Source organism: Amphiura filiformis, chromosome 9, assembly GCF_039555335.1.
Source record: "Amphiura filiformis chromosome 9, Afil_fr2py, whole genome shotgun sequence".
Taxonomy (NCBI): Eukaryota; Metazoa; Echinodermata; class Ophiuroidea; order Amphilepidida; family Amphiuridae; genus Amphiura; species Amphiura filiformis.
This window is the reverse complement of record NC_092636.1, coordinates 14,078,542-14,150,350: the sequence shown is the minus strand read 5'-3', so window position 1 is coordinate 14,150,350 and position 71,809 is coordinate 14,078,542. Positions and strand designations below refer to the sequence as shown.

Here is a 71,809-nt window from a genome sequence, read left to right as displayed (position 1 = left end):
ACCAATCTTTAATCCTATTGTTGAAGAGGATAATAAGCTTGTATTTTGTATAGTATTAGTAAAAAGCTTAAAAGTCCTTGTTTGCTTTGGCTAAATCCTGTTCAAGTGGTGGGTTAACCAACAATTAACAATGAGAGGACATTCCCGAACCTCGTTCAGTTGGGGATGATTTGAAGTGACCACCAGTTATGACCATTTGATATTTAATACCAGCAATGTGGAAAAAAAGAAATAACGTAGTGCCAAAATAATGTACCCTTTTACTGAAGGAGCAAAGTTTAATAAGTTATAACTCCGCTTCTGGATATCGTTTGAAGTCAAATGATATCTCATTGTAAAGCTTATGGTATATATTTTCTAAACACGGAAGAAAACAAATTTGACCAGGGGCCGACTTTACGAGCGTTTCGACCTGGACGGTCACATATGACTGCACCCACCAACACTAGAGTGCTATCAGGTACCGTACTTGTTATGCGATGATTTTGTAAGCATTTGTACAAGATGTAAATAATTGCGGTTAAACATGGAAATTGACCAGTAAAATAAGTAATTGTTTACTTTTTTACATAAAAAAAATGCCTTATTGCCAAGAAACACAACATTTTCAGTCAGGGCCTAGATTTTGTCTTGGTCTGCAAGAATCAAAATCCATCATAGTCACTGCACTTACTACATGTACACTGTGCACAAGTTCACCCCAACTTCTAATGTAAAAAGATGTATAGCCCTATTTGTTTTACCCCTGTGGGACAATTTTTAGGGTCACACATCATTGCGTTCAGTCACAACGGTGAACGGTCAATTATGTAACAACAGAGGCCGTTTTAAAAGTTGCACCTGAGCCCATAGCAGTCAGGTTTTCTTTAACAAACACATGAATAGACCTGGCCTGCTGTATTGTTTGAGAGTTGACTCCTATGGACTCAGATGCAACTTTTAACACAGTTAAAAAACGGTCTCTTTTTTGTCTCGCCTCTCGCCTGATAAGGCAGGAGACTATATGATCACTTTTCCGTATGTGTGTATGTATGTGTGTGCGTGCGTGCGTGTGTGTGTGTGTATGTGACAAATTTGGTTAAAGTTTTGGTTAAAGTTTGCCTTCCGCCTATTTTCTCGGAGACTAGGAGTCACACGTTCCTCAAACTTGGTGGGTGGGTGCACCTTGACCCGAGACAGAACCAGTTTGTATGGGTTAGTGGTCAAGGTCACTGAGGTCATCCAGGGGTCATCTTAGGTCAAATTAGTAAAAACTGTCGTATGGGTATGAAACCTGGTGGATACAGTCAACATTTAAAGCCAAATTTTTGGAAGTTCATTTCGAGGTCACCAGAGGTCATCTGAGGTCAAATTAGTAAAAACTGTCATATGGGCATGAAACTTGGTGGGTACAGTCAACATTTAAAGCCAAATTTTTGGAAGGTCATTTTGAGGTCACCAGGGGTCATCTGAGGTCAAATTAGTGAATAGTGTCGTATGGGCATGAAACTTGGTGGGTACAGTCAACATTTAAAGCCAAATTTTTGGAGGGTCATTTCGAGGTCACCAGAGGTCATCTGAGGTCAAATTATTCAAAACTGTCGTATGGGCATGAAACTTGGTGGGTACAGTCAACATTTAGAGCCAAATTTTTGGAAGGTCATTTCGAGGTCACCAGAGGTCATCTGAGGTCAAATTAGTAAAAACTGTCGTATGGGCATGAAACTTGGTGGGTACAGTCAACATTTAGAGCCAAATTTTGGAAGGTCATTTCGAGGTCACCAGAGGTCATCTGAGGTCAAATTAGTAAAAACTGTCATATGGGCATGAAACTTGGTGGGTACAGTCAACATTTAAAGCCAAATTTTTGGAAGGTCATTTTGAGGTCACCAGGGGTCATCTGAGGTCAAATTAGTAAAAATTGTCGTATGGGCATGAAACTTAGTGGGTACAGTCAACATTTAAAGCCAAATTTTTGGAGGGTCATTTCCAGGTCACCAGAGGTCATCTGAGGTCAAATTATTCAAAACTGTCGTATGGGCATGAAACTTGGTGGGTACAGTCAACATTTAAAGCCAAATTTTTGGAAGGTCATTTCGAGGTCACCAGAGGTCACATTAGTAATAACTGTTGTATGGGCATGAAACTTTGTGTGTACAGTCAACAATTAAAGCCAAATTTTTGGAAGATCATTTCGTGGTCACCAGGGGTCATCTGAGGTCAAATTAGTAATAACTGTTGTATGGGCATGAAACTTGGTGGGTACAGTCAACATTTAAAGCCAAATTTTTGGAAGATCATTTCGAGGTCACCAGGGGTCATCCGAGGTCAAATTAGTAAAAACTGTTGTATGGGCATGAAACTTGGTGGGTACAGTCAACATTTCAAGCCACATTTTTGGAAGATCATTTCGGGGTCACCAGGGGTCATCTGAGGTCAAATTAGTAAAAACTGTCGTATGGGCATGAAACTTGGTGGGTACAGTCAACATTTAAAGCCAAATTTTTGGGAGATCATTTCGGGATCACCAGGGGTCATCTGAGGTCAAATTAGTAAAAACTGTCGTATTGGCATGAAACTTTGTGGGTACAGGCAACATTTAGAGCCAAATTTTTGGAAGGTCATTTCGGGTTCACCATGGGTTGTTGCAGGTTCATTTACTTCTATCAAAAGTAATCGCGAAAGCAGGCGGTTGCAAAATTCATTTACTTCTACTGAAAGTAATCGCGAAAGCAGGCGGTTGCAAAAGCAGGCGAGACTCGTGGTTCGAGAACCGCCTTGTTACATAATTAACCATTGTGACTGAACGCAATGACGTGTGACGCTATACTTTGTTCCATAGGTGTAAAACAAATAAGGCTACACATGTTTTTTTTTTATGCCTCCACGGAGGTATTATGTTTCCTGGTTGTCCGTCCGTCCGTCCATCTGTCCGTCCGTCCATCTGTCCGTCCGTCCGTCCGTCCGAGCTTGCGGGTGCAATATCTTGTAACTGGTAAGATGTACAGTGATGCAATTTGGTGGGGGGATGGTCGTTGGCGGTCTTCAAATTCCAGTAGGTTTGGTTAGTGGGTCAAGGTCACCCAAGGTCATCTAGGGGTCATCTGAGGTCAAATTAGCAAAAACCGTTGTATGGGCATGAACCTTGGTGTACAGTGATGCAATTTGGTGGAGGGATGGTCGTTGGCGGTCTTCAAATTCCAGTAGGTTTGGTTAGTGGGTCAAGGTCACCCAAGGTCATCTAGGGGTCATCTGAGGTCAAATTAGCAAAAACCGTCGTATGGGCATGAACCTTGGTGTACAGTGATGCAATTTGGTGGAGGGATGGTTGTTGGCGGTCTTCAAATTCCAGTAGGTTTGGTTAGTGGGTCAAGGTCACCCAAGGTCATCTAGGGGTCATCTTAGGTCAAATTAGCAAAAACCGTCGCATGGGCATTAACCTTGGTGGGTACTGTAAACATTTAGAATCAAATTTTTTGAAGGTCATTTTGGGGTCATCTGGGGTCACACAGAGGTCATCTGAGGTCAAATAACTTAAAACTGTTGTATGGGCATGAAACTTGGTGGGTACAGTCAACATTTAGAGTCAAATTCTTGGACGGTCATTTTGGGGTCATCCGGGGTCACACAGGGGTCATCTGAGGTCAAATAATTTAAAACTGTCGTATGGGCATGAAACTTGGTGGGTACAGTCAACATTTAGAGTTAAATTCTTGGAAGGTCATTTTGGGGTCATCTGAGGTCAAATAACTTAAAACTGTCGTATGGGCATGAAACTTGGTGGATACAGTCAACATTTAAAGTTAAATTTTTGGATGGACATTTTGGGGTCATCTGGGTTCACACAGGGGTCATCTGAGGTCAAATTACTAAAAACCGTCGTATGGGCATGACACTTGGTTGGGTACATTCAACATGATACGCCTCAAGGTGGAGGCATTGTGGCCGACGCTTTGCGTCGAGAACCGCGCAAGCCGAGAACCGCTCTAGTTAAGTTTACATTTCGTCAAATATTTTTCGATTTATTTTAAAAAGTATTTAGGGGGGAACTTATAAGTTGTGCTCCCTGTATGATACAACATTGAGAGAAGTTGATTCTCACAACCGAATCTTACGAGAATCGATTCTGTGGTTCTCGTCAAAATCTAGGCCCTGTCAAATTCATATTGTTTCCCCTCCCCATGCATTTTTACATAGTACATTTCTTTCTTGATTGCCCCCACCTTGGGCAATACATGCAACTGTAAAAAATGTAAATCGCTGTCTCTTCCCAATTTTGTCAACTTCATGTACATGTAGTAGTCCTTTTTTGAGTTGCACCTGTAGAATTCATCAATAAAACCATAGACAAGTAATGAAAGGGTTTGAAAAGTCTACACTACTTACTAATCAGCGGAATCCTTTAATTAAATGTAATTGCTGGACAATCATACACATTGCACATGCCCTGAATTAATACTTCTGGGTACTATTTGTCTCCAACAAGAACTATTTTGATCGGTTACAAAGAGAACTACACCATATAATTGAGCGCAGAGACGGTGTAAGAATGGTAGTGCTGAAAGGGAATAAGCTTAAAATTGGCACAAAACTCTATTTTGATTGGTTACTCATGATTATATCATTGTAATTATCAAACAACATTTTTTTTATTATCCAATCTGGGGCTCTGTAAGAAAGACAGTAGTGCCCATTGGCTTGTTCAGCAAATCGGGGTTTAGAGCAAGAAAGGCCTATCTGCAATAGCTGCCAGCTATATATATCATACGATATAGAATGCAGAAATGGTCACATTGTCTATAGGGCAGCTATTGCACTTAAGCCTTTCTTGCACCTAACCCTCAAAATGTGCCAATATTTCATGATGTGAATAAATTAAGACTGGTGTGTATATTTAAACACAGTATGCGTAACATGGTGTAGAATTTTGCTGATAGAGTGTATAACATGTAGTGTGCTTGTACAGAGAAATATTATTCAGAATAATTATAATAATTTATGAAACAGGAGAAGTAAAATGAAAGCGCAAAATAGTGTACAATGTATGTTGTATTGTTTCAAAGATTTTAAGTGCATAAGTATGTTTTTGCATGATGATTGATGAAACATTCACATGTACTCTTATACATGTATTCCCCACCATTCATGTTTTTGCATGATGATTGATGAAACATTCACATGTACTGTGATACATGTATTCCCCCACCGTTTCAGGCCCATGAGTTGCCTGCTGTAACCATTGAGATTGAAAATCACAACACTATTTTGTCCTGAACCATACATGTAGCCCATCACCATATAGTCTATACATATTAAGAATAAGATTTCCAAGAAATAAGGAATGGTGATAAAAATTGGGTTTCTCTGCAATGTGAGGTCAAAATTTGAGCTATATGTACATGTAGTATTATTGTTGAAAGTAGACTATTGAATTGTGTGCCATTGGATATTAGACCATTTTTGCTTAAATTCTGACTGTTGCTAAAAACAAAAGCGAGTCCTGTTTAGTCTAAAGTGAGTCCTGGTCCGGACTAAATTCAGGTGAACCAGGAGTCTTTTTTGGCAGAGTGAGTTCTTCCATCTACTGTTCTGTAAAAGTGTAAATTTTCATATATTTCATTTTTCATGCTTTGCCCATTTTGTAGTGTTTCACTTATATTTTTAAATTTGTGATTCCAAGCTTCCATACATTGAGCTGTACAAAAGGAAAATATTTGTGCATTGTTATTTCGCGATAGTTATTTGGAATGTGAATAGCGCGAATATATATGTACATGTAGCTTGAAAATTTGTGCTTTTACAGTACTTCTGTACTGTAGAGAAAACTGTTATAAATGTGTATTGCAAAGCATAATATTCATGTTAAAATGAATATAAATACCAAATTATTAATTTTTATTTCATACAGATATATGAACTGTTATGATTTTTATTTTATGAATATATTGCAATAAATAATGATATTTTGATTTTAGTTTCCCAATGTATGTAAAACCTGCAATATGTGCTCAAAAACAAATTCCAGCACAAAAATGCAATCAATAAAATAATAATACAAAGAATGTTTTTTCAAAAACAGTTTCAGCCTACCATGTTCTTCATTTACTTTGTTTGTATGCAAGGGACCAACCCATAAGTCCAAGTCCTTTCGTTAGGAAAAGGAATGGGTCAAAAGGTCCGATTAAAACTATTTAAGTTGATATTCCAGGTTGGTACTTTCACCATTTTACATTTACGTTTCAGGGAGGGAGGATGTAGGTCGCCTCCTAATGAAAGCCTTTGTCCTAGAACATGCATCCTCAAACTTTCGGTTTATCTTTATCCAATCAACCCCCCTATTATATCGTGGAGTAGAGGTTCAAAAATGGACCTTGTGTGAAATTTTCCCTCAAAAAAGTGGTGATTTCAATACTTTTATGGAAAAAAGTGGACCTTTTGTGAATTTTGCCGTCAAAAAAAAAAAAGGCAGAGCAATGTTTTTACAGAAAAAGTGGACCTATTTTATTCAGATTGGCCCACACCTCCCTGGCTTACGGCTTATAGTCATAGTTTTATTTCAGAAAACAATCACCAGAATTGCCTCTTGGTAAAATAATGGCCGGCCGATTTGTTTACTTTCATTATTGTGACCAAATATAAAATGTAAATGAGGAAAATGGTTTGAAAGCAAATTTTGGAAAAGCAAGACAAAAAAACATCTTTATCTGTGTCAAGAAAGTGAAATTTAACAAAGTTCTTTATTTGTATCTGTATTTACAAACAAAATGTGATACTTTATATGAAAACAAAACTTGTTTGTTTATGAATGAAAAAATTATGTTATCATGCAGCTATTTTTAAGTATGTGTCCATTTAAATTTTCACATGTATAAACTGGAGTATTTTGTCATTGGTTTATTTACATATTGGGTTATTGCAGTTTAAATCCATACACCCCTTATGGAAGACATGACTGTAGTCTCACACACAAGGGTGTAGATCTCAAATGGAGTAAAACCATAAGTGATTTGCTCCACATCAACGCTTTTTCTTGAATTTCTACTTTTTGCATGATTGTAAGGCCCGACGGTGTACTACTAGTATAATACCACATGAAAGACTAAACCTGAAGTGCATTAATTACAGTAAAATGTAAGTTTTTATTATAAATCTGGAGATCTCCAGTTGTCCAAGTTTCTCTGATAGAGCGATGGCTGACACGTCTCGTTTTTACTGGTTCATGCATATCATGTGCATATCGCTATTCGTCTTACGCCTTATTTGTACGTCCCAACTGCATGTTAAGCTTCTCAATAATAACACGATCCACAAGCCAATACACGCATTGTATAGCAATTTCCTTCATTTTACCTTATTTGTTTGGCTCAAAATGAAAAGGGGACATGATTAATGAAAACTAACATTTTGTGGAAAACAAATAGGAATCCATTCTTTATGCAAATTGCACATCATTGCTTTTAAAGGTCATAATCTTTGATAGGAGGTGTATATGGATTTCAACTGGAATGGCTCAGGAAGGTGACCCGATAATATATTTGAAAAATAAAATTTTGGGTATAACATAATGTCGTCTCTTTCAATCATTCATGCAAAAAGAACATAAAATGTTTCTTGAAAATTATGTCTAATTCCTTATGGAATTACTGACATTAGCATGATACTGGTAATCTGCAGTGTTTTTGTTAATGATAATCATCATAATCATGTAATATATTGATATCAAAATCAAATGAAAGATCCCATTTTTCTCATCATCATATTGAAATTAGGAGTTCAGAATCAGTGTATTTCCGAAGATATCTTCAAAAAAGTGTTGAATTAGTCTTAAACGTGGTATACATGTACCACAGCAAGACTAATTTGACAAGTTTTTTTGATGATTTCTTCATAAATATACCGATTTGGGATTCACTGTGTTTAATGAGAAAAATATGAGCTTTCACCTGATACCAGAGTCTGCATTTTGATTGGGTAAAGTGGGGGATGAGACTGTCAATCGGGTCACCCACCTTTAACAAACACACTAGGATCCACAACATGCTCATCTATCAGGGACACAGTTCTTTAACCCCGATACATTTACACATTCGTTGAATGACCTTTGAAAATTTGGGTACAAAAACTCATATTTTAGCTTAAATTTTGCACTATGATGGTTTAATTGAGGTTATTGAACTAGGCCGTAGTGACACCTGGATGAAGATTCTAAAAGTTTGTCAATTTATCTAACCTACCTTTGAGTTTTTTCTGGGCAAATTTATTTCTCAACATGCAGTAACACTGCAGCCTGGGAAATGTGACTGTCAATTTTATTTTTTATAAAAATCACTGTACATGTGCATGAACATGAAAATCTATTGTTACTTTATATTCATATCGCCAGTACTAAATCTTTCATTTTGCTATACCAGTTGAAATCCTTACACCCCTATGCAAGAAATGACCTTATTCTTCCACACAAGGATGTATTTCAAATTGAGTTACCTGAATGGGTGACTCCATTTGAAATCTACAGTCACCCCCTGTGTGTGAGATTACGGTCATGTCTTCCACAGGGTGTATGGCTTTCAACTGGAATAGCCCATTTCATAAAGTTATCAAGATGTTCATGATGTTAGTGACATTTGCCTGTTGTAATGCATGTTTTAATGTCCAGTTTACAAATAATAAATATTATTATGATATGTGAATTTGATTATCTGTGATTTGTCAACTGATTCTGTCCGTTTGGTCTTTGATATAGACTTGCTCTTGTTGTTATAATTAATTTGATTCATATTTAAAGGCTCATTCAGTGATTTTCTCATCCAGACGATCATAAAATCATCAAAATTCCGATTTTGGTTCCTTTGTCATTGTTATAGATGTGCTAACATAGCCTGCTAGTGGTCCAGCTGAAAGCTGTGTATTTAAGACAAAATAAGCATTTACAAATGAATCTCTAATTTATATACTGACAGTATGTAAATTAGCTACATTATTGAATGGGGCTTCAACTTCGTCGATACTGCTGCTGTTTTCTTCATTTTTTGGCCAAATTTGTCATTTCCAAAATACCAAATGACAATTTGAATGACTTATCCTTCACTTTTAAGCAATTTATAAACATTTTTTTTATACTTGCGCTGGGATCTCATTAGATGTTACTTTTATGTTATTAGGAATCGTGTGAAATTCAACTTGACTTAACTGTTTCAAAGTTCTAATAAGCACCTTTTTAAAAATAAATTAGGGGTTGATTTGATCGAACATGAAAAGTCCAGGGGGGGAGGGTACTGGTCAATGGCCACTATCATTGATCAGTAGGTATCCATGAACAAAGATTTATGTAAAAAGGGTCATTTTCAAGATCAAAGCACTGTGAATACCATTATTTTAATGTCTTATTTAACTTGGGTACATGTAGATTATTCGGTGTTGAAACACTGCTCTCCCATATGAACTAACAGCCAAACGTTACTCTGATCGGAACTGGCTACAAGATCTTTGTCATCCACTACATCTACCCCACAATTCTAATGCATTAATGGAGAGAGTGAATAATTTAATTAGGGTTAGGGTACACTTGCCATAATAGGGTGCATTTTTAGATCAATTGAAATTTTTGAAAGTCCATGTTCACAGATGATATCCCCTTATTGAGGAAATAAAACCACTTATGGCTGCCATTATGGCTAAGTGCCAGCTTGGGAAAGTTACCCCATAACAAGTGCAACTACAAATACTTGAACAAAAAAAAATACAAACGGACTCAAAAGACATTGTGTGCAGGTTCTTTATTCTTTAATAATGCAATTATCTTTCGTATAACTTTCATTCATTTGTCTCTATTATTTACATATAATTCAAGCATAATTTATATAAAATAATGATTTGTTTTCATATTTTGTACATTTTTGTACAATTTTATGATTACAAAATTAAAATAATTTAAGGGCTGGGGTATGAGCGTTTGGACAGTATTTATTTTGGGACATCAGAGCACATCAGACATGAATTGCATTCTGAATCGAAGAATGTCATTCTGATATCAAATAATTTTGATTTTTGAAATTAGCAATTTAATACCCATTTTATGGCAAATCATTAAAAATTGATATTTTTGATATTTAACAGTACTTGAAGTAAACTTTATAAATCTGATGAGTTATACTTAAAGTGTATGTAGGTGGGATGAAAAGCCGACGATCAATTGAAAATGTTGACCTTACGTATTGAAGATATGGATTTTTTTCAAAAAAAAAAAAAAAAAATTAGGTCTTTTTGGGAAGAAAATCCATATCTTCAATATGAAAGGTCAAAATTTTCAATTGACCGTCGACTTTTCCTCCCTGCTACATACACTTTAAGAATATATCATTAGATTTATATAATTACTTCGAGGACTGTTATATATCAAAAATTGAAAAATATCAAATTTTTATAATTTGTCATAAAATTTGTATTATATTGCGATTTTCCAAAAATGAAAATTATTTGATATCAGAAAGACATGCTTCGTATTCAGAATGCAATTCGATAGGTCCGAGGTGCTCTCATGTCCCACAAAAAATACTGTCGAAACTCAATAAACGCTCATTTTAGATCCCTTAAGTGAAGTATACACACAAATTTACTCTGCTTGAAACAACAGGTTTATTCAGTAATTATTTTACTTGCCCAGCAAGGAAAGTACTGTAATGGTAGTCCTACAATGCCAAGTGCCAACAAATACCAGATTTTGGAGGCCAAAAAGCACACCTTGATTTTATAAAAATCCAAAATTCTTTTTATGTTTTTTTTTGCGGATTTGGAGAGTCCCTGTACCTATATAGAGCCAATGCTAGGAGATTTAATCCAGAAAGGGCAAAGTTGTAATTTGTGTTCAGTTTATTATCTATTAAAGATTTCAAATAAATTGGTTTTGTATATACCGTACTGACGCGAGTATAGTCCCAACCCGTTTTTGGGTGAACATTTGTCAAAATTGGGGGTGGGACTATACTCTAATTTAAAAAAAAAAAGTTTTTATTTTTTTCGGTTTTGTAGTGTCCCTGGACCTAGACCTAAATGCTAGGATCATTCATGGTTGACCTAAAAAAATGCATTCAAATTCAATGCATTTTGATATCATTAATAGAGTATGACATGAAAACAAAGTATCAATTTTCATATTAAAAACACAAAACACCGTGCAAAATTCAATTTTTTTAAATTTTTTTAATCAACCATGAATGATCCTAGCATTTAGGTCTAGGTCCTGGGACACTCCAAAGCCGAAATTTAAAATAAATAACTTAAAAAAAGGTGGGACTATACTCGCGTCAGTACGGTACATCTATTTTTTAATAATAATAGTTTATGAAGTGAATAGAAATTACAACTTTGCCCTTTCTAGTTTCGATCATAATATTTTGGTAATTTGTTTGCAATTAGTAAAAGTCCTTGTACGTGGATGATATACAACTTGAAATACAAGTGGCCCGGGGTACAATGGCATTTGCAACTGTGGAGGTATGCATACATTCCAATGGTGGAGCTCCACCATTGGAGAGTGTCTTTGGGCCATAGAGGGGGTATAACACTTTTTGTGATACGAAGACCCCCAAAGTAAGTCGATTGTGTTCGGATGTGGGGGTGTGTGTGAAACAAGGTTAAAAAGTGTGTGTAAAATTCCATGGTTGGAACCTCAAACAAACTCCACACTTAGGGAGGGGTATACAAGAGGGGTATGCATGTGTAACAGTTAACCGTTAATGAGCATGAACCAGTATCATGAAATTGGGTGCACAAGTATTATGCCGCTCCGCTTGTAGACAAGTGCAAGCGGCATGATGAAGTGTCACGCCGCTCAGCGGCAAGCAGCAGAAAGTATGAAACCAGCATAAACCTGTTGTTTATTGGCACAGAGACCCATAGACATACTACATATGGGTGCATTTCCATATGTTTCAGTTATTTCATGTTTTTTTTACAAGAAGAGCTACTCTAGAAAAGATATTTTACACTTCCCAGAATTCTTTGTAACATGATACATCACTTCATTCATCAAATGACACACCCATTACAGTTTATTTTGTAAAGGTCCCTTTGTTTTCATTTTGCGAATAGACTTGCTAAACGTGGGTCAATAGCATACTCAATAGTCAAGAGATAGATATATTTTGAAAGATCTGTATGTGCTCTGTTCATTGAGGAACATTTTGTCACTATCAACCCATGTTGCATTAGATAGCAAATCGGTACAGAAAATTGAAATGGGAGAAATGCATTATGGGAAGTGTAAGACATCTTCTCTGGAACTACTCTCCATTGACCTATCATCTCCCTGTTGAGTAAAACAAACTCAAAATTGGCATAAATTCTTAACTAAAAAGTATGATTCATGCAACTAAATAATTTCTCTAATGGTGACAGTATGTTTTAAATGAACCCCGAACTGAACATTAAAAAATGCCTGTGAAGTATCAAGTAAATTTTACTTGGAACAAAATTGTCAATTGTTGATTTCACTATACATGGATCACCCTGAATATCTGTATCATATTTTATCATTAATTCTGTTATTTTCTTTATTTTAAAATGTTTTCTAAGCAAATGTAGATGTTTATCTGTTTTGATGATAAACAAACTAACCCAGTCAAGAATAAATTAAAAGTATGGAAGATAATCTGCTACAGACGATTATTGCCACCTGTTCGTGTTAGGCTATTGCAGTTGAAATCCATACTCCCCCTATGGAAGACATGACCTAAATCTTCCACACATGGAGTGTGAATTTCAAATGGGGTTACTAAATGGGCGACTCCATTTGAAATCTACACCTCCTGTGTTGGAGATTAAGGTAATTTCTTCCATAGGGTGTATGGATTTTAACTGGAATAGCCCATTTATATTGATGTACTGAAGAAGCGGTAATTGCAGCATGAACTACTTTGTTTTTAAATTTGTGATAAAAAAATTGAGTTGTCTTAGTAGTTTGAACACTTGTGTAAAAGTTGGACTGTCTTAAACAGTATTTCTGCTATTGTAAAATGTTTCCTTCTTTGGTGTGAGCCCCTTCCTACTACTACAACCCTTCCCCTTCCCCACCAATCAACGTTTGGTGTCTCTACGGGTAAGACCAAATCAACTAGTTGTAACATTGAACAGGGGAATAGGGGCACATTTGAAGTACCATGTCAAAATATTCTAACATTTTGTCTGTGATTGTGAACACAATCTTATTTTCATGGTAGCTGTGTTAAAGCAATTATGTGTGATTTGCATAAAGAATATACCGTATTGTTTGTAATAAACGCCCCCTCCAATTTTTCTGTGAAAAATTGACAAAAATACAAACATTTCCATGCCATCCATCGCATACCGTGTAGGTAAGCTTAAAACCTGCATAAGTCATGTCAGTCACGATCGCTAAATTGAATGGACAAAACCTGTGATGACTCAACTCCCATCCATTTCATTGCCTAATTATGGTAGAATTTCACTAATTCCATGCACTTACAGGTGTAATTTTGTTGAATTCCCACGAAAATATCATTTTCAGTGGGCGCCGCCATCATGTAGAGTCGTAAATCCCTCCTTTTAATAGGAGCACCATCGGGAAATTGAACCCGATTTTCAAGCTTTTTTCAATGACAATTCACTTCCAATAAACGCCCCCCTTTTCGAAAAATGCAACGCCCCCGGGCGTTTATTACAAACAATACAGTATTCTTATTTAAATGTTTGTTTTCACTGATCACGTTATCCCCTTTTAATTTTGAGCCAAAGAAATAAGGTATAACGAAGAAAATTGCGATATACATGTAACTGCACGGAGCATCGCGCTCGACGTGTGTACATACAAGCTGACATCCACGGTACATGTTAGCAAGTACTCGATCGTTGAACTCTGAATAAAACCGAGTCGACCCAGTTTTAATACAAAAAGTTAAATTTTACTGTTATTAAAGCACTTCAGGCTTAGTCTTTTACGTGGTATTTTAGTATACCACTGGTCATTATAATTATGCAAAAAGTAGAAATCTGTGTAAAATTGAGGGCGTCGCTGTGAAGCAAATCACACATTATGGCTTTAAGTGCGTTAAGTGAGGAAAGCATGAAAATTAATGTTCTTTAACAGTATACATCACTTCAGTTCAGTTCACTTTGGTTTTATCAACTGTGCCTTACTCCGGGCCAATCCATTACAGATGGGGAGGAGCAAGTTAGCCTTGTAACAAAAATAGTTATGTTAATAGATCAAGGTTCATGGATATTTGGGTTTCTACCATAAAATAACAATGCAATAGTCTGATTGGCTCTATGGAATTGTCCAAGCAGTGTTGGTTTAGCAGCTTCTATTCAAATATGTCCTGCCCTATTGCATCCCTCCAATGAAATGAAACAGTCTTACTGACTATACAGATTGTCATAATTGGTTTGGCAGTTTCAAACATGTCCTGATTTTGCATCCCTCCAATGAAATGAAACAGTCTTACTGTCTATACAGATTGTCCAAGTAATATTGGTTTGGCAGCTTCAAATATGTCCAAGTGGGGGTCCAGTGATCTACTTAGCCCCTCCAAAACCATCACAGCTAATACTATGGAAGCAAAGTTGCTTTCAAATTTCACCTGCAATTAGAAAGAAAGTAAAAGTGTAAGTAAGTATACATACATTTTATGTGACATAATGGGCCAATCTATACTCCCCCTGTGGAAGATTTTGGAAATGTATTCCACACACCACACAGAGAGTGTGAATTTCAATGGAATGAACACATTAAGCAGCTCCATTTGTCACACAGTGAGAGAATCAAACTTGATTATCGCCAAAGTTGTTTGTGGTCACCCAATCTTTGTTGTTTAAATATAAAAAAGTTTACAAGAATCAAGTTTGATTCACAATAATGTTCTACGAGAATCTTTTAGAATCAAAATTTGCAGATTCTCAAATGCTGAAAATTTTGGTCTAAACTCTGAAAAAGTCCAAAATTTGGGAAACATCCAATTTATTATTTGTGATATACACTTGAAGGAGCTAGGTTTACCAAACAAGTAAAACACAAACAATATGCAAGGGGACAAGAAAACAGCAAATGTAGGCACAGAGCAATAAGATAAAAACAAAGGGCATGTTTGTGTGTTGCTCATGAGCAGGGTCTTAGCTAGAAATTGAGGGTTGCCCATCATTTGAATAAAATTGTCTGTCCTAATTTAACCTTTAAAACATTTACCAGACATCTATAGCCCATTGGGGGTTCAAAGAGTTCAAATATATGCTGAATGGCCTTGTTCTACAAATTGGGTCTACTAAAAAGGTCAATTAGCTTCTCAAAACATTATTATTATTTATAATATAGCATCTGTCAAAGGCATTAATTTTGCCCGTCCCAGGAGCAAACTGGCCGTCTAAAATGACGGCCAGACGGGTGGCGAGCTAAGACCCTGCTCATGAGTCATGACGTTGTGTGGAGTGTGCAATCCTTTGAAACAATCAAGCTTAAATACACTAATAATTAATCAATTTGGATTTGGGGTTATTGCGAAAAATGCCAGAAGTACACTATTTGCCCTCCACGAGCAACCAAAATGATGAAATTACCATTGCGTTACACAATACACATGGCCCAATTTTGAGTTAGTACCGGTACTCTTTGGTTATAATCTCTTTGGCACAGAGGCAGCCTGGAAACATTTTTCAATTAATAATACCGTACAGCCCTGACTGAGTGTGCCAAAGCATTCTTACCTTGTGTTTGATGAAAACATTGAGTACATCTTGCATTAAAGTTCCAACTTGAATCTGCAGATATAAAACCACAAATAAGAGGGTGATAAGTATCATAAAAAAACCATGCACATACGGTGTATGATGTGATCAAGCAAAATCAGTAGGAAGTCAGAAATATTGATTTTGATATATATGCATAGTCAAACAATGGAAATATTTCCTTTTGTTTCCTATTGTTTTGGAAACTCTTTAACTGCTCACATCTTTTGAACTGGTTGTCCAAATTCAATGGGTTTTCTGCAAAATGAAGCTTTGCAAATGCTATTTACAATCCCATAAGAAACTGAAAATTGAATATGTCCGACTTCAGCTGATTTTGCTTGATCACACCACATATATTTCTTTATGGACCCAAATAGTATCATACCCAAAGGTGTAGTTCAAGCTGGTAGTCGAGATTTATTTTTTGAGGGGGAGAGGTGGAATTGTGAACTTTCCTTCAAAAAAGGGCTGATTTTCAATGTTTTTTTGTTTTTTCAGTGAACTGTCTAGGTCATCAGATGAGTGTACAAGTATATTGGGGTTAAAAGAACTCTGGCATGAATAGATGAGCATGAGATCCCAATGTGGGGCGGAGGGGGGGGGAGGTTAATCAGTACAAATGACCATACAGGGATGTGCAGCAAACATGGATTGCATTTTCGAACACTTTGTATATCAATGAAAATGATAGCAAATGCCCCCAGTTAGAACCCTTGACCTCAAAATTTAAAAATTTCCCACTCTTTCCCGCAATTTCAGGCAAAATTGGTTAATTATAACCCTCTGAAATTCACTTTACCTCCCATGCCCCCTTGCTGTAAGTCTTATTTTGATGGAGTTTTCAACAAAATGAAGCTCTGAGAATGGCTCATGTAATAAATTGAAAACTGAATCTCTTTGATTTTGAATGACATCAAGACTCTCATTTAGCTTGATCGCATCACAAATGTGTAAAGAGCAGCTATTGCAGATAGAGCCTTCTTTGTGTCTTACTTGCATTCTACCTCTTGTCTGTGCAATAGCTGCCAAGTTTTATATTTTTAGATGCATTGCAGAAATTGTCAAATGTGTAAAGAGCAGCTATTGCCTTCTCTGTGTCTTACCTGCATTCTACCTCTTGCCTGTACAATAGCTGCCATGTGTTACAGTACTCACCTGACTGAGTTGTAGAGTTAACCTGTGTACTTGTTGTACCAATACGGCAAACTCGGCTTTAAAACTCTCTATATCATGGCATTCTGATGCCCTAGCGTGATTCACCATCAATTCTGCTGCCACGTCACCCTATCGGGAAATTGAAAATACGATGGAATTAAAAACGGTAAAGTACTCACCTGTCCAAGTTGTAAAGTTAATTTGTGTACTTGTTGTACCAACACGGCAAACTCGGCTTTAAAAGTTTCTATGTCATGACATTCTGATGTCTTGGAATGATTCACCAATAACTCTGCTGCCAACTCACCCTGTCGGGAAATACAGTATGCACAATAAATAAGGTACCAGTTTTTGAACATGACCCTACAGCTAAAGTGAGGACAGATTTTGTAAATCAAGTTAAGATGACCACAATTTGTGCAAGGATGTGACAGCAAATAAGGCAGAAATCATGAAACAAAAACTGATGGAAGATACAGATTCAAAAATTGCACTTTCGCTTCTGTCAATGTTTACCATATCAGGCCATGGGGTCATGTTCAAAAATTGGTAACTTATTTAATGTGCACACTGTAAGCAAATTTGACACTGAAAATTCCAAACTATGCATTGTAGTTTTCAAACGCTAATATTAAATTATTTATAAAAAAGTTTTAATAACATAATTATAATAATAATGAATAATTAATACTCAAATTTTCCCATTGCACTGAATGACTCATGTCAGCTGATATAAAAGAATGAATCAGTTGTTGATTTGATCAAAATTTACACTTTTTAAAGGAAACTGTACTTTAAATTTATTTCATCAGGAATTTTAATTATAAGGATAATGCATTTTTTATTTGCCTGTCCATAAGTGTTAATCCATAAGACTGGTTGATGGATCTCTGTGGCTAACATATTGGGCCATTCCAGTTAAAATTGTTATGTGCTCCAAAAATATTCCTTAATATTCATTAAAAGTTATGTACTTTGTCAGTAGACATCAATTTTCATGCCTTCTGATATTTATCTCTATTAGTTTGTAAAAATCCACACACCACTTATGGAAGACATTGCCTTAATCTTCCACACAGGGATTGTAAATTTCAAATGGAGTCACCCATTCAGGCAGCCCCATTTGAAAATCACACTCCCTGTGTGGAAGTTTAAGGTCATGTCTACCATATGGGGTGTATGGATTTCAAATGGAATTGCCCATAAGCATTATCAACAGACAAACAAACAAACAAACAGACACAAACCTTGCCTAAGGTGACAGCCAGCATCACCTGCTGTAGATTTCTTCTATCTCCTTCATTCAGATGACTCACAATGCCTGTATCCAATAGTACCAGTTTGAGAGGGCAATCTTTCCTAGTCATCCGACCCACAGTGGTTGCTTCAAAACCAACATCATCTTCATCAATAGAGGAGGATGGTTGGTAGTCTGACATCCCCTGGACTAAGATGTTACCTGGGTGAAGGTCTGCATGCACAAAGTTGTCAACAAAAACCTGTAGAAATAGGCACAGACACATTGTAACCTTGTAAGTCCAAACAGCCTATAATTATCTCATCATATTACACATTGAGATGGAATCAAGGAAAATACCATTTGGCTATTCCAGTTGAAATCCAAATACCCCCTGTGGAAGACATGACCTTAATCTCCTACACAGGGGTAGAGATTTCAGATGGAGTCATCCATTTAGGTTATCCCATTTGAAATTCACAATCTCTGTGTGGGAGATTAAGGCCATGTCTTCCACACTCTCCTTCCAAATAGAATATGCAATTGGATAACTTCCTTTGAAATACTCACTCCAGCCCTCGAATTAACCCACGGCACCGACGGCATATTGCTGTGGGTGCCCACCCCATTGCCATAATGCCCTCAAAATATGTCCTTTACCGGCGGCAGTCACTTGCCGTGCCCTAAATGAAGTTGCCGTGGGTGCCCTAGCCGGCCTAGCTCGAGATACTCTAGCTAAAATACAGGTTTACATTTACTATCTTACATTATCTTGCTGTATTTCAGCTAGAGCTCCAAACGACAAGCTTCGGGTTTTTTGGAGAACAATACTGTTACGTAAGATGAAGAAGAAACCCGCCTCGGAGCCCGCCCTACTCATTATTTCATTGTACTTATTGCAATTTGCCTCACACATTACGTAATCAACACAAAGCTTTTGTGAGGATTAGTGAGTGGATAAGAAATTGACAGTGGAGGATCTGAAGGACACGCCGATTGTTAGTTGTCAATCATGAATTTCGGCAACGTATTAATATTTTACTGCATGGCATTCCGCAAACACCAAGACAAATTATGCGTATTTTTCCAAAGATCATCTCATATGAAGTAAGCTGAATGCGATCTGTACTTTTTTATCTTTCCGATCGCTTTTGATCTCCTATTATCGTGAATTTGCTTGAAAACACGTGAGTTCATGTTGTGTAAACATAATTAGCCTAGACACAAATGAAATTACGATGCAATACAATGCAATTTGAATGCGCAGCAGATCTATAGAAATAACGTTGCCCGGTTTTATGCAGAATTAGACCCTGTCTGAGCCGGCCTGAGCCTTGCCCCTTCATTATAAAATCATTAACAAGTACTGGTTAAAACCCAAAAAATTGTGGAAAATTGATTCGAAAATCTTGAACACGATCGCTATTTTGAGCATCGTAACCACAGAATTGATCGTAACCCAGCTATCAATCACAGTATGCACAATAGTTTGTTGTCAATTAATATTCATTACCCCTACGTAAGCTTACATATTCAGCCAATCACATCGGCTTTTATACATTATCTGGTTGCTAGAAATCTGACTTCATTTTCTCGATTGGTCAGAGAAATACCTTCAGCCTACTATCGACCAATCAGAAACGCTGTTAGTAACTATTAAAGCTTCCTCGTGTCATGAACAAAATCCGAGCGCTGGGCAAATCAATTATTGATCTCTCGATTAGCAAACATTGACTTCCCATTGCAAACCGATGGCGATCCCCTTCCGGTATCGTCTTATCTTGTACATGTGAGCCCATCTCTAGATATGTTTTGCACAAAATAGTTTTGATCCCGGTGAATTTGATCAATATTATTACCAAAGTTACAGCTGTTTCATCGCTGTTTCGAGTCAGTTTTGCAGCTCAGAACTAGGGATCGCAAAATTTAAGTAAATTAAACTGTTGATTTTTGATTGCTTTGTATTATTTAAGCAGGTTTTTTGAGCAAGCAGGTTAGTTTTAGTGTAAAGTTGAGAGTCGAATTTTACTTTGGTGTCGAATTCAGCTGACAGCAATGCATCTATTCGCTTTTGAAAAATTGCCTTGGCGCCCTTCTGAAATTTTCAACAGTTGCCTTGATGCCCTTTTGAAATATTACAAATTGCTGTGCTGCCTTGCCTTTTCAGTGAAAATCCAAGGCAGTTATCAACTTGCCCTAAAAAAGTTGCCGTGCCCCTTCAGATCCTTAATTCGAGGGCTGACTCACTCCAGTTGTACAAGGTAGGTAAAGGTTATCGATCTGTCTTGAAAAGTATGTGTGTGGGTAGGCAGCAGGCTTGCCAAAAAATGGCTAAACAAAAAGTGGCTCATTTTGCCAAGACACAGGAGGAGGGCCAAGACAAAATCATGTACATCAGTACTAACCATTTTGAGAAGCGTGTTGATCCCAATCTCTGCTAGTCTTTCTTTCAGACCATCTGGTCCATTTGGCATCTGTATAATAGTGGCGATGGATTCACCTTCCTGTGGAGAAGAACAACAGAATCCAATCAAAAAAGGAGTAAAAGTAAAATCAATTACAGATAATGAAAATTTCCAATGACTTTGTTATGTTTACACATGACATGTCCCATGACTGATTGGTGGACGTCTAATGAAGTATATGCATTAGACATCATAAATTAAAACAATGTGAGCTTTTCATTTTGATTTCCAGTATTTGATTTGATTTCAAAACAAATTCAACATCCTCTTGAAGGTCCTTGACCTGACCGACAGCCTAGTTCCCCATTTTTCTGCTCTATGTCTTTCATAGGGGGTGTATGGATTTTAACTGGAATAGCCTAATAGTGTTTGTTTACCTCATATGTTTCCACCAGTATGTCATGAGTGACAAACGGCCAAATAGGTCTTGGGAACTTGACGCATGAAACATTGGAGAAATTCTTGTTGAATCGGTCCAAATTCTCAGCTTCCACTACAAGATCAATCTGGAACAAAAATGAAATTACTATTAACTGAAGTACAATACAGGGTCCGGGGGTGGGGTCACACAAATATAAAAGCGCAATGCATGTTCATTTATAAAAGCAGGGTAAATGGGTTAGATTTTGAGCATGCAGTAGCATCAACGTTTTCGTGGCAAACGACGTAAAAATGTAAGACCATTATCTCCTTAGGGCTATTGTCAAAGCAATTTCCCTCCAGGCCTTTATATTGGCTATCTAATCACACCTTCTTTAGCTAGATTTTCTTTCTTATTTTATGTTTGATATTGTTTTAGTTTTGCTTGTATGTATTTCTAGTAATGCCTTGATTTTATGGTAAGGATAGTCTTTCAACCAGTGGCGTAGATTTCTTTTTGACATTGGGGGGATGGAGTTGGAAAAAATTCTTCAAGTATGGTCAATCCAGCACCCTTTGGCGACAGAATAAGTTTATGGTACAATTGCGCACAAAGCGCGCAATTTTTTTTACTATTTTGAAGCTAAACTGATGAAATATAGTGTAAAAGTAGAATAAATGGAGCTAAAATGGGCAAATATGGGGTTAATTTGTTCAGAAACCCAGTATCAGGCATCAACATTGGGGGGGGGGATGATTGTATGGACCACACCTCCTGGCAAAATATTAGGGGATAAATCCCCATTCCCCCCGCCCGGATCTCGCCTATGCTTTCAACTTATTGACTCGTTCAATATATTGGGTACCTGGCCTAGTGCCACATTGAATGAATGAATGAACAAACAAACAAAAGAATGTCTCGTTTGCTGGCAATGGGTCAGGTCTCAGTTAGATGGTAAAACTCCCAAGTGAGTCCATTGCATGATTTGATGCAGAGTTGCAACATGATGGATACTGATCCCCACAGACTAAATGAGCTATTCCAGTTGAAATACATACACCCCCTATGGAATACATGACCTTAATCTCCCTCACAGGGGATGTAGATTTCAAATGGAGTCACCCATTCATGTAACCCTATCTAAAATCTACACTCCCTGTGTGTGAGATTATGGTCATGTCTTCCATAGAGGGTGTATGGATTTCATCTGTAATAGCCCATGCAATCAAAATTATTATGTTACCTGATTCTTCATCATAGCTTCAAACTCTTCCACACACTCTGTCAAACTGAGCCACTTTACACCTGGAATAAGCGAGCAAAATCTTGCCAAGGTGTGTAAGAGTTGGATATCCCAATGTACTGTATTGTAGACACCAGGGTGTAGGATCTGTAGAAATAAAAAGAGAAATTGTTGAAATCATAGATATCAAATAAAACCTAGACAACTGAAATATGAAGGTGCTTGGCAGATATGCAAACTAACAAGAACAAATCATCTATACGTTTTTCACGACGAGGCAGCTCTATGTATGGGAGTATCTGAGATCGCGGATGAACATTAAAAACACTATTGACAGCTAGGATTTGACAAGTGCCCGTCATCCAAAAATTTTAAAAAACTTTTTTAGAATTTTTCAGTTTTTGTGCATTTTCAGGGCCATTTGGCCTCTTAAAAAAACCCCAACCAAACAAAAAGACTGACCGACCCCACTTGACAAGTGTGCACGCCAGTAGAACAGGAAATTTCTGATGCCTTATTAAATGTTGAGATTTTTGTACGTACCTTGATAGCCACTGGTATTAGTGGTGCTTTTGTGTCACTGCATCCTGTAATAAACAGAAGAAGGGATATTGGGTTATTCCAGTTGAAATCTATGCATCCTATGGAAGACATAACCTTAATCTCCCACACAGGAAATTAGACTTTAAACGGAGTCACCCATTCAGGTAACTCCTTTTGCCTTTTGAAATTCACACTCCCTGTGTGGAAGATTAAATGTCATTGCTTCCATATAGTGGGTCTATGGATTTCAACTGGAATAGTCTATTCCATGGGTTTGGGTTATATCTTTTAATCCAGTTTATATATAAAGTCATATGATAGGTGTAGTGTGTAAACAATTAAGCAATGACAACATCAAAGGGAGGAACGTAATTGTGATGCGATCAAGCTAAATGAGTCTGATGTGGATCAAAATCAAAATTCAGTTTTCAATTTCATAACATAAGCCTTTTTCAGAGTTCATTTTTTGCTGCAGACTACAGCAGCATATGTGACGTGTCATGTCAAAAGGAGATGCTTTTGGGCAGGATCGTAAATGGAGAAATAGCCAAAAATCTGCCGGTGGGTGACTTTTTCACAATTTAGGTTTGTTGCGAATTTGTGATGTTATTAATGTTAAAAATATTGTCTGATAGTTTCAGACCGAAATATAACTGGCATCTTGTATTTTTGAGCCATTTTTAAAGTTAATTCCTACTCTCAACATTGCCAATAATATTTTTAAAGGCCGATATCTCAATTTCCAATTTTGTAATACCATAACTTCCGAACTCAATATCTTCGCTTGGGAATGTCCGATTTCATTGGGGAAATCGGCATTGTGGAGTAAAATATCTCTATATTTAAGATATGTAAAAAACTCAAAACGCTTGGGAATGTCCGATTTCATTGGGGAAATCGGCATTGTGGAGTAAAATATCTCTATATTTAAGATATGTAAAAAACTCAAAATTGATAACCTGCCCAAAAGTGTCTCCTTTTGACACAACACGTCACATAAAGACATACACTTCCAGAGATAGTACCATTTTAGTGTTGCTCAGAACAATAAAATGCAAAGTAAGTTGAATACTATTATTGGCTATATCTCATAATCAATATTTCCGACATCAGACTCATTTTGCTTGATCACACATATTCCCATCAGAATCAAGCTAAATGTTTATATCATTATACTCATTCTTAATTTTCTTGAGAAGGAGCTGTAAACTCTTGATATCTTGTCACAAGATATGTCACAAGAGATTTAAGGTGGCTGTGTACTCACAGCCATGCATGTAGTAAAAGTGCAATAACTTTGTAATTATTAAGCGCCAAAACATATAAAAGTATACATTTTATGAAGGCAAGACATCAATAAATCTTAATATAAATACAGATTTGGGGTAAAAACAACAATTTTGAAGAAAATCACAAAAAGTGAGTTTTGGCAATATTTATTAGGTACATCATAACAAAAAACACTCTTTCCAAAATATTTTATTTTGTTTTTAGCTCAATCTTGAGGCTCCATTCCAAAAGCGGTTTTTTATTTTTTGATATTGGCCTTATTTTTGAGATATTGACCATATAAGGCATCAAAATGAACTTTTTAAAATTCAAAACGCCTATTTGCACAAAATGATGCCCAAAATCGGAAATAGACCAAAATATAAAAAATGAGAAAACCGTTTCTTGAGTCGATCATGCTTTTTACGATGATCATATTTGCTTACCTATAGATGCTGTATTTATTGAGTTATCGTGTACCTAAATCGTCATTTTACCGAGAAAATGAACATTGAAATAATGGCGTTGAAGTTTAAAGTGGTCACATTTTGCACTTTCATCGAATCTCACAGGAGAATCGACAGTTTTCGTTTTTGAAACTTATATTACGTGAACATCGGGTAAATCCACAGCCCCTTGAGAAGTTTGAGCGAAATCCATTCATAACTTGATATTTAAATCGGGGAAAGAACTTGAAAAACCCACATTTTATCAGCTAAAAGCGGAGCCATTTGACCACTAGGTTTTTGTGAAATCAGTGCTTCCGTGGTGTTTCCATAAGATTAGCGGCGCATGCAGATAAGCGTCAGCGTATGCGTCAGCGTATTTGTGCGTTAACAAATTGCGCGATACGCAAGGCGATGCGTTGTTGCGCACGTGTACCCTGCTGGTACAAAAAAGATTTTCTTTCCTTTTCAATTTCAAACACGAGTGGAATAGTGAAATAAAATCCTTAAAATATTGCAGTTGGAGTTTACAAATCTGGATTTTCATTCCTTGTATTTATAAAAAACATAACAAGGTACAAACATATCATAAAACTTCAATTTTGAGAAAGAAACAATGGCTAGAGTACACAGCCGCGTTAAACAATCATTCAAATCATACAATCCAAAAAATTGTAATTTGCAATCAAAGAATAAATAATTAAGAATGAACAAGTTTACAGTTTTTTCTTAAAAGTTTGTACATAGAACTAATGCCAATGGCAAAGAGTTCATAGTACTGGCCGGTGCAACATTGGGAAAGGACCGTTAACAGTACGGCAACATCTACGTGTGGTGTTTCCAATTAGGAAAATGAAGAAGGTATTTATTTGATGATCACAGACATGATGATTTAAGCTGAATAAGACAGGAAAGAGTTAGTCCATTCCAGGATTTGTATGTGTGAAAAAAACAATTTGAACTGCATCCTTAAAACCAATATAATGTGTCTAGCAAAACTACCAAACTTTAATAATAATATGCGGATATTGCATGTATGTACATGATCCACCAGTGGAGCTTCTGCGACCCCTACGCAGAACTTCCGATAGTGGATTAACTGCGGATGCAAGGAATCCGCTGACAGATTTTCGGCGCACGTGCGCTGAAACAACCCTCCGTATATAGGCGCCGGTGGAGTATTTCTGCGCACGGTCGCAGTAGGGTTGCAGGGATCCACTGACGGATTTTCGGCGCACGTTTTAAAAAAGAATAACTTAGAAAGTATGAAATGTATATACAGAGTGTGGAGTATTTCTGCTTGCAGTGCAGAGAATCCACAGTCGGACTTTCGGCGCGCGCGCTTGAAACTCCCCTCGTATATAGCTCGGTGGAGTATATCTGCGCGCGGATGCGCAGGGAATCCACTGACGGATTTTCTGCGCACGTTTAAGAAAAAGGGCAGAAAATATGAAATATAGGCCAATATTAAATCATAACGATTTAAGAAAAACGTGCGCCGAAAATCCGTCAGTGGATTCCCTGCGACCGTCGCAGAATTACTCCACCGGAGCTATATACGGAGGGGAGTTTCTGACGCGCGCATGCCGAAAAGTCCGACTGTGGATTTCTGCGACCGCGCGCAGAATTACTCCACCGTTCTAACTTCTGACTCTGTATATACATTTCATACTTTCTAAGTTATTCTTTAAAACGTACCGAAAAAATCCGTGGATTCCTGCGACCGTCGCAGAAATACTCCACCGGCGCCTATATACGGAGGTTTGTTTCAGCGCACGTGCGCCAAAAATCCGTCAGTGGATTCCCTGCGTGTGCGAGGGGAGTTTCAGCGCACATGCGCCGAAAATCCGTCAGTGGATTCCCTGCGACCGTCGCGCAGAATTACTCCACCGAGCTATATACGGAGGGAGTTTCTGCGCACGCGCGCCAAAAAAATCCGTCAGTGGATTCCCTGCGACCGTCGCAGAAATACTCCACCGGCGCCTATATACGGAGGGTTGTTTCATGACGTGCGCCGAAAATCCGACTGTGGATTCCCTGCGTCCACCGTGCGCAGTTAATCCACTAACGGAAGTTCTGCGCAGGGGTCGCAGAAGATCCACTGGTGGATAGCTTACATAACTCGATATTGATGATGATTATGTAAAAATCCTGATGTATTCTACAATTAAGTCTGTTCATTCTATTTAAAGATTGTAGATTGGGGTGTTCCATTTAAAAGCCACACTACCTCTGTAGAAGATGTTAGAACTATCTAACACAGGGGGAGTGTGAATTTCAAATAGAATGAACACATTAGGCAGCTCCATTTGAATTTCATACACCCTCTGAGAACAATTCAACTTTAATCTCCCACAAAGGGAGGGTGAGTTTAAAACAGATTTGGTTAATGTGCTAATTCTATTTGGAAATCAACTCTCCCTGTTCCAAAATCTTCCACAGGGGGAGTGAGTGTAGACATGAAATAGATTAAGACATTGGCTCAATTAGTTCTATTTTCCTGTACCTTCTATTTCTTCTGCAGGAATCCTAAACTGTCCTCCAAAGTTGACCTGTGACTTGACCTTTTCAATGACATCTGGCCTCATGTATGCCTTGTGGACCTATAATAGGAGGAAAAATAAACAGAAAACATTACTATGACAAACTTTATGCTAATGTTGCACAGAAGTAAAAATAGTCTTATTCTCTCACCAACTCTCTTAAAGGAAATCTGTACCATAAACTAATCAATGGCTAATATAGTTATATACCCCTAAATCAAACATACCTGACGCTCTAAATGAATTTGGAATATTCCTAACAAAGAAAAAGCACTTTTAATCCTTCGTTTCTGCGATTCAAGGGAGCCGCCATGATAGCTGCTTGTGAATCCTTTCTGCCACAAATGGTAGTGTAACCTTTCACACAGACCCACGGCGAGCGTGTGTTGCTGTATGGCATTCGCGACCCCTACAGCGAATTTTGGTTTTTAGTGCTGTTTTTACTTTTCGATCATAAATATTACTTAAAATACATTTTTTTATGTTCTTCTGTAGTTTTATGGGTAGAAATTGTCGCGTTTTCTTTTGAGCGAATGTTGAATCTGAACTTTGGTAGTATTTCGCCGTGTCACCAAAGTTCACACGGGACGAGGCTCGTGGCACGGATTTCGCTGGTTTCAAAATCGGGGTACCGTTACAGCGTAATAAAAATACATCGGGTATCAATATGGCAGCACCATGGATCGCAAACTCACCGCTAATCGTCGTAAGGAATTAAGAATTTCTCCTTTATTTGGACGTATATAAGCTTGGGACTTTTACTGTTTGTCGTTTTTATTATTGCTGCAACTATATAGCCATTGATTAGTTTATGGTACAGATTCCCTTTAATTGATGTTCTTTGCATACAAAGACATTTACAATGTTTCCATGACCTTCATATTACCCGACATTTAAATGTTACAAAACCAAAACACATTTATAACATGTTTATAACATTTGAAAAGCATTTTTGTGATTGCTGGGGTATTATTATGAGAATGAAGTGGTTAACTCTCTCATGCGGCTGTCGACTGCAGATGACAAGTTTCAAATTTTCTGTAAAAATGAGAGAGTTATCTTGGGGACTTAAGTTGAGATTGCCCGAGTACCGACTGTGAACTCAGGTAGCACTAGCTCGAGATACTCTAGCTAAAATACAGGTTTACATTTACTATCTTACATTATCTTGCTGTATTTCAGCTAGAGCTCCAAACGACAAGCTTCCGGTTTTTTTTTTTTTATTATTTTGTTACGTAAGATGAAGAAGAAACCCGCCTCGGAGCCCGCCCTACTCATTATTTCATTGTACTTATTGCAATTTGCCTCCACCCATTACGTAATCAACACAAAGCTTTTGTGAGGATTAGTGAGTGGATAAGAAATTGACAGTGAGGATACGAAGGACACGCCGATTGTTAGTTGTCAATCATGAATTGCGCAAGCGTATTAATATTTTACTGCATGGCATTCCGCAAACACCAAGACAAATTATGCCGTATTTTTCCAAAGATCATCTCATATGAAGTAAACTAAATGCGATCTGTACTTTTGTAACATTCCGATCGCTTTTGATCACCTATTATCGGTAATTTGCTTGAAAACACGTGAGTTCATGTTGTGTACACATAGTTAGCATAGACACAAATGAAAGTACGATGCAATACAATGCAATTTGAATGCGCAGCAGATCTATAGAAATAACATTGCCCGGTTTTATGCAGAATTAGACCCTGTCTGGGTAGCACAGTGGTAAAGCTCTGGACCGGTAATCCAGCGACCGGGGTTCAATCCCCGCTGAGTCCTGATTTTTTCTCTCTCAATATTTTCATATGCCAGTTTGCTCGAGCCCCAATCACGCCATTTAAATTATAATTTCCCGAGCTTGCATCGTTTATTTCCGATCCTCGCATATATTAATTTGTGTTTCGCATTGTCTTACGCCCTGCTATGGTGAAGCATATAGGCCGCCTCCTTCTTCATTATTTAATATATAATTGGCCGCCAAGACAAAATGAGAGAGTTATCTTGGGGACTTAAGTTGAGATTGCCCGAGTACCGACTGTGAACTCAGGTAGCACAGTGGTAAAGCTCTGGACCGGTAATCCAGCGACCAGGGTTCAATCCCCGCTGAGTCCTGATTTTTTCTCTCTCAATATTTTCATATGCCAGTTTGCTCGAGCCCCATTCACGCCATTTAAAATTAAAACATGTTAGAATTGCACATTTTCACGACCATATTTGGAATCAGCATGTAAAATGCATTAATATGAGTACAAACAAGCCTAGTATTCGTTCAGTGGTTCTTAAGATAGCTCACCTGCCCTATACATCCTGAGTGTATAATCGTCTCTACTATCACAAACATGTCCCTCCATTCTTTACCAAACACCTCTTCCAGTCGTCTGGCAGTGTAATGCCAACTATGAGATGGTGCATTCATATGAAGTTTGGCAAATGTATTGCAGAAATCGGCGGAGAACAGGTCTCTCCTTGTGCTCGCCCATTGCCCAAGTTTAATAAAAGTTGGTCCTGAGATTTCAACTAGGAAGAGAAGAGCTTTTAACCAAGTTTGTTTCCAGCTGGGTATGTATACAGTAATAGGGTATAGGGTGAATAATGGGCCATACAGAGAACAAGCCCACACTAGTCGGATGAATAGTCTACAATACTTGTAAATAGACCAAAAAACTTGAATTAATTTGTATTGTCCAGAGTCACATGTTTGTTTTAAGCTTTCAAAGTGTTTTTCTCCATGTTGGTGAACTTGAAGACACAATGCATTATGGGTGATAAAAATCTGCCTAGCGATGAAGCATGATGCAAGACTGTATCCTACTATTCTCCTGCATGTTGGTGTGAGTAACCCCGCAGACACAGGCTGTCTGGCCACAGACACGGGCTGTCTGTAGATTGTGATACCAGACTTTAGATGAGTTCTTTGGAGGCGTAGAGTCTGCGAAGCTATTCGGGAAAAAGTTTTGTAAGCGATGCAACAATTCCTGAGCATGGTTTCTATATTATCTCTGCTGTTGTTTTCTTGATGACACAGTGTCTCCTCTCAGTGACATTTCAAAATTACCTGAAATGCAACAAAAACAAGTGAAAAACTTTTTTTATAATATTGCATACTGAAAGACCATTGTCCATTGGACATCATGTTCATTTCATCATTTTAACTCAGGTTAACACAAGGATAATTTCTGTAAACTTTTTAAAATTTACATCTGTTTGTAAATTTTCTAAAGCAACTTTTCAGGAGAATCTATACTTTGAACAAGTTGGAAAGGCACTATGAAAATGTAGTTCATATATTTACAAAATCATAACATAACCTAGACTCAGTTCTCAGACCTACATGTATACCGATTGTACATTGCAAAGCCTGTCACTCAATGCAATTTTGTGCAGTGGAATATGAAATTGGTACCCCTTCGTCCGATCGCATCTTTGTATTAATCTTATCTTTTGTATCTAGGTGCCAAAATCGCCAGCCAATGCACATATCTGCAATCTCATAAAATTATTATATATTTTTTTGCCCTGTCATAAATAAAGATCCACTTGGAAAAAGTCAATGTATTAGTGAAAGTTAGTGAAACATATATTTATGCATTTAATAACACTAAACATGCCTAAGTCCGATTTTAGGTGAAATCAATTCCCTCTTTGGGGTTGGGGCAAGGGTGTTAGGTTAGTTTGCATAGTTATATCAAGGCTTGGGGAAAGGTCAGAAAAAACCAGGTGGTGTATGACGTGCAGTCCCTAAATTCAGTAAATTTTCATCGTCAACCGTGTAATTGAATGGGATTATTTTGAAATTTTAAAAGCGCTTGAAATATCACAAACAAATAGGCCTATGTTGATAAATAATATAAATACAAGCTAAAACCGTTGGGGTTCGATAATGAACCCCACAAAACTAACAGTATATGGAAAATGCCATACGGCCGGACGGTTTCACGAGTTGCCGGCGCGATCATGTCATCCGCCGCCTGGAAAAAACATTAAAACAAAATAAAATTTGAAATTTGAAAAAGAATAAAATATATAATATAGGTCTGATTTTTAGGTGAAATCCATTTCATCCCTAATCCCCTTTTGGGGTTGGGGCAAGGGTTTTAGGTTAGCTTGGGTGGGTTTGTATATGTGACCATCCTCCACAACTGAGCCCAGATGTCGCCAGTGCCACTATTGAGATATGCTCCATTGAACTTAACAATAAACAATAGGAAACAAAGGATTTATTGACTGTTTTATTGATTTTTCACTACTTAAATGTCAAGTACTATAGACATGATATACATCATTTTAAAGCTAATTTCAAGCAGAATATTTTGGTTGAATATCTCAAAAATGATGATTGGCGACTTCAGAGCTCAGTTGTGCTGGATGGTCACATATATGTAGTAAGGGTTGGGGTTGGTTAGAGTTTGTGTATGGGTAGAATTAGATAAAATTACTTGAGTCGGCAGGGTTTTACACGGTCGGTCGGGATACCGGAAACCAAACTTTATTTTTATTAGGCCTAAATACTAAGTATATTTCTTGATGCTTGAACTTTGGATTTCTTAAATGTACAGTGGATCCCTATGTACCGCTGCAGGACTTCAGGTCCGTAGATGCCATTATGTTTATAATAAAGACTGAAGTCTTGCCTAGGAGTACCTTTGACCATGAATTGACAGACATGAGATAGGTATGCTAGGTGAATTCAAATTTGCCATCAAACTGCATCATTTTATATGTCAAATTAAAGCCCTTGAGCAAAGAAAGCCAAAACTGAAAACCTTTTTGTCATAGCACTTTCCGTAGCAAAGTTACATCTTGTCAAAGATTGACTTTCATCAAAAAGATTCAGCTAACAAAACAGCATGTCAGTGCAGGCTTAGGCGATATTTAGATTAATCGAAAATAATTGATTTTTTTTTAATCGGGTACCGTACTCAATTATTTTAAAACACTGTAATCAAAATATCAAGATTTTGATTTTATCGAAAATAATCGACTGTTTTTCTAAGTTTTAAAGTAGTTGCACCTGTATAGGTGATTATTAGCTGAAACTAAAACCAGAATAACAAGTGAAACAACTGTTAAACACATCTTTCTCCATTTAAAATGCACAGCAATGTTTAATAGTGGGATTCTATGCAATAATGCAACAAATGATGCTCAACTTATTACAGTCACGCAATGTTCAATACATCGAAAATAATCGATTAAAAAAAATAATTAATCGAAATCGATTGTTTTTAACAATCGTCTGAGCCTATTTCGGTGGTGTTTCTAGATCTTAGTCTCATGATGATAGCAGCTTTTCTTTGTGGAATTGCTATCAAAATCCCTCTAAAATTCCATGTGCGAGTGTCTCATCACCATAAAAAAATCATATATTTCGGTCAAGTGAAGTATAGACAATATATTTATGTAGGTTTCCTTGACCTAGCTGTTCTTTTAATTTCTATGTAAATATGTACGGTATTGTGTTTGGGCCCCGGTCTAGGCAAATTTGGCTGACTAGCAAATGTGTTAACTAAGGTTTGCCTCTCATACCTACATGAGAAATATGTGTGGCTCACGCATGCAATACGAAGTATTGCTGCGTGGTAAAGCGAGTCTCTCTTGCAACTATAAAGTAATGGTCGTTTTTTACTCTGTTCAAAACGTGACATGTACCATGTACAGCTAATACAGCCCCCGAAATGGTCTACTTTTAGCGCACCTCAACTCCGAAACAGTTTAGTCATTGTTAAAAATGCGATCCCCAACCCTTTGCTTTATACCTTTGGACGAATTTGTAGCAGTCTCCGTGTCGAAGAATGCCCGGTACTTGCCCGGTACAAACATAGAAATGGCCACATTGCTTCAGTCCCGTTAATGAATATTTCTTCCGTATTCCAATGGTTCCAACTGGGTTCCAACATGGGCGTCACGATGATAAGTCTCCTACACAACCAGGTTGGCCTGACGCTCGTCGATCCTAACAAACCCGTGATACAGTCTGGCGGCTGGCCTGAGACTAATTTTATACACATGTGATGACATATCAGCCAATCGTAAGCCTACACCCATCGAATGTGTGTCATCTGCCCGGTCATCGGCCCTCAGACACACACACACAGGCATAGAGTTCTGCAGCAGCATGTTTTGTTGACATCTTTTAATGTTTACATCCATTATGACAGTTCTAATACCATCAAATGACAACTCAAATACAAAGGATATCAGTTGGTAATTGTAATGTTATGCAATCAAGTTTACAACACTATCTGTCTTACAATGAGCAGAAAGTCACTGAGTCACGCCATTTCAAGTACCAATATTGATTACCTCAAGTGGCCTGCTGCAGTAATCAGATATAACCCTGTGTGATTTCTATGTTATTTTGCAATAACAAAACCATGTTTTCCTTGATTTTGGTATGAAATTGAGCAAATAAATTTCAATGTCATGTCAATTTGGAGTTATTAAGGGGGTACTACACCCTTCGATAAATTTGTGACTATTTTTGCACTTTTCTCAAAAACTAATAACACACTGATAACAAAAGTTATGTATATTATAGGGGCAAGGAATCCAATTACTACACTGGAATTTCAGTGACCCAAGACAAGCGGTTCATTATTTATGATAAGAAATGAGGTACCGCTAGGATGTACCTCATTTCCTATCATATATACTGAACCGCTTGTCTTGAGTCACTGAAATTTCAGTGTAGTAATTGGATTCCTTGCCCCAACAATATACATAACTTTTGTTACCAGTGTGTTTTTAGTTTTTGAGAAAAATACAAAAATAGTCACAAATTTACCACAGGGGTGTAGTACCCCCTTAAGGGCAACTAAAACTGATTTGAGGTAAGTTTTATCTGTTTGGAATCTGTATTGGCTATTCTGATGGAATTACTGCAATGTAAACAAACTAACTCATGGCCCATATGATTATGAACATGGTGTATTGGTTTTCAGTACCCTGTTTTCCATGGGTGACTGTAGGAACCCATGGATTCGATCCATGTATCGTAAGCCTTGTTTATGTCCGTTTAGCTGCACTGCTCATGCGTCATCCACCCAGGGTTCACAGTTTGCTCTCAAATAACCAGGTCCAATTTTTTATGCTGGACCCATTCAGATCCCATTTAGTTGAAATTTGCGGGTCCCAAATTGATTTTTGTGGGTCCAAATCGTACTTAAGTACGCAACTTCAGAAACACCCGGAACAGGGACGGATTTAAGCAGTGGCCCGGTGGCCCGGGGCCAGTGGATTTTGCGTTGGGCCAGTAAACTTCCAACAATGATGGCCCGGCGGGCCACTAGATTTTGAGCCAACACATATGAGATACATGTAAGATATAATCAGTCATGGACATTATTTACACAGTCTCTGCTCCGCCTGTCACCTGTAATTTATATCTTTATTCAATGATTTTTCGTATATTTATATTCTTATTCTTGCATTGCTAGCAAGTTGGAAATATATGGCCACTTTTTACGGCGATAGTAGGCCTACGTAGCCTACTACTACGCCAATTTTGTTTCTTGCCCCGGGCGCTACCAACCCTAGTTACGCCACTGGGCAGGACTACTGACTGAACTTGTCTTAGTGACTACTACACTCTCTACATTGAGTACATTCAGTGCAAAACAAATGTTAAGGTTTGCTTGACTTTAGGGCTCGGTTAGGCTCCAGCCCTCGAATTAACCCAAGGCACCCATGGCATTTTGCCGTGGGTGCCCATCCCCACTGCCGTAATGCCCTCAAAATATGTCCTTTACCCATGGCAGTCACTTGCCATGCCCTCTAATGAAGTTGCCGTCGGTGCCCCAGCCCTGCCCCTTCATCATAAAATCATCTATCTATGTTTGTGTGTGTTTTCTTCACTTTTGAGAAATTGCCTTGGTGCCCTTCTCAAATTTTCAATAGTTGCCATGATGCCCTCTTGAAAAATTACAAACTGCTGTGCTGCCTTGCCTTTTCAGTGAAAATCCAAGGCAATTGTCAACTTGCCTAAAAAGTTGCCATGCCCCTTCAGATCCTTAATTCGAGGGCTGCGGTTAGCGACGTTTCCGCATATTTTTGTGGGATCTGAGAGCACATCAGACATATCGAATTGCATTTTGAAAACAAGGAATGTTCTTCTGATATTAAATAATTTAGATTTTTTGAAATTTGTGATATAATACACATTTTAATGGCAAATGATTAAAAATTGATAGATTTTATTGAAAAAGCTGGGCCAGTAAATTTATTGCAGGGCCACTAGATCTGACATTTCACTGGCCCGGAGGGCCAGTAGAAAACTGAAACCTAAGTCTGTCCCTGACCCGGAAATGTATTTTCAGTACTGGCGCAAACGATTAATGTTAAAGTATGCCCAAAGTCGAGTCAAATTACTGGGTAAAAGACGACTTGCTGCGATCGGCCGACTTTCTCATAAAGAACTACAATTACTACCTAATAACATGCACTACTTTAATCATCTAATTATTTGGTTATTTTGTTATATTTGCAACTACATGTACCGCAAAAACGTGTTTTCGCGATGTCACCAGGAATTGATTCCGTTTTGTTGACAATATTATTGTAACATAATATTTGCACGATCCGAAAAAAAATTGCAAGTCAACCTCTTCCACAGTTCCCCTCGTATCGCTGATCAAATATCAGTGCATGAAATAGCGATGAGGTGTGTATCATGTTGCAGCGATTTTTGTAATTGTATGTAATTTAAGAATGAAAAGTTGTTAAAAAATGTGCTGTGAGCCGATTGAGCTGGGTTATTGCACCATGACGATCTATGATGATATTTTCTATTTCTTGGATGGGATTTCTTCCGGGTCCAAGCACAGCCTGCTGGAGTCTGGACCCATTCAGGTTACATAATCTTACTTTTTCCGGGTCCAGTGAGTTCAAAAAGCGTCCTGGACGCAAAAACGCGATAAACTGTGAACCCTGTGCGTCATGCCGATCCGCTAGCGGCAAGCGACATGAAAGCATGAAACCAGCATTAGAGCCGCCATTTTGATATGTGCGTTCTGCTTGTGAGAAAAATTACCTTTTGTTGACGTTTATCAAACAAATTAGGATTTCAATTTTTTATTAATGAAGTTAATTGGGCCTTGTGGTGTAGTGGATATCTGAGCACCGGACTTGTGATCACAAGGTTGTGAGTTGGAACCCCCACCTCTGTCGCTGCATTCACTTTATTTTAATCAATTGATAGGTCCAAGAGTAAATATCATTCTGACGTCTATACATGGTCAGCCAGCATAACTGATTAACCTAGACGTAAAATGTTTCTCATCAATGTAACTGGTCTAACCAGCTTAGTGTAGATTCACTGGTATCGTTTCAGGCGGTCTTACGGAAGGTGCATGAGTCTGATGAGAAATGTTGTTCGAAAATTTCTAACTTTCGTATGAACAACCAATAGCTTGTGATACGAAAGTTAGATCGTGAGAGCATACGTTCTGGTGTGAGGGTCGATCTCGGGGGCCGGTACACGGTTGCCATCCAGGGCCCAATATCATGCATATGAATAAAAACTTCTTCCTCAAGTTAATTATTGTCTCAAAAATATGAGGATATTGTTATTGAAATATTAGTGACACATGTGCTATATTCCTTCATCAATTCACCTTGACGATACTCATGAAAAACGTCATTTTGTGTCAATTTTTCTCGAGTGATCGCCAGACATCACACAGTCCCCATTGTAAATAGGTGATCAACACATGTAGTGCTGGGCTCACATGTTCAAGAACCGGAAGGGTATCACCATCAGTTTGCAATGACAAGTCAACCTTTGCAAATCGGGAGATGGATTTTGCCCAGCACTGGATTTTCTCAAATCTTTAATCACCGACGCAGTTGGCAGTTGTCAAAACAACTATGATCAAGCAAGGTGTTCAGCGCCTGTGTTTCCGGTTAAAAGTAAGCATACACTTCAGCTAAGATACATAAATGTTACTTAGCCAAGCTAAATTGAAGCCAAATTGGACAATCTAAAAAATTGTTTTGATGCGTTTTAAAACTGAAGACGCTACGCCGACTAGCCGTGGTATACCAGCAATCTCTATCTTCTATCCACACATTAACCATCGTGTCGTCGTGGATAGTAGATAGATTTCTCGATCAAGAGAAATGGGGTAAGCTTAAACTTCAACTAGTTTTAGTGCAATGGATGGAACCCCGAACGAGAGATTTGTATGCCCCTTATCAATAAACACATTTCTTACAGTTTCCTTGACTGACTTCCTTTGAATTCGAAGTGAACTTGACAATAAAGTGTAATTTCACGTGGAAATCGGCTTAGAAAAAATGACGAAATCAGAAAATCCGAACTCCCGTCAATTTTCTAATCACAGACCGTCACCCACTTAGCAGAGAGGGCGCTAGCACTACGCTAGCACATTTTCAGGGGGGGAAGGACACTCGCAAACTGGCAACCCACTTTGGCGATCGCAAACAGTGACTTCCGGGTTCAGTAAATGTAAACAAACCAACACGTCGGGTACTGTCGGTACGCTGAGCTGTGCTGTGTTATGTGTAGAAATCAAGTAAACTCTCGGTAAAACAACATTGTGGATTAAATCTGTGTGACAGTTTTGGATGCTGCAATAAAGTGAGTATACCATAAGTATATTAAAAGTTGTCTCAGCGAGATACATGATTATAAATACTAGTTTGCGTCCCGGTTTGCGTCCCGGTTTGCGTCCTGGTATGTGTAAGTTACATGTACTCTGTGTCTAGTTCTTCTTCTACACAGCCAACGCAGTATGAATTACATTGCCAAGAATGATTGCAGTACATGTAATTGCACGTAGCAATTTGAATAGTGTAGTTTTTTTTTTTTACAGTAACAAACTATTCTGTTGGTCGCAAAACCGAGCATGAACCGGCTGACAATAGCACTGGAATGAAAACAACATTCGCATTCACTGAACTCTGGAGTGTATCACAAGCTATCACGCTATGTTTGTTTGTTTGTTTAAACGGTCGCTCCGTGCGGAGACACGCTTGGGTCCTGATGGGACCAGGCTCAAACAAAATGCGATAAGTTGTTTTCACTCCAACGCATGAATGAATGTGATGTGGCCCGACCAAGAGAATAAATTTAATATCAGTATATTTAACAGGGGAACAGGGGTCCATTTCATTAAACTTTAAAAAGCTTCGTAAATCTCAAAATCCTTTGTAACGTATGATGAGTCGTAGGTTCCATTTCATTTAACCTACGACCCATCATACTTAATGAATACCCACTACTAGACATAACATTACGAAGGATCTCTGTAAAATCCATATTACTTACGAAGGGTACTGTTCTTAAGTTTAGTGAAATTGAACTTACAACTTGGTTACAAACGATGGTTGGTTACAAAATAAAAGTTTAGTGAAATGGGAATGTTAAAACAAGTCACAGTGACTGGCATGTCAGCATCGATCAGAATCGCAAGCACTCAGACCCAGCAACCCTACATGGAAATTTAGCCTGAAACTTCATGACCTTTTCTTTCCTATATCCTCACATAAAGGCCCTGAATGCCACTAATAGAACAAGTGGGACACCTTCCTACACATCAGTGATATGCGCAAAGGGGGTCCCCCACTATTCAGGGGAAATCACATTACCAATTATGGCAAGCGAAGGGCCTTCAGGGGAAATTGAGACCCGCCCCTCACTTTTGAAAAGCTGCGTACACCACTGCTGCACATGTCTGCATTGAGATTACTGGCAAACCGTTGCTCATTAATTTGTGATTGAGCCAGTCTCTGGGAAGAGACTACAATTTTGGTCACCTTACACCTTGAAATGTGCTCAAAATTTACACTGATGTAAAGAAAATGATTTCTTTATTTGTTAACTTCATGTGAGGAAATTAAGTTGTGAATATGTTAAAATTTATTTTTCTGTGTGCCTCTTCTGGCTGTGGTGTACACCTCACACCTTTGTGTGGAGAATGTCAGTGGAAATTGGAGCTAAGAAGGCATGAGTACTGGTACCTCTAAACTGCTTTGAAATGGATTTCAAATGTCGCTAACAGTGGCATTTTCATAATCACTTGCACCATTTTGCCAATGTTTGCCACCAGCAGTAATTTGTCTCCCAGAATATTGTTGTATCCCAGTGTATCATTTTCAATTTGCAGTAAAAACTTGTTCGATGTGAAACAATAAAACAAATATTTTATTGTATTTCTTTTTAAATTTACAGGTTGGTGTGGTAAGCCAAAAGATTGACCAAGCCTTGGAAACTGATAACTCATCAGGCAACTGGTAGTCAGCAATATAAGGAACCACATTTAGCATAATTATTGAGATTGAAACCAAGTCTATGTACTGGTGTACTACAGTGCCATTTGTGGCAACAAGCACTCGACAAGTAACTTTTAGATTTTACATTCCAATTTAGAACTGAAATCTAAGCAGTGGACTGTGGCAACAAGAGTTTAAGGATTAATAATATGAAGCTCAGTTACACTACCTGATTCCTATTGGGCCACCTGCACAGGTGCACCATCGCCGAGGCACATGTACTTGGCTGGTACTGTGCAGTACCAGGTGAGTACCAGTGTAGTACCAGTACAGTACCACTGCTGATGGATTCTGTGCAGTGGCAGTATTGGTACTGTGTAGGTACTCTATGTGTACCAGCCTGGTACCTTGGTGATGGTGTACCCTGTGCAGGCCCAGGTGCAGGTGGCGAAATAGGAATCTTGTAGTGATAGATTGGATAGACAGCTGAGAACATCATGCTTATAAGCTTTTAGGCTTTGGTTGAGCCATTTGTTCTCGGTTTAAAAAACCAAGAACAGTCATATTATGATTCAACTTAGCCTCGGTTCGAGGTGTCTGGGCTCTGTGATGGTATTTTTTTGTTCTATTTTTTCCTATTTTTTCTTTCTTTTTTGCTTCTCGATTTATTTTTATTTTTTTATGCATGTGTTTTCATATCCTGATAATCCTGTCCACCCACCTCTGATCTGTACATGATAATATCAGATTACTACCTCTCTTCGTTATTATGGTTCTGAGAAAATAACCAGAGAAAATTGCTGATTCCAACCAGTTTTTATGTCTTACTCACAACACTAAGTTCTCAGTGTATTGTAGGCTCCTTCTAATTATTTCTTGCCGCCCTAGACGGCAAGAAATAATTAGAAGTCTAAAGCGCAAGAAATAATTAGAAGGAGCCTACAATACATTAATAAAAAAATAAATCGAGAAGCAAAAAAAAATGAGGAAAAAGTAGAAAAAAAACACCATCCCAGAGCCCAGATGCCTCAAACTGAGGCTACATACAACCTAATTAGTGGTCCTCCATACGATCCCCCAATTACTGCCCCACACCGACATTGGCTGGCTAATAATTTATGCAGCAGAGATATTAAAATAAATACACGGGATCGATACACGTGAATTGCTATGCACGATTTTGATATCAGACGGAAATCTTCGGATACCGGGTTGGAAAATGATGAATATCTCCCGTAAATGATTTTTTCTCAAGAAACCAGATGTGGTCTCATACACTTGAAAATACGTGTTGAACAGATATGATAGTTGTTAGTTTGCGCTTTGAGAGAGTAGCTTGCGTCTTGAGCTGAAAAAGTGACCAAAATTCAAGATTTTAAATAGCGCAGCGTAGAACCTTGTGGAGGTAGTCTCAGGCCAGACTATATGTGGCTATCACGAACATACAGGATCGACAAGTGTCAGACCGACTGACACAAACTGGCTGTGTAGGAGACTATCGTAGAGACAGTCTATAAGCATATGACAATGGCGAATGTATGCTCGCTGACCGTACAGAGGTCAGTCACAGGCCTTAGTCGGATGTCCTTCAGCCCACTATGCATTTAAAAACTATTAAACAGGTGGGAATACAATGGCCATCCGTTGCTGTGGATTCAACCTACCATGGCATTTTCTGCCATGAAGATATCGGGCCGATGACACTGTGCCCCACACTGTGAACTCTTTGACTCAAAGGTGCAACTTCAAACCCAATTCACCCATAGAGGTAGGTCGAGTGCAGATCTGTCGGAACACACTTTTCAATACGGAATAAATGCCCCCTCATCGTGACATCATCCAAGCAGCAAATTTCATTTCCCATTGAAGTGTTATCCAACGGATCTGCAGTCGATGATTCTGCATAGCACCGTTCCACTATATGCAAGGAGAGCCTCAATCTGACAGCATACATGAATGGGAATTGAACCAGTCATATTACATTGTGTAATGTTATGTAATATTTCCCATTTGTGTCAATTGCCAGTTTGAGGTTCTCCTTGCATATGACAGGACTGTGCAATGGGTGAATAGTGCCACTTCAAATTCAGTGCACCTTCAGCATGTACCGGTAATTGGTACAAAACATAACCAGCTGGCCATCGTTACATCTGTTTACAGCTCAAGTTATTTCTATTGTCAAGTATTTTGAAATACTCCCAGCTCAAGTCATGTGGCAATAGATGGCCTTGTGATCAGCAAACTGAGTTGGTTCCACATGAAATGTATAATTTCCACCTGTTGTTAGGAAAATCATTTACTTCATTTAAAAAAGGTTTCAAGATCTTTCATTTCACTTCTGTGTGGTTTCATAAGGCTGAACACATTTTTTTCTGTGTTTCCGGTAACATTAGTGTTGGAATTAACACTCTACGGTTGGCCAAATATTTTATTTTATGAGAAGATTTTGAATTATGAACACATGCTGTTGCAAAAAAATGGGTTGATCTGCAAAAAAAAATGCAAATGGACAATGGACATTAAAGATGAGAGAAGAATGACTACAATCTCAAGACTTAGTAGAACAATGCTATATAAAAAGAACATTTTATTAAACCTCTTTACATGGTATCAAAAGATTTACTTTACATTATTGAAGGAAATTTGGTAACTTTTAACACAATTACTGGTATTACAGATGATGTTAACAATCACGACTTTGTATATGTGTAAAAATGAAAATAAATAATATTAAATTAAAAACATAATCATTTGCTTTGCTTGAATTTACTTCAGTGTTGCATTTGGGTAGGAATAAAAATTGTAAGAAGACAGGTAAATAGCATATAAACAATGGTATCAGACTCTGCATACATGTAGTTCAGTAGCAGAGAAGATAGTTTGCCAATTTTTTTCTTTGCTGATTATTGCTGTATGGAACCTTGAAATTTGAAAATTCCAGTCAAAATTAAAAATAGCTCAAATTCTAAACACAAAATGGAGATGCATAATTTGACCTACTTGGGGCTTTCATTCCAGTTTTATGTGTATGAGCACAAAAGAAAAGGACCAAGGTTAAATGTAAATGTAAACAAATTAAAATTGTTTCAAATTGTCATTTGGTATTTTTGAAATGAGAAATTTGGCAAAAACAAAGAAAACAGCAGTAATTCTGGAGCCCTTTACCATAGTTTTGTTCTCCAGGAACACAATCATTTCTGTAAATATTTTTCAGTTCAGTTTTTGTTCACAATTAGTTATTGTGCAGATCTAACCTTTAATTTATCATTGGAGTTCTTTTGAAGCATCAAACAGTGAAATGGTGCAATGTCTCATAAATTAGTCACAAAGAAAGCCATATATTTCTTAACTGCTGGAACCTAAATCCAACGACTAATCATGTTATAGTGCTATGTGAGAAGTTTGTGACAAATCCATAGGTTGAACAATCCATTGAGCTCCATTGAATAACCTGAACAAGAATCGGTAGATCACTCCGTTGATTCAAAAATCAATTGTTTCCTATGTCCATGGTATAGCCATCACAAGGTCCATTTTCCAAACCATCATGCATACTTCCTGTAAAAAAAAAGAAGACAATAATAACAATAATTTTACATAACAAAAATGGAAAAGAAAACATTTTTAATACATTTTCATCTCCATAAATTTAACTCCAAAAAATAAATTGACTGGAGATAATTTATCATCGCCATTTATCTTGAGATGATTTAATATAATTTATTATTTTCAGAAAAAGCGGTTTGGAGATGATGTATTTTCTTGAGATAATTTGTTATCTTGAGATTTATCAATTAAACTTATCTCAAAATAATTTCTCGAGACATTTATCTCCAGATAAAAGATAACAAATTATCTTTAAATAATAAATTATTTTGAGATAAGTTATCTTATAACTTATTATTTCAAGATAATTTATCTCAAGATTATCTCAACATATTTATCTCCGGATAAAAAAGATTTTGAGATGTATTTTTTTAGTGACTTATCTCAAGATAATTTGTTATCAATTATCTCAAGATGATTGATTATCTTGAGATATTTATCTCTGGACAAAAAGAGATGTTTTTATGGAGATATTTATCTTGAGATAATTGTCTCAGGATAGTGGATTATCTCAGAATAGTTGATTATCTCAGGATAATTGATTTTCTCAGGATAATCAATTCTGAGATAATCAATTATCTTGTGATAAATATATGGAAATAATAAAATATCTCAAGATAAATATATCCATAATCTTTTTGTCCAGAGATAAATATCGAGATAATAAATTATCTTGTCCAAAAATAATAAATTATATTGAGAAAATACATTATCTTAAGATGTTTTTTAGCTGGAGATCATAAATTATCTTAATAGTAAATTAGCTTGAGATAAATATCTCCATGAAAACATCTCTATCATTTTGTCCAGAGATAAATATCTCGAGATAATAAATTATCTTGATGAAAAATAATAAATTATCTTGAGAAAATACATTATCTCAAGATGTTTTTTATCTGGAGATCATAAATTATCTTGATAGTAAATTATCTTGATCATAAATTATCTTAGGATAATTATCTTGAGATAATCAATTATCTCAGGATAATTGATTATCTCAGGATAATTGATTATCTCAGGATAATTGATTATCTCAGGATAATTGATTATCTCAGGATAATTGATTATCTCAGGATAATTGATTATCTCAGGATATTTGCTTGCTATTCAAAGACAAGATTCCTCATCCTGCTTGGAAGTCGATGGACAGCGACTTGGGAAATTCCCTGAGGTATGGGGCCAGGAGATGGTCAGGGGCGACTTCCCATTCAAAAATGCCCTGCCCTGCTCTACATAAGTCGGCGAGGCATAATAGTCCATTTGAATTACTCAAAAGAGTGACGTCGGTGCAAATAATATCTATTAAAATTTAAATCGGATGAGTTGGCTCAAATTACTGCAGTGTTTTTACATGCATTTAAAAGCTGTAAAGCTTACTACAAAAAACATTAAAGTGCAAAAGTATACTGGCGTCTCTCTCTCTCGAGGAGAGATACATAATACAATATACATGTCCAGATCCCGGGGGTACTCGGTACAAATGACCATACGGGGACGTGCCGCAAACATGGGTAGCATTTTCAGCCTTCTGGTATATCAATGACCCCTTTTTTCAAAGCCTATTTTGGTATATGAATGGGTCCTTTTTTTCAAAATGTTCTCAATTTTTTCGGAAAACAGCCCAATTTTTCCTTAATCTAGCCAAAATTTTCAAAATTTTCCAAAATTTTTGGAAAATTTGTAAAAACTAAGACAATTTTGGGTAAATTCGGCCGAAAATTTTGACTTTTGGTATATCAATGGGTCCAAATTTCTTGAAAAATTGGTATATTTATGGGTCTACTTCCAAAATCTCAATGCACGTCCCTACCAAAACCAAACTTGAGTACCCCGGGTCCAGATCACTAGCTAGTAGAGGATTACAGTTAGGGGCTGTGCAATAATTGAGCCCTGGGGAGGGTAAAATTGTGGGGGGGGGGGGGGCAAGAAATTTTTGGCGTGCCGAAAGGGGGGGCAAGCGATTTTGGTAAGCCGAGAGGGGGCCAAGCAATTTTGGCACACATTCACGGGGCATTCAAAGTTTGAAAATTGGGATCCCAAAAAGTTGGCATGTGCAGGGGGGCAAAGATTTTTTGGCGGGCCAAGAGGGGGGAGGGCAAGCGATTTTTGGCAGGCTGAGAGGGGGGCAAGCGATTTTTGGTGAGCCGTTTGGGGGCTCATAATTATTGCACAGCCCCTTATTGATCCAGCTCCCCGTACTACAATTTATACCATGGCCGGGGGGGCAGTGTTTTATAATCCCGGGGGTTTAATATACACTGACACTACAGACAGTGACGCTGTCTTTATAATAGATGGATGATTATTGTAGACTGATTATTTTATAGACATTGTGCACTGATCAGTGTCATAGCATGCATTGCATTGGATGTGCTCACTCACTGTTGTACTATTTTAAGCTTTCAGCATCAGACAGTGCATCATGACCCTACGAAAACAGTGAGCTCGACTAATTATTCCGTACACTCACCTCAAATTTAAAATTATGCTCAAGTTGTCATCACGTTTGTAAACAGAGCTGTCTTTGTTTGTTTGTAAACAGAAGTACTGACTTCTCCGTGCTTCGTTCTGACTTTGTTATTGTACATCAACAAAAACATGGATCTCGCCGTAAACACACCACTTTCCTAAAATTTGTGAGTAAGTCTGTATATAATCACGTGATAAGAATATCGGGAACAAGGGCAAGATCTGGGTTGCTGCAATCCAAGATGACGAATCGCAAATATCCGACTCTTACACAGCATAGAAATAACGATACGTTATACGCTCATAATGGCAGATGCTTTTCATAGCTAGTAGCAGAGAGCAAATTAAGGGATTTTTAAAAAACGCGCGAAAGTCAAAATTTGACGGTTTTTTACTCAAAATCTACTCGGTGCACATCTTGTGCGCCGGGCAGATTCCTTTTAAATACATTTTACTTTCTCTGTGTTAATTTTTATCTCCCATGGATATCTGGTTTAAAAGAAATCGATCGACACAAGTTATGGCTAAAACGGACTTTTAGCGGATATATTGCATAGGTTTGTACAGGGCCCAAAATCTACTTTGCCTAAATTTAGTGTTATTTTGTCAATATGATGGGACGTCCTTTGCCGCCTGCACATTTTTTTGTGCCTGGACATGCCTGGTTGATGAAATCATGTTTGGAGACCGGAAAGAGAGCTAAAAATACCAGCATAATTTAACTTTGATATCATTCAATGATATAAATTATGGTATTATTTCTACGGAAGTATGCATGTAGTTTGTGTGGGTGTGGTAGAACATTCACAAGGCTACGATATCATACTCTAAATTTAAGGCTCCGAGCTCAGCCCAAACTTGAAAAATTATGTGCTGGCAGTGTTGAAGAAAATAAGCTTATCAAAATTCAAGTGGGAACTCATGATGGAAAAGTCAGAAAATTTTCAGCCAGCAGTAACAATTGTAGCAAGAAATCACAGGAAGGGTCAGCGGTGAGTAATCGTGCATGGTCAAAACCCAGGGATCAAACATGGATTTGGACTGAAATTATCTTGAATCCAGTTTTTTTTACTTGCACGTCTTTGTTTAAATACGCACCGTAATTCATTTTCGGTCGTCTATGAGACGACGCATGTGCACACCACAGTGCGAGTTATCTTCGCTTATTTGAAGTCAGCACAACAAAGGGAGAAAGAGAGAAAGAAAAGAAAAAGCCATATCATTTGCTGATCATGATGAGGACGCCCTGTCGCCCTCAGTATTTCAAAATTCTGTTTTTGACACAATTGTTAATATGTAAATTAGTACTCTATAAACATACCCTGCAAAAATCAAGGCTTAAGGTGCTGTAGTTTTGTTGAAATTCGAGATTTGGAAGCTTTTTAGGATTACATTGTACAAAGAGCCAACATGATTTGCGTTCAAATGAGATGGAGGCTCGCATTAGTGACATATGCGCTGGTATTAAATAGCGATTTTTTTTGTATTGCCTCGTCTGTTTGGGCCCAAATTATAAGAGGACATATCTGACAGTGAAAACTAACATTTTATACCAAAAAAATACAATTCTATTGCTTTAATTCTAATCTTAGTCTGTACTCTGTTACATTGTAACTTAATTGTTTGAATTTGTTCAAGGGGTTTAAAATCCGGATTTTACAGGTTTGATTGTATTTTATTTTGTACACGAATAAACAAGCTTTGGAAAGAGCTGGTCATGAATATATGCGTTACATGTATATGACAGCATGCGTGATGACGGATTGGCCGATAAGCGGGCATAAACAGTGTTTTTGCCCGGTCGCTTTCCGGTTGTAAACAAGCCGCGCTAGAACCAATGGACGCTCGCGAGTAGGCTATAAGCATTAAGCACATAATATGATCGTGAGCTATAAGCGTGAATGATGTACGCGATGTTCGCACATCCAAACACGGCGACTGAGCAAGTAAACGTTTTCTTACAATTATTAGTGATGGAAAAACTTTTAAAAAGGATAAGGAATTTTTTAATCTAAAATGGCGGTGTGTTTTAGTTGTGGAGGAAAATAACAGCACACAGAATGTTGCGTGTGTAAGCCCTCGGACATTGAATTGCATATATCTGATGATATGTACTTTTAAAATTGTATGTAGCTGGGATGAAAAGCCGACGATCAATTGAAAAAATTTTGACCTTTCATATATTGAAGATGGATTTTTCCCCCAAAAGACCTGATTTTTTTGGGGAAAAAAGTGTATATACATGTACGTATATCAATTATCATCAATACTGTCCAAATGCTCATATCAGAGCCCTTACACACTGACCACAGTCAGCTTTTGCTGAGACAGATGAGAACTTGTGAGAACAGACTCAACTGAATCTAGTATGTACCTAAGCCTTTGGTTTCTAATTTTATAATTTTTCTTCTCAATCTTACAGGGTGGTTTGGATCTGTCAGAATTTCCTGCTGAGTATATTCGTAATTTTAGCATCGTAGCTCATGTAGATCATGGCAAGAGCACACTGGCTGATAGACTGCTGGAACTAACAAGTGAGAATTGATGGACCTCATTAAAATTTCAGAATAATTGTATGGTTATATTTAATAACTTGATTGATTAAACTTTGATTTTGTAAAACAAAGTCTAGGGCAATGCGTTTTGAGCTCGCCTCCCAAAAACAGTGATGCTGTTACGCTCTTTGGTTTCATGCTGTTGTAATTCTTCTTCTTTTTTTTTAAAACTACAATACATTGTAAGCTATCCAAACATATTTGTTGTACACCTCGTATTGGACAAACCACCTCGTTTTAATTACCTGTAACAATAAGTAATTATATTTTGTCTCTCCTTTGTATTGGTTACACAATCCACTTCAAAATGAGTAGCAACTAATGTGAGTACTAATTCAAGATCATCAGGCCACTATTTGTTTGTTAATGCTGGGTGGTAACAAACTTAACATTGGGTGGAATAAGTACTCGTTTTGTAACTTGTTTTACTACTTTGTGTGGAAAAAGTACTCGTTTTATATCTTGTTTTGCTTACTTGGATTGCCAGGATAACAAAGTTAATCCACCATTGTTCAGGGGAACTTTAAAACAGGCTGGTTTATCCAGTACAGTTTTGGTTATTAAAGAACTGTAAAAACGCTCTTTGATTAGATAAAGAAGGTGTTTAAAAATAATATGCTAGCTTTTCAGCATTTGGTTCAGATCTTAGAAAACTACCAAGTTAGGCTCTAGAGGTGTAGAGGTATCTTGCTCTCTTCCCTAAAAACACAATTTTGTAACATGGCAAAATGCATACATTGTGTTGAAATTTTAATTGTCACTGTAATAGATGTATTAACATTAGGCAAAATGGATGTTACATAATGTACATTATGTTGTTGTCTCTCTTCCATAGGCACCATATCAAAGACAGGCGGTAATGAACAGGTGTTAGATAAGTTGCAGGTGGAGAGGGAACGAGGGATCACGGTCAAGGCCCAGACAGCGTCCATGTTTTATCAATACAAGGGGAAAACCTATCTACTCAACCTCATTGATACACCTGTGAGTATCACTAGCATCTGTATCATGCTCATTTATCAGGGCATAACTTGACTGCTCAGTGCCAACAGTAGGTAAGTGCAATAGCTGCCCTGTGAACATTTGGTGAATTACACGCAGTATTGTACTCATCTACACACGGCAGCTACATGTACACATGGCAGCTATTGCTCTTACCTATTACATTTAAAATCCACACTAGCCCTGTGGCCAGAGGGAGTACAAATTTTAAATACAATAGACAGTTGGGTAACTTCCATTTGAAATACACCTGTTGTGAAGATATAGGCAAAGCCATAATACAGGGGAGTATGGGTTTTAAAATGATTAACCTTGACCAATTACAATTTGAAATACATACTCCCTCTGTGGAAGATATTTCCAAAATCTTCCACAGGGATAGTGTGGATTTCAACTGTAATAGCCCATTTCTTGAAGATGGAAAGACCGTATATCATGGAAGGATTAATCTGATATACTTGTTTCTCTTTCAGGGCCATGTTGATTTCAATTATGAGGTGTCCAGGTCTTTATCAGCTTGCCAGGGGGTGCTACTCCTAGTAGATGCCAATTCAGGTGTACAAGCACAGACAGTAGCTAATTTTTACCTAGCCTTTGAAGCAGATTTAGCCATTATTCCAGTCATAAATAAGGTATGTATAATACTCATAGGTTGTACATGTTTAGGTCTTCCAAGTGGCCTTGCCTGGTATATGGCTTGTAGAAGCGCAATTCCAGCTTGCTTTCCTCTTTATTTTTCACCTCTGTTTTATTTCACCCTGCATTTCTCCTTGCATGCCTTCCCCTTTATACTCTTCTTCATTCTAATTTCACTTTAACTCTCCCAGCTGTATGTACAGGTGGCAATTCCATCAGCCCACTTGTCCATAATCGCCACTCTGCTTGCAACTCAACCCCACCTCCTAGCTGGTATCAGGCGGATAACTCAGGCTTTGCGGCCTGAGGAAACAGACGGGGCTCTGGGTATGGGAAGGAAAACCCTAATTTAAACCAACAAGGGTTCCCCCCCCTTGTTTTCGTGATTATGTGAGTAAGGACACATTGATAACAGCTCGTTTCTAACTACCACAGTGTCCAAAGGGTGAGCAGCCTATCTGGATTCCCCTAACCAAGGTGTATTCTTGAAATACATCATCCAGGCATAGGTTATTTGCGACAGGCTAGTGTCCCATCCAGTGTAAAAACCTATTCACTACGAAACCTGACAAAGAGAAACTACCAAAACTCGTGCGAAAAAGCCACCTCAGACTAAACCAGTCCATATGAAGGGTAGTGGTGAAAGCCCCTCCAGGGAAGCCACTAACTTCGATGAGAGGGAGGAAGACTAGGTACAACCCAAAAGAAACAACTTCAATAAACATCACAAAAACCAAACTCAAGATAGGAAACTGGAGCGTTCAGGGCCTCAATGCCCCAGGAAAGATCGATGTGCTGATTGATGAATGTGATAGATATAAGTTGGACTTAGTCGCTCTGACAGAACTGCACTGGCCAGGCCAAGGAAGGAGTAGACACAAGAATTGGGAGATCATACACTCCGGTCCAGACACCAGCAGAAGAGAGAAAACCGTCGGCCTTTTGTTATCCCACACAGCTGCAAAATCCCTGCTGTCATATGAATGCATTTCTGACAGGCTGCTCATAGCAAGATTCAACTGCAAGCATGTGAAACTCACCATAGTAGTATGCTATGCTCCTACCAACAGTGAAACCCGTCCTGGTGATACTGCAAATAAGGATGCCTTCTATAACCAACTGGATGATGTGGTATCAAACATCCCTAAACATGACATACAACTTGTAGTCGGGGACATGAATGCTCAACTGGGAGATGATGTGAATACATGGAAACCTGCACTTGGCTGCCATGCTGTAGGGGCCCTAACCAACAATGGCATCAGACTTCTGACTTTCTGCCTCGCACATGACCTTATTGTTGGCTCCTCACTTTTTCCGCACAAGAACATCCACAAGCTGACTTGGAACTCTCCAGATGGTAAAACAGTGAACCAGATTGACCACACCTTGGTTAACAGAAAATGGAGAAACTCTTTGAAAGATGTTAAAGTATCCAGAGGGGCTGATGTTGGAGGCGATCACAACCTTGCTATCACAACCGTCCGCTTATCTCTGGCAGTCCTGAAACAACAGAAGAAGCAGTTGAAGTTCAACTCCTCAAACCTGTCAAACAGAGACATACTTGCAAGCTTCAATGCTACAATTGGCGGCAAATTCAACATCCTTGCTGAATTGGACGATACCTCCGATATTAACGAAGAGTGGGCCAACTTCACTGATACTGTGAACTCGGCAGCAAGAGAACATCTCGGATACAGGAAAGGGAAGCAAGAAGAATGGATTTCCTCTGAATCTAGGGATTTGATATCAAGGAGAAAGAGAGCCAAACCATCACTTGGCAGTGACTACCGGGAGCTCAATAGGCAGACAAGAGCAAGTCTAAGGAATGATAAGAAAGCATGGTACAGTAAGATTGCTGATGATCTTGAGTCTGCTGCCAGAAGTAACAACATGAGAGAAGTATACCAAATGAAGAACATCTTAATTGGAAAAACCTCCAGGAGAGCATCTCAGATAAGAGATGTCAATGGCAACATCATCAAGGATGAAGCTGCACGACTTCAGAGATGGTCCGAGTACTTCAAAGGTCTTCTCAATGCTGATGAACCTGAGGAAACCATAGATTTCTCTGTCTTCACCCAAGCAGAAGAACTAAACATCAATATGGATCCACCAGTTAGGGAGGAGGTTGATAAAGCCCTTGGTCTTTTAAAGCGAAACAAAGCTCCAGGAGTAGACAATATCACTCCCGAAATCCTAAAGGATGGCGGAGATGTCATCAGAGAATGGTTGCTCCGTATTTGCCAGCATGTATGGAAGAACGAGGTTACACCAGCAGAGTGGGGAAAAGGCATAATACTACCCTTGCCAAAGAAGGGAGACCTCTCCTACTGTAGTAACAACCGAGGCATCACCCTTATTGACATCGCTGGAAAAGTGTTTTCAACCATTCTACTCCAGAGAGTAAAAGATGAAGTGGACCTGAAAATGAGAGACAACCAAGCAGGCTTCAGAAAGGGCCGTTCTTGTCAAGACCAAATTTTCAGCCTAAACCAGATCATTGAGAAGTGTTTGGACCAACAGCTACCCTGCCTCATTAATTTCATTGACTTCAAGGCTGCTTTTGACTCAGTGCACAGGCCCTCCCTGTGGGAAATTCTCCGCATCTATGGAATACCTCCCAAGATAATTAACATCATAAGGAGTTCATATCGGGACACAATATGTGCAGTGAAAGCAGAAGGGACCCTTTCTAGCTGGTTCAAGATCATCACCGAGTCAGACAGGGTGACATCTGGTCTCCATTACTCTTTGGCTTAGCCATTGACTTCATCATGAAGAGGGCTGTTGATGAAAACAACAGAGGATTAATCCTATTGCCAAGGAGGAGTTCAGATATCCAGAAGAAAAGTTAGCTGATCTGGATTATGCTGATGATATAGCTCTCCTTGAAGAGACTGATGTCAAGATGGCAGAGACAACAGAAGCCATCCGTGTTACTGCTGGTAAACTAGGACTCCAGATGAGCTATAAGAAGACAGAGATCATGACCATTAGCCGATCCAATGTTACAAAACCAGCTGTTCACATAGGCAATGAAGGTCTCATCAAAGTAGTTGACCATTTCAAGTACCTTGGTGCCTACTGCAGTGCTGACGGGTCCAATGTCAAAGAATTGAATAACAGAATCGGTAAAGCCACAGGAGCCTTCAGAGAGCTGGACAAGGTGTGGAAGGATCGTAACATCAACATGGAGACCAAGCTGAAGTTCTACAATGCTTGTGTAATCTCCACACTCCTTTATGCCGCTGAGTGCTGGACTCTCACAGAGAGGGACAAGGCTAGACTTGATGCCTTTGACATGCGCTGCCAACGCAAAATTCTTCGAGTGATATGGTCACAACATATATCAAATAGCTGTATTCGATCCAAGACCAAACAGCCCCAACTCACATCAGTTATCAGAAAGCGCCGCCTACAGTGGTTTGGCCATCTGCAACGAATGGATGGAGACCGCACCCCAAGAGGCTCTATCATTGGAAGCCAACCCATGGGAAAGCATAAACCTGGTCGTCCTAAGACATCATGGAGAGACGTCATCCACAGAGACATCTCAAGGCTGGACCTAGGGTGGACTGTAAAGGAGGCTGAGGTTGCAGCTTTGGACCGTAGGATTTGGAAGCATCTCTTGAGCCAGGCAGCATGTGCAGAAATGCATGAAGCTGACTGGTAGGTAGGTAGGTAAGTGGCCTTAGTTTTCCTGTGAACAGGGCATAGTCAATAAGGAATTGCCACTTGAAGAGCACCCATTTTTGCAGGATATTTGGATCGGTATCATTATATATTTCGATTGTTATCTAATATGAGAATATTTACAAAGAATGTTTGTGACAAAGATTTATGTCTTGTATGGCCCATAATGAAAGAAATTAATATTTAGCAGAGCATTTTTAAGCCCCATGCAGAAAATACACCCAAAGGGTGTTTTGGATACGATGACATTGGGCAGTTTGGATATCCGTATGGGTTACTTACAACAATGTTACATGCAGAATTGCACATAATTCACACATGCTTGACCAATGCTTGCCCCATTATGGCCGGGTAAAAGAGGTTTTTTGTATAATGTGACCAAAGGATATTGTTAAAACCCTTACTTTTCTATTTATTTGAATTTGTTCGTAGATTGATTTGAAAGTGGCCAATCCAGAAGCAGCGGCCAATCAGATGAGGACACTATTTGATATCGCGGATGATGACATACTACGTATATCAGCCAAACTGGGTACAGGAGTGGATGACATCTTGCCTGCTGTCATTGAAAGGATCAAACCGTAAGTTAGCTGAGTAAAACTAACATGGTTTGGGTTGAAACATTGTGTAGGTAGGATGATAGGATGCTTGTAGTGTTCTTGGATTCTTTGGTGGTGGAACAAGTGATGATGATGCACTGTGTGGATTAGCTCAAGATACTCTAGCTAAAATACAGGTTTACATTTACTATCTTACATTATCTTGCTGTATTTCAGCTAGAGCGCCATATGTAGCGCTTCCGGGTTTTTTGGAGAACAATACTGTTATGTAAGACGAAGAAGAAACCTGCCCCGGAGCCCGCCCTACTCATTATTTCTTTGTACTTATTGCAATTATTTGCCTCCATACATTACATAATCAACACAAAGCTTTTGTGAGGACTAGTGAGTGGATAAGAAATTGACAGCGGAGGATACGAACGACACACCGATTTTTAGTTGTCGATCATGAATTGCCACAACGTTTTAGTATTTTACTGCATGGCATTCCGCAAGCACTATGGCAAATTATGCCGTATTTTTCCAAAGATCATCTCATATGAAGTAAGCTGAATGCGATCTGTACTTTTGTAACATTCCGATCGCTTTTGATCACCTATTATCGGCGAATTTGCTTGAAAACACGTGAGTTCATGTTGTGTAAACATAATTAGCATAGACACAAATGAAATTATGATGCAATACAATGCAATTTGAATGCGCAGCAGATCTATAGAAATAACGTGGCCCGGTTTTATGCAGAATTAGACCACGTCTGAATAGCATGGACACAAATGAAATTACGATGGTGTGAATGCAGCTCACAAGGTATAATTGTCCTGTTATCGATTGAGTGTATGTTTGACTCGCACACAGTCTCTGCTGATGAATACATCTACAGTTTCTGCCAAAGAAGAACGGCAGTTGTTTACATTTTGTATACCATAAACACAGAAGTGGGATTCTGATTGGCTGATTCAGTCGTTTGACAATCATAACAAGATTGGCCAATTACGTATCAAAACATTGGTCGACACAAATAATGCTCTGCGTATATCACTCATTAACAGGGCACTTGCGTCATTGTGAGCAAGGGACTGGCATTCTTCTCTGAAACCGAGTGTAGTGCCTTACATTCATCGCTTAGTGCATCTTTTTCACCTTTGAACTAAAACTTTTGATTATCTTTAAGGGATGGGGTATGAACGTTTGGATAGTATTTATTGTGGGACATTAGAGCACATCAGACATATCGAATTGCATTCTGAATACGAAGAATGTCCTTCTGATATCAAATAATTTTGATTTTTGAAATTAGCAATGTAATACACATTTTATGGCAAATGATTAAAATTTATATTTTTGATATTTAACAGTACTCGAAGTAAACTTTATAAATCTGATGATTTATACTTAAGTTAAAGTGTAGGTAGGTAGGATGAAAAGCCGACGATCAATTGAAAATTTTGACCTTTCGTATTGAAGATATGGATTTTTTATCCCAAAACACCAAAAAAAATAGGTCTTTTTGGGAAAAAATCCATATCTTCAATATAAAAGGTCAAAATTTTCAATTGATAGTCGGCTTTTCCTCCCAGCTATGTACACTTTAAGAATATGTCATTAGATTTATAAAATTTACTTGAGGACTGTTATATATCAAAAATGTGAAAAATATCAAATTTCAATAATTTGTCATAAAATTTGTATTATATCGTGAATTTCAAAAAATGAAAATTATTTGATATCAGAAAGACATTCTTCGTATTCAGAATGCAATTCGATATGTCTGATGTGCTCTCGTGTCCCACAAAAAACTGTCGAAACGCTCAAAACGCTCATTCCAGATCCCTTAAGCACAATGCAGAAATTTTGCAACATAATGATGTAGGGCTGTTATTGTTTGGTTTTATAAGCAAGGATACATTTAAACTTTGCCAATGTTTGTTATCATATACAGCAACATAATAAAGCCCACTATATGATAAGATGCTAATTATATTAAACTCATGTTTGATTTGGTGTGTTTACCAAAAGCACTGTTTTTGGTCCCATGATTGATAATCTACTCACATTGAATCCTCTCTTTCAGACCAGTAACAGGTATTGACCAACCCCTCAAGATGCTACTGTTTGACTCCTGGTTTGACCGTTACCGTGGTGCAATAGCCAACGTGGCATTAATTGATGGCAAACTCAGTAAAGGCGACAAGATAACATCTGGACACTCTAATAAGACGTATCAAGTACAAGAAGTTGGCATCATGCATCCTAATCAGACACCGGTAGCAACGTTGTAAGTATTGCACTTTACTTTATGGTACCGTATTTGTTCCATTAACCGCCCAGGGCATTTTACAAAGTCAGTAGGGGTGGATGCTTATTCTTTTATATTGTTTACATAATTGCATGTATACATAAAAGATGGCACAAAGTATGGATTTTATGTGTAGATGATTACGTGTTTGATACATGTTTTGTTGGATCCTGCACATAGTGGTGATGACTCCTGTACATAATGATGGCAGATCATATGCAGTAAAGTCACTGAGTGGCTGCTAATAAGGTGACTAAATACCAGAAATTGTTTTCTCAGTTCGCAGCAAGACAAAGGGACCTTGCCGATACTATGCGACATGTTCAACAGCAACCTATTTACGTATTATGCGTGCGGCAAAAGTGGGAAGAATGGTGTACATTAAAGTAAAATCAATGTGTTAAATAAGCACAATGAGCTACCAGGGAGCAATTTTATAGCAATTTGATACATTTCATGCTTATGTCATGCTATTGTTTTTTTCTATCTTTGTTATCTAGATATGCAGGCCAAGTGGGGTATTTTATATCTGGTATGCACAACATTAAAGAAGCACATATAGGAGACACATTCTATCGTCATGGGCAACCTGTCGCTCTTCTACCTGGATTCAAAGCGGCTAAACCAATGGTGAGTACTCTGGGTAACTTAAGTATCAAACTGATCATCTGGACTTACTGTTTTGAGTTGGCTATAGTATCACGTCTCATCCGAGATGCATCGTCAGGCCTAATGGGCTGACGCTGAAGTGTTGACCCGTGACTCGGTTGGAGTGACGTCACGGGAGAGTCATTGAGGAACCCGTTTGATGGCTGCATCTTTACAAGTTTGGCATAGTCCCCTTCCTCGGTTGAGTGAAGGCTCCTCACGACAGACATATATGGCCTCCTTGACCCCTGCTCAAATAACTTAAGTTCTTTGTCGAGCACTAAAACCTCCTTGTCCTCAAAAGTATGGTTTGTAAATTTGAGGTGGGAATAAACTGCTGAGTTGTTGACTCCTGATGAGCTGGGTCTGCGATGTTGGTACATGCGTTTGGGCAATGGTTGTTTTGTTTCCCCTATGTAAGAATCTTCACAGTCCGAGTCTTTGTAGTGTACAGCATAAAGGATGTTACTCTGTTTATGTCTTGGGGGTTTGTCCTTTGGGTGCGCAAGTTTCTGCTTCAGCGTATAGCAGGGTTTCAGGGATACCGGAATGTTGTGCTTTCCGAAAATCCGTTTGAGTTTCTCCGAAATGCCTGATATGTACAGGATCCTAATGTTCCTAGGGCGAGTGCTCTCGTGGTGACGGAATCCGAAGTTTTCGATTCCGGTAACCCTACATATATTCAGCCCTCGAATTAACCCACGGCACCGACGGCATATTGCCGTGGGTGCCCCCCCATTGCCGCAATGCCCTCAAAATATGTCCTTTACCGGCGGCAGTCACTTGTCGTGCCCTAAATGAAGTTGCCGTGGGTGCCCTAGCCGCCAGCCCTGCCCCTTCATTATAAAATCATTAACAAGTACTGGTTAAATCCCAGCAAAATTGTGGAAAATTAAATCGAAAATCTTGAACATGATCGCTATTTTGAGCATCGTAACCCAGCTATCAATCACAGTATACACAATAGTTTGTTGTGAATTAATATTCATTACCCCTACGTAAGCTTACATATTCAGCCAATCACATCGGCTTATACATTATCTGGTTACTAGAAATCTCACTTCATTTTCTCGATTGGTCAGAGAAATACCTTAAACGTACTATCGACCAATCAGAAATGCTGTTAGTAACTATAGCTTCCTCGACCTCGTGTTGTGAACAAAATCTGAGCCCTGGGCAAATCAATTGTTCTCTCGATTATCAAACATTGACTTCCCATTGCAAACCGATGGCGATACCCTTCCGGTATCGCCTTATCTTGTACATGTGAGCCCATCGCTAGATATGTTTTGCACGAAATAGTTTTTATCCCGCGAATTTGATCAATATTATTACCAAAGTTACAGCTGTTTCATCGCTACATTTCGAGTCAGTTTTGCAGCTCAGAACTAGGGATCGCAAAATTTAAGTAAATTAAACTGTATTATAAAGCAGGTTTTTAAGCAATCAGGTTAGTTTTAGTGTAAAGTTGAGAGTCGAATTTTACTTTGGTGTCGAATTCAGCTGACGGTAATGCATCTATTCGCTTTTGAAAAATTGCCTTGGTGCCCTTCTCAAATTTTCAACAGTTGCCTTGATGCCCTTTTGAAATATTACAAATTGCCGTGCTGCCTTGCCTTTTCAGTGAAAATCCACGGCAATTATCAACTTGCCCTAAAAAAGTTGCCGTGCCCCTTCAGATCCTTAATTCGAGGGCTGCATATATTACATCATCATATGCGTGTGGAATGCCTGGCCTCAAATTTGGAACTATTAGAAGAGAGCAACAGCAAAAAATACTTCTTTCCTGCTGTGATGGTTTGCGGCTTGATGGGAAGTAGGTGTAGACATTGGCAGATGGGGTGAAACAGTGAAACACCAAACTTCTTGGAAGTCTTGGAGCTTCTTAGGTTATGTTAGAACAGAGTTGGGATCCTTCGTTTTGACGAATTTTACTATGATTTGGGTCGCCCATTTGTGGATTTTGTTGGAAGATGGTGTCAAACCAAAGAACATGGTGTCATCTTGCTTGTGGCAAAAGCTCTGTCTTCAAGAAATTACAAATTGTGTTCTCACAATCCTCTCTGAGAGTGAAATCAACGCCATAGAACAATAGGTTTGCTCACTTGCTGTAAATTTCCACCTCCAGACGCTGATCTTTCAGTGGTAGAATTTTCTTCAGTTCTTTGCGATGGGCAGGAATAGTTTTGTCTCATAGTACTTCAATCTCGCTATTGACATGCTCAAGGCTAAGTTTTAAGTCTACAACATCCGTACTGATCTTCAGACAGTTCAGTTTTCACTTCTGAAATTTGTTGGGTTAAGCCTCGATAGTTTTGTTTCATATCCGTCCTTATCAAATTGAGAATCGGGGTAGTGTCAACCATTAGGAAAGCGTACATGTAAATATTAGTCTCTAATCAGCGGAAGAGTGAAATTAGTTCATCTGGGCGTGTTTGAAGGATCGACGTGACTTGGACGTACGATCAATAATAGTCTTGAATCAACCAAAGAGCATACACACAAAAGCAATGGAGTCGAATTATAAATGTGTGGTAACAAAGAATTGAATGTGGTGGGCAATACCATAATAACTTGTCTATGACAGAATATTTTACAAAATTACAGGAAAATTAGAGCAAGAACCAACATACCGATGACATAGCAATGTTCCAGGATACTTTTGTTACATAATAAAAGTCAAATTCCTGCTTCAATTCGTCATTGAGGGTTGTTAAACGGCTCGGATAGAAGAACGCTAGATCTAACATGTCGCACTCAATCTCCACCATTGATTTTTTTACATATACAGGGGTGTGAAATGTCAGCTTTTTTTACTGCTAACATTTACGCGTTTTCTTTTATTTTCAGCCCATATTTGATGTTTTTACCCTGGTTTTACGCTGTATTTTTAGTAATTCTCAGCTGTTTTGGTCTGAGGCCTCTCACACCCCTGCATATAGTATTGATTCATTTTCTTGCATTCTTGTCATCATATTTGTTTTAGGTCTTTGCGGGTATATATCCGATGGACCAATCCGAATACAACAATTTGCGTTCTGCTATAGACAGGCTGACACTAAATGACAGCAGTGTGTCTGTCAGCATAGACAGCAGGTAGGTCTGGTTTTGTTTTGGTTTGTTTTTAATTTGTTTTGATTTGACAACCCTGAAAGCCTCTTATGAAGTTAAGTATCGTGTATTGTATACCTTGTCTGCCTACATTAGTACCCAGTTTTAACCACCGTTTATCAGTGGGAGCTGGTGGCGTAATGGATAACACACTACCAAAACTTATCGACAGGTTGCAACTTGCAAGCAAATCCATTTCCTATATTGCATAGCATCTTGGATTTGTGACTTGTGTATGGATTGCCCTTATATTTGGTTTAATAAATATGTCTCTCTGTTTTCAGAGATAATCTGGTTGATTTGTTTCTATTTCAGTCTAGCTTTAGGCCAAGGTTGGCGCCTTGGTTTTCTGGGCTTGCTTCACCTAGATGTCTTCAACCAGCGCCTGGAGCAAGAGTACAATGCTAATGTGATAGTAACAGTACCTAGTGTGCCATACAAGGCTAAATTGACGCAGAGTAAAGCTAACAGACAACTCTATGGGAATGTGCAAGAAATCACTGTGTATAATCCCTCTGTGGTGAGTCAGTCTATTTTGATATAGTATTTTAGACCCTGTTCACATCAGAAAATGCATGGGGAAAATAAAGAGATCTTGGTCTTGGATCATTTCTAAGATTTCGGCTATTTGAGAAGACGTCTTTGTTATTTGGACTGAACAAATTTAAGTAGGGCCCTCTATTGGATCAATCCACTGTCATTGAACTAGACTCTGTGTTACCTCAGAACACACACATCACTTTTGACCACCTGGATTTACATAATACTTGAACCAGCTCAACACCATTGGGTAGGAATTGGGAGAAGTTGTACTTGTAGTAAATAACCTCTGCATGCTGGAATTGCCCGTTCTCATTTGTGACACGATCAAGGGAGATGAGTCGGATGTCGCTAATATTGATTTTGAGATATTGACAAAGTGTTAAAATTCTTTTGTTTTATATTGTTTTCATAGATTGATAAATTGACATAACTTCGCAAAGAAAAGTTGTATCAACATGGGGTTTTCAGTTTCTGAAAGCTCTAAATGTCCTCTTTAGAAACATGTGGAAAAACTCATTTTCGACCAGGGTCGAAATGTGACTCATTCCCCTTGATCATGTCACATTTTGTGCCAACATCAAAATGGCCAAAACATCTATTCTAATATTAGTAGAACTAACATTACTACACCAGGCACAAAAAGAAACTCGTCAGTAATATTCATCCTTGCTGTTCAATAACATGATAATTTTGGATTATTCTGAAATATACATTTTGTTAATTGGACTTTTCTTTCTCATTTGACACCCTGTTTGTGAACATTGAGCAAGAATTTGCGCCTCCAAACTCTCAAACCCCAAAATGAAAAGTTGCAATTTTAACGATTCAATTGTGCCTGTTACACTGTGTGCTTTATTGATTGGCCCGTGGTGCTTGTGTGCAATACAACGATGAGTTCCCATTGAAAATCGTTGAAAATGCAACTTTTGATTTTGGGGTTTGAGGCTTTGGAGGCGCATATCTTGGTCAATTCTTGTTCGTTTTTCACGAACAGGGTGTCAAATGAGAAAGCAAAGTCCAATTAACAAAACGTATATTTCAGAATAATCCAAAATTATCAAGTTATTGAACAGCAAGGATGAATATAACTGACGAGTTTCTTTTTGTGCCTGGTGTAGATTGTTATCAGGTTGTTCAGGTACACTTTCACTAAGCAGCACTCTATCCTAGGAACATAAGTTGGTATTCAATTGACAATGTCATAAATTCCACCTATTTGGGACCACTCATAACATATTCTGTTCCTCCTGGCCTTGCAGGACTCACCTGAACAGCTTAAAGGCTGCTTTTTCATTCAACTTTCATGCATCAAGTTTACTGGTGAAAAAGCTTTGTACTTTATGTCACCTCTGATTAAAAAGATTATCATAATCTTGTTGGTTTCAGTTCCCAGATAGAGGTCAGGCTGTGGAGTATTTGGAGCCGATGATAATTGGAACCATCATCTCACCAGAAGAATATGCTACTCAGATACTTCATGTCTGTCTGGTAGGTAATAAAAATAATTATCACACTTGGTAGGGTTCCCACAGTCCTTGAAAGTCCTTGAATTTGAAAACAACTTTTTAAGGCCTTAGAAAGTCCTGGAAATTTGCACATGGTCCTTGAAAGTCCTGAAAATTGGAATTTTACCTAAAGTATAATTTTGACAAAATTTGAGGAGTGAAGAGAAGCTGTCACTTTCGTTAATATGTGCTGCATGGAGAGCCACATCATGATAGTTTTGTTGTGGTAAATCCTTGAAAATCATGCTTTTGGACCTTGAAAATTCCTTGAATTTTAAAGACTTCAACGTGCAGGAACCCTGACTCGGTGAGTTAATTAAATTCCATAATGTGGAGGAAGTGGCTGCATTGTGATTGTGCTCTCAGAAATATTATTTCTCAAGGAAGTGCTGGGTTGTTTCAAAGGAAGTGCCTTAACACTTACTACCCATGAGCCAAAATAGAACTTAAAAATGTAGGACATTTCTGGTATGGGCTATTCCATTTAAAATCCACACTACCGCTGTGGAAGATTTTGGAAATACCTTCCACAGGGGGAGTATGAATTTTAAATAGAATGACACTATCAGCTCCATTAACTCACCCTCCCTCACTGGATGATTCAGCTTGAATCTTTCTCATAGGGTGCATGAAATTCAAATGGAGCCACTTAATTTGTTCATTCCATTTGAAATTCATACTCCCCTTGTGGAAATTATTTCCAAAATCTTCCACAGGGGCGGAATAGCCCAATACATATTTGAACAAATCAGTGAATGTAACTAAAATACTCTGGCTACCTGAGTCAACAATTTTCAAATTCAAATTGTAATTTGGCACTTGGCAGTCTAAATGAACTCGTAATTAAGTTGAGTTCATAATGGTTATTAAAGCACAAGCAAGTGATGGCATTAAGTCAAACTCAAAAGTTGTTTTGAAGTCAACTTCTGCTTGGTGTGCTACATAGTGTAAACATCCGTCAAATATAATTTGTGCTAATCCTTTATTGCAGCCAATCTGAATTTGATGTCACAATTCTTTCTGTGTAAACGGGGTCTGTCACATACTTGTCACCATCTTGGAATTGTGCAGACTTTCTAAATAAATCATTCGTTTGGAAGCTGTATTCGATGCTACAGACAACTTCAGTAAGAAATCTCACACTTCTCCTCTATTATGTTTATTTGATTTTAACCGATTGACTCATCATTGTATTTACTTACAGGAGAGAAGAGGCGAACAGTTAGACTATTCCCATATAGATAACACCCGGGTCCTTCTCAAGTATAAATTACCTCTCAATGAAGTAGTCGTGGATTTCTTTGATGTTCTCAAGTCTGTTACATCGGGTTATGCAAGGTAAGCTTACTGATTTGAGACATTTGACCCATGGACATGACTGGCTTTCTTACAGAGCCTCTGATTGGTTACTTACATGGTATAATCATCTGAGTAACCAATAAAAAAAAGGCTATGAGATCTTGGAGCAATTTTAATCTTACCTGCCTTTCAACTATTCTTACTATATCTCTGATTGGCCCAATACATGATATAACCCTCCTTAAAGCCAATCAAAATAGTTCTTAAATGCCAATAATTCGGCTGGAAGTGGTCATATACCCATATGGTAGATAGAAGCACAAAAAATAATATTCCACATAATACAAAGTTATTCATGAGGAAGCTTGGTGTTTTTATGAAAATACAGGCCTTTACAATGTAAATATATGACAAAAGTTAATGTGTTGTTTAAGTCTGTTCGCGAAAGTTGCAAAAATAAAACCCTCGTGTAAATTACTACATGCTATTCTACATTTCAAAATTCTACTTCTTGTTATCCCTTCTCTTTTGTTACTAGTTTTGATTATGAGGACGCTGGTTACCAAGCAGCTGAGCTGGTCAAGCTAAGCATTCTACTCAACGGTCAAGAGGTCAACGAGCTAGCCATGGTGGTCCACAAAGACAAGGCAAGAGAGGTCGGCAAGAGGGTGTGCGCTACGTTGAAGGAGACTATCCCAAGGCAGCTATTTGAAGTGGCCGTCCAGGCAGCTATTGGCAAGAAGATCTTAGCACGCGAAAATGTCAAGGCAGTGAGGAAAAATGTACTGGCTAAATGTGTAAGTTGAAAGTGACTTCTTTACTAGTGTTTGCTTGCAGATGAAAAGAAGATGAAGTAAGATTTTGCAATGAATTTGTCTATTATGTTCAGAACCTTCTATGAATGTATTAAAGGCACTCCCAGTCATCACTGCAAAGGATTAAAAATATTAAATTTGTATAGGAATGGCTGAAAGTGAAGGATTCATCATTAAAATTGTCATTGATTGTCTAAATCAGAAAATAAAAAAAAATCATTGAAAATCACTGTTAATGTCTTGAAGTGAACGTTGAAACTTGGTTGAACTTTTCTGAAATTATTTTTGAAGTGGTTTGCTTCATGGTACATATTGTTGTTAAATCACAATTCCCCATGCAGCCAGAAACTTGGCATCTTCTAGGTGTATGTATTCATGTACCATTTTCTTTCTTTCTGTTTTTCCGCAACAGTATGGCGGTGACGTCACCCGTAAAGCGAAGCTACTACGGCGGCAAGCCGAAGGCAAGAAGAGGTTACGTAAGTTTGGAAATGTAGAGGTGCCTAAAGAAGCTTTCATCTCTGTACTCAAGAGATGACAGTATTTCATCATATGTGTGTGTAAGTTTGGTCATTTGCTATCAGGAGTAATGCCTGACTCTTTATCTAATACCACTGACGTGATGCAGAAGCTGTAACAAAAACTAGTGTTGGAAGGGAGTGAATTAGTGTTAAGGATAAAATATTCATGGGTGTGAAAATTTCAAGCTCACAAATATTCCTTTTCCTTAAACAAGTTAAAGAAAATCTATCAGTTGTGCGAAAAATTCCATGCTTCTTTCAAGTCGTGAAAAATTTGTGCTGTGAAAATATTGTTCTTTACGGTAGTACCAAAGTGGTTGGACTATACCGTGTCTCATTTTAAGTTGAGAGTAACGCCATGTTAGATTTTGTAGTGGCAGATTCAAATTGAGCACGTTAACCTAATCCCGCAGAGCATATACATACACGTAGAAGGGCGATTTGTCCGTACACTGGTCACGCAACCGCGTAAACACCGATTCGAGTGTGCCACTACCAAATCCAACATGAGATTAATCTCAACTTGAGATGAGACACAGTATAGGAGAGTCAGGACTTAATAAAGCCATGTATATCATAGTTGAGTCAATCTTTATTGTAAGCCCTGCCTACACAAAATTAGCCTGTTGTCAAGACTTCATTTCGTGATTAGACAACTTTTATTCCTTAAGCTCTCTAATCTCTGTGTTGATACTAAAATTGAGATATCAACCATATTGGATTGTCAAGGTGGGACTCTAATTAGTGTACCACTGGCATTTAGCTGTAGAAACCTGAACTGAAACAAGACGCATGAGTGTTAACAAATTTTTGGGCATTCTGTGCTTTGTGAGCCTGAACATAACCAAGTGTTTAAAAATTTACGAGTTTGCGAAGCGCATAACAAAATAATCAGGTGGTGCATTATTTTCCCCTCTGTGATCACAAACATGTTCATGTCCAAACTCTCCTCTAGTCTAATGGGCTATTCCATTTGAAATCCATGGTCCCCATGTGGAAGACTTAGTGAAAGTCGTTCACAGAGGGTGTATGGGTTTCAAATAGAATAGACAAATGGATTGGTAATTTCCATTTGAAATGCTTGTTCCAGTTGGAAGATGGAGGTAAAGCCATATACAGTTGGAGTATATTTTTCAAAATAATCAACCGAATTCAGTGCATTTGAAAAACATACTCTCTCTCTGTGGAAGACTTTTGCTTAAATGGAACAACCCAATGTTTGATCAATATGCTTTAGTGGATCTTGATTGCTAGAGACAGGGTCATCAATGCTTTTGATGTCTGTGTGCAGTGATGACATCTATATCCATGCTCAGTAATATTATATGTGACACAGTGTGATCCAACCACACCAAAATTCTTATACCGTACAGGCAAATAAAGGGAACAAAATCCCTCCAATGAAATATGTGGCAAAATTGACATTGTATAGTACACGTGGGGAAAACTGGTGTTGTAAAAAACTTGAACTTTTCAATGAAGTATGTCAGCTAGGGATGCAAGGATTGCAGCAAAAGCATAAATTGATGATGAAAATAAATTCCGTATTGGGCAGGGTTGTATCAGATTGTGTCGCACATTTGTATTGGGTCTTTCTAGTTGAACTTGAAATCCATACATCCTATATAGAAGACATGACTTTTAATTTGCCACATGAAGAGTGTGGATTTCGAATGGGGTTACCTGAATGAGCGACTCCATTTGATATCTACACCCCTTGTGTGGGAGATAAAGGTCATGTCTTCTATAGGGGATGTATGGATTTGAACTGGAATAGCCCATTATTGAAATGTAAATTGAAATACTTCCAGGACGTTTGCACTGTTATACCTAAGCTTATTCTAGAAATGAATCATTATTTTAACTGGGGGAAAGCAATTTGTCACACAGCACTGACCATGCATATATCAGCATGATGATGTTATGTATCAATGATATCCAAGAAAGAGATCTTACATGTATTATGTCAACTAAGCAAATAATTACGTCCTGATTGATCCAGTTGTGAGATGACGTCAGTGGAGTAGAGGTGAAAGTATATTCATTGGCAGCATTGACATTAGCTGGTTGTTCTATCTTTAATTCATCATCCACTGAGTGGTTTACAGTCACATTGTTTATGATTGCATTTCTCCCTGTCAATATTCACTGAATGAGGCTTGTGTGATAGATGGTGGAAGTTCACAGTCTTGTGTGATAGATGGTGGACGGTCACAGTCTTGTTCATCACAGGTAGAACTTCATCCACCCACACTACTCCCTTAACTCTGACAATCCCAGTGGTGAAAAAAGTTATTGCCACATCTGGAGACTTACTGGTTTTAGATGCTATTCCTCTATTAAAGATATGTAATTCAGGCTTCCCACACATCTCAAGAGCAGTTAAAGCCTATAACTCATTGTGGATTTCCATGTTGCATCCAACTTCTTTGACTCAGCTGTGACAGGGCACATGATCAAGTATTTTATAAATTACAGTTATCAGTCGCTGGTTGACTGCATAACCAAATGTCTAGATGCGTATACAATTTCTTGTGAGTCCCTCATACGTTTCTCAACAAACTTAAATGTACGATCATTATCAGTTCTCAAAAATAATCCATGACAAATGATGCTATTCTTGTACATTGACCTTTTTTCAGCGATCTGGGTCTAGAAGACATCGTAACTTTATTGATTTTTTTTTAACTCTAAAAAGGTCTGAACAGATCACACATCCAATTCCTCTTTTGATTTCTTGTGACCAAATTGGGATGTGAAAACATTACTTGTGTCTCATTTGTGATGTCAGAACTATTTGGGTGCGCAAATATGGAAACGCAAATATCTAACAATATATTCTGGCAATTAAGGAATCCTTATGTTTGTGACTACACCATTTTCATATTCGATGATGAATGTTTTGGGAAGCTGTTCCAGGACTACTTTTTCTGTCATGGCGAGTAGGTTAAAGACTTCATTGCTTAGTTTGATAGGTTGATTACCAGTTTCTGAGGATATGTCCCAGCTTTTATGCATGTAGCAGTCCGATTCAAAGTCAAGTAGCCAATCCAACACCGCAAATGTGTGTTGCGTATATTCATCTTTGAAAGCAAAAAGTCCAAAAAGATCTCCATCAATGGTCTCAAACAGCAAAATTAGTTTCAGCGTTGAGCATTTGCGTGTCAGTGCAGATTGTATCTGTGGTCTTGCAACATTTCATATGACAACATGTCTCCTGTCAACGTTACTTTGTAATTCCTAAGTGCAACTTTCAAACTCTGCAACAATTCTATGTGTGATTTCCATGTTGCATCCAACTTCTACGGCTCGGCTACGACAGGGCACATGATCAATTCTTCAATAAATTGCCCTGTTCTTATTAGTCGTTAGTTTTACTCCATAACCACATGTCCTGATGTGTATACATTATCTTGTGATTCCCTCGTAAGTTTCTCAACAAACTTAAATTTATGATCATTGTCAGTTCTCAAAAATAATCTGAGTCACAATCTGATGCTGCTGTTTTCCATTGTTTGTGGTGGTTACGATATCTGCATTGACCCGATGATTATTTCTAGCAGTTCTTGAAATGAGCCTTATGTAGGCAGATTCTTGTACATTGTCCATTTTCATTCTTTTAGCGATCTGGGTCTGGAAGACGTCACAACTTTATTGATTTTTTTTTTATTTTGAAGGGGGGGGGGCTTTGGGGATGTGACTTGGTCATAACTAATTTTACACTGCTCATCCGTGTGCATTATAGATAAAAAGATAAAACTTTGTTGAAAGGGTTGTTTTCAATGACAGAGCCTGTCCATATCGAGGAGCCAGTCAATAAAAACAGTACCGTGTCATCCATAACAAGGTGAGTTGGCTATCTCATTGCCGATGTACCAAGGACCCTTCTCTTCTGTGATCTTGATTTTGTATTGTTGGGATGGTTATCTTCTGTTTTATCCTCACACTGGGCTATTCCATTTAAAATCCTTACTGAATACTCCCCCTGTGGAAGATTTAGCTAAAATCTTCCACAGAGGAGTATAAGTATTGAATAGAATAGACAATTATATTTGAAGTACTCACTCTAGTTGTGGAAGATATAGGTAAAGCTATAATACAGGGGGAGTATAGGTTTCAAAATGATTAACTCTAACCAATTACATTTGAAAAACAATACCCCTGTGGAAGATATTTCCAAAATCTTCTACAGGGGTAGAGTGGATTTTAAATGGAATAGCCCATTCATTGTACCAGGGCATCTTTGAGCGATGACTCTCTGATGAAGTCCCTGCACCTATACTACGGGGGGAATGTGTCAAGTCTGCGCCCAACCACGGTCGAATGCTGGTCATGTCCCCGGCTCTATTTTCCCATCTTGCAGAGCATAGTTCGAGGTGTGCTTTTATAAAATGTATCGCTCCCGTTATTAAAACTCGAATACAAAGTTTAGTGCCAAGCCTAGTGCCTGGACAAACATGGCCAAAAAATACTCGTCCGATGACCAATCATGCTTTTACATCAATTTCTGTTACTTACAAGATTCTTATGGCTCTGGGGAACGGATTTAAAACTCAGACGCAAAGTCGCAGAGCAGTTTTTAGTTGGCCATTTAAATTTTTTGTATGAAAGTCCGGTGCCGACTTGGTTTATGTTGAATCCCCACACACTGGTAATGAAACCATGTATATTGCATGCACTCACTGTTTTCACATTTAATCATCAGGCCAAATTCTCCTTGTCTGCAGTAATGGTAGACCTCTGTTTCCCCTGTTTGAGGAAAAAAAGTTCCCAGGCAGCTTCTAAGTTTTCACGCAAGTCTTTCAGAATACAAGAGCAATACAAAAAGCTTTCAAAAAATATCTCAAAACGGAACATAAAGTTTATGCTCAAAACTATTTATCAAAACTTTCTAATAACTTACCTCGGTCAATGTCAAATTTGTGGATCCACGGTATTTGAGACTGATGAGCGTGCCAGTGTTTTTCGACAAAAGCGCAGAGCGATGACGCATGAAAATGCAAATTAGCAGCCGGTCTGGACTTGTCAAATACTTTGCTGTCATTGATCCATGTTGAGTCCACCACACATCTTGTGAATATTCCAAGCATATTATTAGCTAAGCTACAGGTCATTAATGAAGTGCTTTTCCATTTCAACATTGACAAACCATATTATATCATCTAAAATCGCAAAGATTTAAAGGATCTTCAAGATCATGGTCTTTGAATGGAACAAATCCATCAACAGCTATAAGCATTTTGGAAATTGAAACATTGGGACTCATGAATCAAAGCATTCCAGCTGCCTCACTCTGAACTCTGATAAACTGCTGAATGCGCCCAAATCTTTGTCTATTTCGTAAATAGACCACTGACGACACAGTTTTAGCACTCTGCTTTTCACCCTTCTCACTAGTAAATGTGCCTTTCCATTTCAACATTGACAAACCAGATTTCATCATCTAAAATCGCAAAGATTTAAAGGATCTTCAGGATCATGGACTTTGAAAGGAACAAGTTCCATCAACAGCATAAGCATTTTGGAAATAGAAACATTGGGACTCATAAATCAAAGCATTCCAGCTGCTTCACTCTAAACTCTGATGAACTGCTGAATGCACCCAAATCTTTGCCTATTTCGTAAATATACCACTGACGACACAGTTCTAGTGCTCCGCTTTCACCCTTCTCACTTGTAAATGTGATCTCCCTCCTAATATCTTGATCAATCTTTCTTACTCTCTTCTCATATCCTACAATTGTTCCCTCGCAGTGTTCCTCTATTCTATTCACTTCAGATCTGCTCAGCAGATCATAAGATTACTGCTAACTCCTGTCCTTTCAGGTTCTTCACCCTCTTCTCTCAGGATGACACTATGGAGGAACCTGGTGAGGTTTGTTTCATCACTTTCATTTACAGTAACTTTCTTCGCTAATATCTGGTGCATAACCCAGTCAAATATGTGACGACACAGTTCTAGCACTCATGTGACCTCCCTGCCAATATCTTGATCCATCTTTCTTGCTCTCTTCTCATATCCTACAATTGTTCCCTCGCAGTGTTCCTCTATTCTCTTCACTTCAGATCTGCTCAGCTCATGGTTACTGCTAACTCCTGTCCTTTCACCTGGTGAGGTTTGTTGCATCACTTTCATTCACAGGAACTTTCATCGCCAATATCTGGTGCATAACCCAGTCAAATATCTGTAGAAAATAAAACATGCACATGTTAATTTAAACTAACCATCCTTGTTCCAAAGATGAATAAAGTAAACACATCTTGTGAATATTCCAAGCATATTAGCTAAGCTACAGATCATTAATGAAGTGCCTTTCCATTTTAACATTGACAAACCAGATTATATCATCTAAAATCGCAAAGATTTAAAGGATCTTCAAGATCATGGACTTTGACAGGAACAAATCCATCAACAGCATAAGCATTTTGGAAATTGAAACATTGGGACTCATGAATCAAAGCATTCCAGCTGCCTTACTCTGAACTCTGCTGAATGCGCCCAAATCTTTGCCTATTTCATAAATAGACTGCTGACCAGGCTTCCCGTTAGTGTGCGTCATTGCGTCCAGACGCGTATTTTACAAATTTGGACGCAAGTTCACATGGCTAATCAAGTATTTTGCGTCCATGTCACATGCATGCGGACGCAGACAAAACTTCGAAATTTTATCATTAATTGATGATAAAAATAAGAAATTTGTATTCTTTTATATTTTTAAGATAATAAAAGCCCCAAAATTTTGACCCACCTGCTAAGAATTGAAGTAAATTCTGCAATATTTGTAAATGCAACGTCAGGAAATCGTGCACTTTTTGCATGCTTTCCTAACGATCGTTGTTTAATGGCCTGGGGAAGTCCCGATTGATTTGTTTACAAGCGCTGCAGCTGAACACGTGCCGCTATTAAAACGTGCAGTTAATGTTTATTTAATTATTTATCACAACCTGACAATATTCAATTTTTAATATTTTAAGTTTATTTTCTCATAAATAATGTAGGTTTCCTTTATTAGTATTATTGTTACAATGAATAAAAGCAATTTTAAAGACAAAATTCAAATGATAACCCTTTTTCGTATTATTTGTGGCAGCACACTAGTTTTAGCTTTGTAGCATCAACAGCACGTTAATTTAAAAAAATAAATGCGGAAGTAAACTTACGAACGAAAATTTGTTCCAGATTGACAGACTTTGCTCATGTTTTTGCACCTGTTTTTGACCACCTTTCGAACCAAAACTGACACAGAAATGAGAAAAATTACCATAGCGAATGGAGATGGAATGTCACGGCGAAAATGCACTTTTATTTTTTTTTAACAATCAACATTTGA

The 71,809-nt window shown here is 38.1% G+C and overlaps 2 protein-coding genes across 3 annotated transcripts; one reads left to right on the top strand and one right to left on the bottom strand.

Annotated features, from left to right (window-relative positions):
- Window positions 1-11,264: 11,264 nt before the first annotated feature.
- Window positions 11,265-37,318, bottom strand: LOC140160663 (uncharacterized aarF domain-containing protein kinase 2-like). 2 transcript variants are annotated; one of them, XM_072183936.1, is made up of 11 exons: window positions 37,197-37,318; window positions 29,279-30,040; window positions 26,943-27,039; window positions 22,722-22,765; window positions 22,179-22,325; window positions 20,952-21,080; window positions 20,515-20,613; window positions 18,120-18,371; window positions 17,052-17,180; window positions 15,694-15,747; window positions 11,265-14,576 (listed from the first exon to the last, which is right to left on the bottom strand). In XM_072183936.1, the coding sequence occupies exons 2-11, from the start codon at window positions 29,966-29,968 to the stop codon at window positions 14,445-14,447; spliced, it is 1,773 nt and encodes a 590-aa protein (XP_072040037.1). In that variant the 5' UTR covers window positions 29,969-30,040; window positions 37,197-37,318; the 3' UTR covers window positions 11,265-14,444. The 2 variants fall into 2 exon arrangements, with proteins under 2 accessions (XP_072040037.1, XP_072040036.1); XM_072183935.1 differs by lacking the exon at window positions 17,052-17,180 and adding an exon at window positions 16,873-17,001.
- An 8,659-nt stretch (window positions 37,319-45,977) lies between these two features.
- LOC140160662 (translation factor Guf1, mitochondrial-like) lies at window positions 45,978-68,316 on the top strand. Its single transcript, XM_072183934.1, has 13 exons — window positions 45,978-46,283; window positions 47,714-47,825; window positions 48,682-48,830; window positions 49,322-49,480; window positions 53,613-53,761; window positions 55,812-56,015; window positions 56,537-56,666; window positions 59,671-59,780; window positions 60,111-60,315; window positions 61,725-61,826; window positions 63,048-63,181; window positions 63,681-63,939; window positions 64,370-68,316. The coding sequence occupies exons 1-13, from the start codon at window positions 46,041-46,043 to the stop codon at window positions 64,493-64,495; spliced, it is 2,082 nt and encodes a 693-aa protein (XP_072040035.1). The 5' UTR covers window positions 45,978-46,040; the 3' UTR covers window positions 64,496-68,316.
- The last annotated feature ends 3,493 nt before the right edge of the window (window positions 68,317-71,809 follow it).

Bases quoted from the DNA above. Each gene is read 5' to 3' on its own strand.
- LOC140160663 (XM_072183936.1), bottom strand. From the start codon at position 29,968: ATGCTCAGGAATTGTTGCATCGCTTACAAAACTTTTTCCCGAATAGCT. The intron at 22,766-26,942 runs GTACAGGAAAAT...TGTTTATTACAG, and splicing joins TCCTGCAGAAGAAATAGAAG to GATGCAGTGACACAAAAGCA. The intron at 18,372-20,514 runs GTTAGTACTGAT...CTATTTCTACAG, and splicing joins TCAACACGCTTCTCAAAATG to GTTTTTGTTGACAACTTTGT.
- LOC140160662 (XM_072183934.1), top strand. From the start codon at position 46,041: ATGGTATTATTTCTACGGAAGTATGCATGTAGTTTGTGTGGGTGTGGT. The intron at 47,826-48,681 runs GTGAGAATTGAT...TCTCTTCCATAG, and splicing joins TAGACTGCTGGAACTAACAA to GCACCATATCAAAGACAGGC. The intron at 56,667-59,670 runs GTGAGTACTCTG...TATTTGTTTTAG, and splicing joins TCAAAGCGGCTAAACCAATG to GTCTTTGCGGGTATATATCC.